At 31.8% G+C, this 72,089-nt stretch overlaps 2 long non-coding RNA genes across 2 annotated transcripts; one reads left to right on the forward strand and one right to left on the reverse strand.

Annotated features, from left to right (window-relative positions):
- Positions 1 to 25,448: 25,448 nt before the first annotated feature.
- On the reverse strand, positions 25,449 to 31,728 carry LOC134710134 (uncharacterized). Its single transcript, XR_010106097.1, has 3 exons — positions 31,666 to 31,728; positions 28,986 to 29,083; positions 25,449 to 27,207 (listed from the first exon to the last, which is right to left on the reverse strand). It is a non-coding gene; the product is annotated as an uncharacterized LOC134710134 (long non-coding RNA).
- Positions 31,729 to 42,121: 10,393 nt separating this feature from the next.
- LOC134710135 (uncharacterized) lies at positions 42,122 to 49,677 on the forward strand. Its single transcript, XR_010106098.1, has 4 exons — positions 42,122 to 42,318; positions 46,570 to 46,746; positions 47,610 to 47,697; positions 48,344 to 49,677. It is a non-coding gene; the product is annotated as an uncharacterized LOC134710135 (long non-coding RNA).
- Positions 49,678 to 72,089: the final 22,412 nt, after the last annotated feature.

Consider the following 72,089-nt stretch of genomic DNA (forward strand, 5'->3'; position numbering starts at 1 on the left):
CGAAAAAAAAATATGACAGACATGATGAACCAACGACAACCACTGAACTACAGGGTCGATCCTGACTTGGACACTGTTGTACATAAAGCATGTGACAGGATTAAATATGTGTGTGAGCGTTCAACCCTTCTCAACCCGATACATAGGTGTAACAGCATAACATTAGACAAAAGTAAAACAAATCAGTTAAGAAAGGCTTAACTCATCCGATCGACAAAAAGCAGAAAACATAACAAAGTACACAGACCGGACGTTGCCGGGTATTAACCCATTCTTCATCCCTGATAACAAACTCTGAGATATGTAAGCACTCGCTCATTTACTACATAGATAAGCGTTGTAGATTCAGACTTATTCACTGGTATCGTGAAAACCACATTGCAAGGGTGCACTTTTAATTAAAGTAAAGATTCTGGAAATCTATTTTAGAATCCTGAATCTAACAATGGTTATTGACACTTATGACTGGTATCAGCTGCTGTTTTATGATTGAATGTGTAATGTAATCATTTTTCAGTCGGTTAAAGAGCTATAAGGCATATATAGGATATGTTTATGAAAAAAATTACAAATCAATTTTGGTTGAAAATCCATTAACGATACAAAGGCATGAATGACTATGTTTTTATTTTCAGGCCCTTTTTTATTTTAATACATAGTCAATGTTTACAGTTGTATCATTAAAACCGTAAATGTTAAACTGTTCATAGATTAAAAAGAGATTGTTGAAAGTCCTTAATGAACACAATTGAAAAATGCACTGATGGGTCTATCCTATATCGCATATCAATTGCTAAATATCAAGAATACGTGACTAAAAAAACTAATAAAAAGCTTTTTTCAGTTACCAATTACATATTCCATTTAGATCTTTTGTGAATATTTTGAAACTGTTTATGTACTCGAAATATTGCCATTGACTTTCAATTTAATTGAATACAATTGGAAATATTCTATTTCACTCTAAAAGTATTGACACAGCACGATAAATTTATATTGAAATGAACATATTACTTCAGAATATTCTTGTTTCGTTGTACTCTTTGACAGAGTGAGTAAGCAAACCTTTGATAAATGAACTAAATGCGTGAATTATTGGAAGAGATGAAAATTGAATACTGCAAGTATTGATAAACAGAAACAGTAGGTCTAGGTGTATTCGATTTTCCTAGATTATCTCTTGGATTAGAGGGAAGATATATTAGCCGCCATTGTAAAACTAAAAGTAGAAAAAACTGACAACACCATGGCAATAAAGAAAATCACCCAAAAGACAACAACAACAACAACAACATTACATATTGATTACCAAGAACAAAAATAACAGGTGTTTCGATTGGTCATGTACATTGTTTAAAACCTCGGATTTATATATACGCTTTTAGAAGTTTAATTGTGCTTTGCGATGACATTGGAATGGACATTTGTTACGACGCAAAGTGCAAACCTGAAAACAGAATGAATTTGAGTTTTTAAATTAAATACACGTGACACGTGGTACGGAATATATTAACCTATTTTGGCGCTCAGATCCTAAACAACTACACTTACAGAGTACGTTTGTGTGAAATGTTCAACAAACCAGCGACGTCTGTAATAAAGAGCTCTCCCTAATTTTAAACATTGACTTCCAGATAACCGAAGAACGTTAAATAACTAAATGAATATTAGCCATTGTTCTCGCTGTTACACCTCTTACATTTCACCATTTTCATTAGAAAGTCACTGTACTAAGCCAAGATGCAAATCATTCAGGTTTAATTAGGATTTACTCCCAAATACGTAAATAATTAAAGATTGCTTTTTCGAATTCAAAGTGTCGTTTTAAGGTTAAATACTGTAACAGTCGATGTTTTGTGATAAAAGCAAATTATTTGAATTTTATTAAATTGTAATCCTGGTACCTTTGATAACTATTCACTGTTACGTCAAAATAGAAACTCGACATTATATCTGTATTGTATAGAACACTTTATAATTTAGAGACAGGTTTTTTTATACATGTATTTGTAATGTATATATTTTAAAAGGAGATGTGGTTGTTTGTTAAAAAGAAAACTATCCACTAGAGTTCAACTGACATGGATTTAAGCATAAAAGGCCTTCACAATGTTCAAAACCAATATACTGTTTACAGGTTCATATCTTTGTTACCAAACTTGTTGCTTGTCTTTTGTTTAACTGAAGTTTTTTTTTTTTTAAATTGACAGAAACAGAAACCCGACAAAATATTACAGAGATAACCTATCGGTCTGCTTGTGAAAATGACACATTTGTTTGAATCAAAGGGAACCGATATTCGATAGCGTTTACATGACGATCGGCATATTAATACTAGTTTGATTTGAAATAAAGATCTCTTCGTCTAAAGTTACTTTAGGGAGTTGAAGGATTGGAGACGATTATGAAGTTGTTGTAATAGAAATGTTATCACTTTTAAATTTCAAATCTAAATTGATTGTTACAAAACAGAATAATACTGCTGCTAATGCCAAATTTTGTGTTCAGATAAAATTCAGCCCACACATATATTTTACTGTTTGCTTAACTATGTATTATTCTTGATAATAATGATTTTTTTGTCCCAGGCGGTTAACACTGGCCTCACAACTTTTTGGAACTTTTGGTCCTCAGCGATCTTCAACTATGTAGTTGTTATGACTTAATTTTTTTTTACATCTGAGCATATCTTTGTGTGGACGTAGCGTGTGTCTGGCGTATAAAAATATTTCAACCTGTTACCTCTTGATGGCTATTATTCGTTTGTTTCTTTGTCCTATGTTTCAACCCTGTAATGTTGTCATTTTAATGTTATAATTAACATTGCCATTAAAGCGGGAGGTTTTGCATGCCACAAAACCAGATTCAACATACAATTTTTTTCATAAAATGCGCTGTACCAAGTCAGGAAAATGGCCATTGTTACATTATAGTTAGTTTCTGTGTGTGTTACATTTCGGTTTTGTGTCGTAGTTCTCTTATATTTGATACGTTTCCCTCAGTTTTAGTTTGTAGCCCGGATTTGTTTTTTTTTCTATATTGATTTATGAATTTTGAACAGCGGTTTACTACTGTGTATTTTGTGATCAAATTGTATTGTTAATCAATGACTGATAACTTAATTGCATGTCGTGCTTGTAGACGATTCTATGATAACTAAAATAATTTTGATTTGATATATACACCGCAACAAATGATTAAAGATCATACATTATTTTAAAACAAGAAGTAAAAGCCCTTATTTTTTTGTTTGAACAAACAATGGCACCATTTCTAATTACAGACACTTTGTGGCATTTAAATACTTCCAGCGTGGCTGTTATTGAAGATTATTGCAATCAATTATCTGGTATCCGTTTAATTGAATTTTATAAGTGTAATATTTCTATTTGATGGATCATTTCAATGCGAACACTGCAAATTGGTTTCGTAGCAAATGAAATTTTAAAATACTACAGGATGTGCTACGAATAACGATTGTTACATAATACATAATGTATCAAATATTAAAAGTCTCAATTCAAGATATATTATGAAGTTTTTACATTTAAATTTTAATGCATTCAGAACATTATCCGTCAAAACATGTATCGCCCATTTATTATGGCCGACTAATTAGAGGACAATGATAAACATGATTGACTTCTAGACTATTCAACTTTCACGTGTGTGTTCGGACTATGTTTTAGTGCCTGTCACTTTCAAAAGTTTGAACCTCAAATCCTCTTTTCTGTAGATTTTGATAACCTAATTTCTAAGTGTTGGGTGTAATTTCAGGATACACACAACATATGTACACTGTAAAAAAAAATGTAATTGTTTTCTCTACGAAACGGTAGAACACCGTAGAGCCTTGCTTTTCGTCCTGTTTCTAAAGCTCACACAAATAAAGTTTCTATTTTCCGACAACATACATATATTGCATATTCATTTCTAATGCAATAATGTGAAAAGATCAGTATATAATGTTGATATACTAAATTGCTTCCTGGTTAACTATGGTTAAATCTTCCAATAGTTACATCCTGATTTGACACTTCCATCAAACCCTTCTAGACTAGCAGTATCAGATAAGCAATAAACATACCAGCGGTTCTTTCAGAGTCTCAATTTAATCTCAAGAGGTCATTTTTCATTAATTTATATATATTCCTGGTGTATTTATCTTCTTTGAGGCTTTCGTGACCATAGTTTATTTATAATAACTCATTTATACATGGCAAACTGCAATGGGATTGAGGCGATTCAGATTTTATCGTTTTTGTCGTCAAAACCACAGGTGCAAAAATGAACTTTTAATTAAAAGGATAAGTTTTGGGATCTGGCTCATTATCCCGGATTTTACAATTGTATTTGACTCATATGACGGGAGTGGAATAGTGAGAGGCAAAACTAATGTATCACCAGCTGTTTCATGATTAATTATGTTATGTTTTCATATATCAAAGAGTTATAAGTCATAAATAGCCCGTAGCGTGTATATTCTATACATTTTTAATTTTGTGTTTATGAAGAAAACTATAATTCAGTTTTTGTTAAGACGTGTCATAAATGACGAGCTATGTCGTATTTATGTTTTGTTGGTTTATCGGCTCCTTGACGTTTTTACTATGTTTTCCTTTTTTTGGTTCGATATTGCATCATTTGCGTGTCAGGAGGAAAATACCATCTACAATCTGCACGTGTGAACTGCGGCACAGACTACCCATTCTGAATTTTGATAATAATCAGGATTTTCAAACCCTATCTTTTCATGCACAGATACGAACAAGTGTCACGGGAATTTGTTTATTTATATGAGGTCCAGTTGTATCCGTATATCTTCTTATGAATTCGTTCTGTTAACGTTGTTGACCTACAGTATAACCCGTTATATTCATATTCAGTTAAGTTTCACAATATAAACAAATCTAAGTAATAGTATTTCCTATTAATAAACGTTGGTAAAGACGCAAAGTCAAAATGCGACAATTGAATGCAATTGGGAGGTCATATTTAAAAACATGTGATCATGATATGTAACTCATGTAAGGAAATATGTAAACATCTCTGCACTTCAATATAACGAACTGAAGGACGTGAAATATCGAACACCTTTTGCGCGCTGTTGAGACTTGCACATCTATTTTTATTTGAAAGTGCCTGTATATTAGTCAAAACTTTGACGCAAATCATGAGTGTTTACGTTTTGGTCGTTATATGACATCACATTTAAAATATTTCAATATGGCCATTGTTTTTTATAATGTGCTTTAAAGTTATTGTTTTTTATAATGTGCTTTAAAGTTATTGTTTTTTATAATGTGCTTTAAAGTTATTGTTTTTATAATGTGCTTTAAAGTTATCTTCAATGAAAAAAAGTAATATAATTCTTACTGTTCTTTCATAATAGAAACAGGAAATCAGGAAATTGTATTTGTATTGCGTAGAACACACCAATTCGTGAACATAATTGTATATCATCATGAGATGTTTATATATATTCGTAATGTTTGATTTTAATTGATTTTTTTCGCAAACAGTAAAAAAGACCATTCAATAAAGTTCATAAATGAATTGTTCGACTACTTTATATATTATTAAAATATTCTGTTTTTTTTTTTTTGTGGGTCTTGTTGAGGTTTGTCTCATTAACAATCATATCACATCTTCTTTTTTTTTATATATATAATGCACTAAAACAAATTTATCCATAAAAGCATTCAAATCATGCCATGTAAATATGCAAACTTGTTACTAATCCATTGAGTGACTTCAAATGTTTATTGTACTTTGACCTTTGCAAACAAAAAACGACAACACAATAGAAAAAACACAACTTGGTCTGCTTACGAAAATGGCACAATTTTCGATTGTTTTTGCATGACAATCGGCATTTAGATAAGAAATTGATTTCAATAATGATTGATCTCTGCGCCTAATGTAACTTAAGGGAATTGAAGGGTTGGTGACAATATGAATGCTGCTTTCAAAAATAGAAATGTAATCACTTTATGATTCAAAAACTAAATCAATTTTAACAAAATAGATGAAATTCTGCTGATGATGCAAAATTCTGGTGGTAGAAAATGCTTCCAACTCAACTGATATTGAAGATCATTCAAATCATTAACAAAAAGGAGTAACTGATATCCGTTTAATTGAATTGTGTTTTTTGATGTATATAAGTTTTGTATAACACTTTGATGGATCATTACTAGATGAGGACTGCAGATCGTTCCAACATACTGTCGTTATATTCATATAAAAGATTTGGATTTGAATTATGAGTGTTTAGATAACATTATAACGGTATATTGTCAGACTTATTCTTTTATTTTTCGATACTTTATAGTTCCAATGGAATCAATTGATATGCAGCAAAGATTAACACTTTTGAAATTAAGTTACCAAGAAAATTCAAACGGACCTTATCCGAACATGACCTTTACTTTTTATATCCACAAAAAAGACAATACTTCTATTGGGTGGTTCCCGTAACGAGAGCAAGAGCAAGCCGATGCCCTCGAAAATAAGACGGGTTGACATGTTTATTTTTTGATAATGATAAGGACTATGTGGGAAACGTAGAATTCTTTTTACATAAAATACCTTTCGTTTTTGTATGTGAATGATTTGAATTTTTTTTTTAAATCTTAATTTCACAAGCTTCAAAGGCAATCCTCTCTGTAAATAATAATCTTAAACCATCGTGTTTTTATATGTTTGTTCCTTATAAAACATTTAACAAACAATTTCTTTAAAGTGTACGACTAGCGCGCCGTACGTGCTGTTGTTAAGACATAACGTTTGATCAGTATCGTCACCGATCTTGTTTTATTTTGTCGATTTTGTCGATTGTTTTTAGAAGATTGCATTTCTACTGCTTGTTCCCTCATTTAAAAGAGTCTAATTATAAGATATAAATACAGTTTTAGTACATGGGAATGTCAGACGTCAAAGTAAAATCACAAAAATACTGAACTCAGAGGAAAATCAATTCGGAAAGTCCATAATCACATGGCAAAATCAAATAACAAAACGCATCAAAAACGAATAGACAAGAACTGTCATATTCCTGACTTGGTACAGGCATTTTCAAATGTAGAAAATGGTGGATTAAACCTGGTTCTATAGCGCTAACCCTCCCACTTTAATAACAGTCTCATCAAATTCCGTTATATTTACATGATGCGTTAAATAAACCCTTCAAACATACAACAAAAACATGCCTTTTTTCATACATACATACGCTTATTCCTTTGAGGGCCTGGACTAATCTATATGCGAATAAACTATAGAAATTAGTGATTTTTTTTCATCCTTGCTATTTTCAAAAAACAGTTTGCACTTGGAACCCTCTTTTCTTTCATTACCTACGCCAATGGGATGCTTTGGTTATTCACAGGTTATCATATTCACAAAAAAAACCAATTAAAAATAAATTAAATTGTTAAAAGCAACGTTTTGTTTCATTTATCAATATTCTGTACATTTAATCAAAAAAATGGATGAATGAATAGTATGTTACTTGGAAATATTTAGTTAATCTTAAGAAATTCACAATCGTCCAAATAAATACTTTATACTTGAGAATAAAAGGGGTGTCGATGGAATGACAGTTTTTTAACAAATGACAATTAAGGTCAGTGTCGTAAATATGTGTCATTTTCAAAGTGAGATGTTTACTATATATACGCCAATAAATTAGCAACCAAACGACACAACGAAATAAAAATACTTTTAATTACAAGTCAAGTAAACAAAGGCTAGATAAAACAATTTCTGAAATACCAGTATGAAACTTAGCACACAAACATAGCAATTAAACAACAAAAACTGATATATACAATTATGTAATCCAAGCTAGTCTCAAAATAACCTTTTTTTCTGCAGACAATACCGAATAATTAATTCCTTACTTTGAAACATTTAATGTTTCATAAAGTATTTATACTTGATTTACATGTAAATATAGAAAATGGCTCCTAGACGTATTAATTAAGTTTCTATGAAAAAAAGTATTCCCAAGTAGTTAGAACTTGATGATGTTACGTGGATATAACATTGATTAACATTGATTAAACATCATAACAATAGATTGTGCTAATTTTACTGTTTTCAACCTTTTTGGGAAGATTAATCAGATATATGGTCGACAAGAATTTAAATTAATACCAGGGTTTAACTTAAATACTATTTCCCTAGACTAGCGCTGGACGTACATAAGATTCTTCAGAGGCCTTGAAATTAAAACAGCTGAACAAAGATCAGTGTTATAAGTGATGTAGTGTTTATGATGATGTAAACTGGGGTGTGTTTGATACAATGTATTAGAGGTGTCTGCTAAATGAGATACTGCTATTGGACCTACATTGTTATGATAATACAGAAATTTTAAAATGGCCGATAAAAAACCATCACTGAAAGAAAAACCAAAAAATTTAAATAAACAAAGAAAACAAATTTAATAATTAAACACTGAGTAATCTATAATTTTAATTTGTTTGCTGCTTTGCAACGAAAAGAAGTGTCCGTCACCATTAGTAGCTTTCTTGTTCATAAAGTTGAAGTTACTTCGAGGTTTACTTTGGGTGTAAATAAAGGCAACAGTAGTATACCGCTGTTCAAAACTCATAAATCCATGGACAAAAAACAAAATCGGGGTAACAAACCAAAACCGAGCGAAACGCATTAAATATAAGAGGAGAACAACGACACAACACCGAAACAGACCAATCATCAGACAAAACACCACGAGAATAACAAATGTAACATGAAAACCAAATACATGAATTTGGGATAGACAAGTACCGTGCCACGTCTTATCTCAATATCTCAAAAATAAGAGAAAACACAAAAAAAGTCAGATGAGTTCCAGGAAAAGAATATCGTTACTGTTTTTGACAAATATTTCCAAATATTTTGCCAGCAATCAATTTTACTTGGTGATTAATTTCAATCGAGAGCCACTGGTGATTCTTTTGTAGACGAAACGCATGTCGTCTGTATTTACTTTTTAAAACAGTGTTTTCAAAAGTTATATTTTCAGGCACAAATACGAACAGGTTTATTGTTGATTTTTTCTACCTTTACGTGTATTTGTTTATTTATATGACGTCCGTTTGTATCCTTATCTCTTCTTCTGGATTCATATTGTTAACGTTGTTGGACTACAGTATATATACGTTACGCCTCCGGGTGCGGGAATTTCTCGTTACATTGAAGACCTGTTGGTGACCTTCTGCTGTTGATTTTTCTATGGTCGGGTTGTTGTCTCTTTGATACATTCCCCATTTCCATTCTCAACTTTATGTCATATATTTAGTCAGTAAAGTTTCATTATATAAACAAATTAAAGACTGAAAATTACGTGAAACAGATATCTAAAACAGTAAATGCATGTATGGTCTTCGCAGCTACATTAAGGCCGTTTTCACACTACTTTCGACAAGGGCAGATAACTCCGTTCAATATCATTAAATATTCATGCGTCGTTGTACACGCCGCCATGATGGAGAAGAAAAATGTCCAGTTTACCATCTTTTGATGAAGCAGCGTTGCAGCAATCGTTGCCTTAGGATGCGGAATGGTCCAAGTCAGGGTAATTATAGAAAAATTGTAAAAAGTCATGGATAAATTATAGGATTTAGGCGATTTTCTGTCGAGTATTAAGCCCCGCCCTCTACGAATATTTAGCCAATCAAAAAATACCTGCTTCATTTAGAAGCTTGCATCAATATTTTTCTCGAGCACCTGTAATGTGACGAAAAATAGGAAATATGGACAGAAATGTGGAATTTGTGTTAATCTTGATAGATATTTAGACAAATTAACCCAACAACATCACAAAAAATGGAAACGGTACGTTTAAACGGATTAGTCTGCAAATCTCAGGCCTCCGACAGTGTCGGGGGTATAAGTAGCCTAATTTATGCATTCTCTCGGTTAAAAGAAGTTATTTGCACTGATCCAATCTATTGTTTTCACATTTTTGTTGATTTTAATGAATGTTTGATGCTTTTCCTTTACAAATGAAGATATACACAAAAAGGGGGGGGGCACATTTGTTTCAAGATGGTTCATATAGTCTTCAAGCCAGGAAAGTGATATATTTATACCAGAATTGGTGCAGTTATGCAGACCATCTTGCTGAATGTGTGGTCAAGCCCTTTCAGTCATTCATTTTGCGATAGCTATATGCAGCAATTAACTTAAAGCTCCTCTAAAAATTCTAAAAGTTATCGTTTAATAGGCGTAGCTCAATATTATCCTCGTCTCTTAGTTGTTCTTGCCATTAAGAATTGTGATGTCACGCTTTCAATGCTTTCAATGCTTTGTAATGGTGGTCACTTTGTTTACTTGTTTATTCTATCTATTTGGGGAAATTGGTTAACTTTAGAATTACTTATAGTTCCGTAACTCTTTCTTCCGAGACCGGCCATGAAATTATCCTTGTCGGGACTTCCTGTTCTGGCACGTGCCCGGCCGGGCTCGTTGTCCCTAGGAACTATAAGTATGACGTCACTCACCGGGTTCTGGGCAGTCTACACTAAGGATTTAAAATGAGCGGACGCTCATACTTTGGCTTGTAATGGAAACTTTATTTATACAAGTAGACTAGCCACCACCGTATTTCAGTATAATATGTATTTATGTCAGAATCGTATGTTCAACCATAATGTTTGTCTTCAAATAAACATCTTGTTTATATTCACGTAGTTTTACGTACTTTGTCCGATATCCCACAACTTGGGTAGACAACGGGAAAACGAAGCCAGTGGAAACTTCCACTCCCGTTACATTGGGGGCTCGTCCGAGGGATATTTAGGACAATAACTAAAACAAACATTGTGTTTGTACCTTATTTTCGGCAATATGGTCGGAATGAAAGGGATTTTTGTATCCCTAGGAGTCAAAATCGAACAGTTTATTGTTCGTCTGCTTGTCATTTCCGCTATTTGTGCCGGTCCGACAATTACCAGTACTGCACTCAATATCGTTTTGTACAACAATACAATTAAAGGTGATTTACCTGCAGAAAATGAAATCAGAAATCCAGATTTTAAATTCCAAATTGGAGCACAAGGTGAACATTTTGTTCACGTTCCAGAGGAAATATGCCGTTTTTGCATAAAAGGAAATCAAACACAACATTTTTGTGTACACCACCGCAGCAATATGAAATATTTAACTGCATTTTATCAAGGTTTTATAAAGCTTATCATGGCATTTCAATTTCCAGGAAGTCGGCGTTTGTTTAAGCCATGTTTACAATATGACGTCATATTTTCGACGTCAAAGCACCTGCCATCTAAGGAATGTTTGTATGGAGGTACCAATTGGGAATACTCATTGTCGTTCTAACCATGAAAAGGTTGTTTAATTTATTAGTTCTGTTTATTGGTTCGTATTCATATTTATTGTCATAAATGGATTTGGAAAATCAAATAATTTATTTTGATTATACTTCAAATTGTTTAGGATTAAAAAGTCCATTTTGTACTTGCATTTCTGTCATGCAGTTTTGTCTGCATATCTGTCTTGTCAGTGTGGATGTAATAACACATATTTAGCTTTCTTGCCTGGAAAGGAGGGAATTGACCAAACCAAAATTTAAAGTTTTACCAAAAGTCATAGGCTAGAGTTATTGTGCCATCATGGATTATATACTGGAAATTTGTCCGGTTCATTTTAAAATTGTAAAAAGGATTAAAAGTACAGTTTTTGTACTCAGTTATATTTATAACAACATCATGGTATTTATTTTTTTCGTTGCATGGTCTATGGAAATAAACTGAATGATTTCAGTTTGGTGGGATAGTTACGTGGAGGAAATTAATACTGAATCTTTTTAGTTGCTAAGCAATGTGGCTTAGGTAAATGTAGAAATTGTGGATATAGCGAGGATTCGGATTAAAATGACATTTTTGTCATACAGCTGGAATAGGGTTGTCTTGTACGAGTTGTGACTAGAATAAAGATAATAGAAGAACGTACACTCAATATCTTAGCTGTTGTTGGAAGCTGCTTTCGGTGGTGTATACAGAGGCAATTTTGGAAATACCTTAGGTGCTAGATGCGCGAGAATAGGTATATATTTTGCGTATACATTTTTATTGTAAACCTTAATTGGTTCATCATGGGTATGTTGTCCACATGGCTAAGGATATGTTTAGGGATTACTGGAATACAAGGAATGATTTATTATTGCAGTCCAATTGTTTTATATGACTTTCTAATTTTTGAATATATTTATTAAATAAACAATCAGTTTGTAAGGATTTCAGTATAGAAATGTGTGTTTTATATGGTTAAAGTAATACCATGGGCTATATGCTTTCGGTGACCTATAAAATTACATATTGGGGCACCCGATCAAGTGGTGCAGTGCTTGTGTATGATAGACTTTTTTAAGACTCTTGGTGAGTCAGGATTTTATAAGAAGAATGTGCTTCTTAATTTATTCCAGTGTCTGACAGAAAATGGGAGATTAAACTGAAATTGTTTCAGTGCATGGATAGCTAAACACAATGAGGAAACATATTGGATTTTATATTGGCCTTTATGCCGGTAAGTTTAACGTAACTAAACCACATGGGATTAAATGTTGGGAAACACTTAGTACTTGGAATACTATACAGATTTGGAAAGTCTACTAGACGAATTTTACCTTATTTACCTACCTGGAACCATGGATAAGATGTGTTCCTGGATGCTCCGATCGAACTTTATAATTGGATTCCTTACTCCGTATCTGATGATGTCTCGTGATGTACATGTATTTGTGACTTTTGAACATTAAGTGAATGACCGAATATCTTGAACTATTTTTTCAAATTATTTATTGACATTAACAGTAAATTGATTAATTTGTTGATAACTGTATGTGTCTGTATTCTAAATTTTGGTAAGTATACCTCACCGATCTTTGGACTAATGTGTGGGCACATTATGTCTTAAGACATGGGGAGTGTAATGGTGGTCACTTTGTTTACTTGTTTATTCTATCTATTTGGGGAAATTGGTTAACTTTAGAATTACTTATAGTTCCGTAACTCTTTCTTCCGAGACCGGCCATGAAATTATCCTTGTCGGGACTTCCTGTTCTGGCACGTGCCCGGCCGGGCTCGTTGTCCCTAGGAACTATAAGTATGACGTCACTAACCGGGTTCGGGGCAGTCTACACTAAGGATTTAAAATGAGCGGACGCTCATACTTTGGCTTGTAATGGAAACTTTATTTATACAAGTAGACTTTTTTTTTTTTTAAGACATACAAACGTTTTATTTCTAAATATTTCCTGTGTACAATTACCTTAGTCGTCCAGGATCAGGCTAAGGGTCCCTGTTTACAAAAAGAAACCATCTATCCAGGGGAAATAGAAGGCAATAAAAAAAAGATATCCACTTTTAACCTTGGAATACATTTAGTGTAAAAAATATAATATCCATATAATGTTAGAAGCATCTAACAGTTCTACACTTTAATTTCAAAATAGTAAGTAAATAATTATAAGATACCCACATAAAAGATGTGCATTTACTACAATAACCATGATAGGCTAATACTTTTTTTTTATCATTTGTTTTTGATACAATTATTATTCTAATACTATAAAGCATAAAAAATGTACTTTGACTCAAGCTGTATAAAAAATGTATAAATTTTCATTATTACAGACTCCAATTTTGTCTTATCAATGATATCAACGCCTTTCAAAAGAAGAACAAATTTTAGATTATATTTCAAGTTTTGTTTCCAGATTTTATAAATATCTTGTGGTGTTTTAGGCGTTTTATTAAATTTTATTGAATTCCTAATTTTCCATAGTGTCCATTTAAAATATATGATTATTATGTTTAAAAAATTATCATATTTTAGTTGTTTCGTGTTTATTTCCAATAGAACCTCCTTTTCACCAAAAGGATTACTTATTCCTATTTTTGACTTAATAAGTATTTCTTGGAGGTTTTTTAAAATTAACTGTGATGTACTACAACTGAAAAATAAGTGTTACAGGGTTTCTATATTATTGTCATTTTGACAAATGTGGCATTTTTCATTTGATATCTTCATTTTTTTTAATCTTTCTTCAGTATATAAAATATTGTGCAAGGATTTCCATTGGAATTCTTTTACTTTATTTTCAATCTTCAAAAATTTTAGTCCCGACCACATATTTTCCCAAGGTAAATTTGTTCCATATATTTCCTCCCACTTAATTTGACATTTTGGAGATACATCTTTATTTAAAACCGTACGAATATAATTGAGTTTTAACTTTGATGGTTTGATTTTTTGGTTGTTTAAATTAATGATCTCAAGGTCATTTGAAATCTTTAATTTACTTTCATGATGCAAATTCTGGTTTCCGCAAGATTTCAAAATTTGCACGAAATCTTTAGGAATTGCCTGTTTAATTTTTGAAAATTCGGAAATACAATTTCTTCGATCAATCAACTTCTTATAAATTTCATTGCAGCTGATGAAATCTGTAGTTTCTAAATTCCAAATGTCCTGGATAGTTGTGAAACCACTTTTTAAAAAAGAAGAGTAGAACAATGATTTATTTTTGAAACGAATAGAAGAGTTTCCAAATAACCTCGTATTTAAAATAGCACTTTTATAGGGAGGTATTTCAACATTTTGAATAAATCCTGACCACGTTTTTATAATTTTCTGATAAATTTGTGGTAGTTGGTTCATATCTAAACCGTTTAAACTTGAACATTTACATACAAAAAAAGTGTCATTATATTTTTCGTCAAATTTCCGAAGCCAATACTTACCGATCGCATTCCAGCTTTCCAATGGCTCATGAATTAAACGATATACTAGTTTTGTTTGTTTGCTTTTTATAAACGTATCTATACTTACCATTCCCATCCCCCCTTTAGCTCTTTAGTATATTTATCCGGAATTCCTCGTATTTCGATCTCGTAAGAACAAAGAGAAAGTATCATATTTTTTACTATAAGTGTTTTACCTTTAAATGTAAGCTTCCTACTTTTCCATACATGTACACAGTTTTTAACCTTTTCTATTATTTTTCTCCAAATATCATTGTCATCTATTTCATAACCATGGCACACCCCTAAAGTTTTAACATTGCCTGTGATCCATTTGATTTTATCAAATTTAAATCGTTTTCTTTTAGAAGCCCCTAATAGTAAGCCTTTTGTTTTGTCATAGTTTATTTTAGAACCCAAAGCTTTTTCGTATAAGGACAAAACTTTAAAAGTATTTTCTACAGATTTTTCATTTTTATTAAATACCTGGGTGTCATCTGCAAACATACATAATTTCGTTTCTATAAAGTTTCCTCCCCCTCCTGGTAATTTTAATCCTTCTATTTTAATGTCACCCCTTATTGCACATGCCATGGGTTCAGCTTGTATGATATACAACAGAGGCGCTATTGGACACCCTTGCCTAGCGGAGCGAGTAATAGAAAAGTATCTTGATACAAACCCATTAGTTTTGATACACGTAGTAGCATTATATAATAGCATCTTTATCCATGCTCTAAATTTCCCGCCAAATTCAAATTTCTCCAATACAAAATCTATCCATTCCCATTCAACCCTATCAAAAGCTTTTTGTTGATCCAAAAATAATATAATTCCTTCTTCATCTTCGTTGTCAATATATTCTATAATGTCCTGAATCATTCGGTTAGCCTCGCTTATATTTCTACCTTTAACAAACCCCTTCTGATCGGTATGAATAATTTTAGGCAATACTATTTTAAGTCTTTCAGATAGAATCTTTGCAATAATTTTGTAATCACAATTTAGTAAAGTTAGTGGTCTCCAATTTTTTATATTTTCCGTTTCCCCTCCTTTATGTAATAAGGTTAAGACCCCCTTATGTTGAGAGTTACTCAATATAGTATCATTAAAAATTTCTTGAAATAAACTAAAAAAATCGTCTTTTATTATATCCCAGTATAAATCATAAAATTCTGATATTATACCATCTTCGCCAGGTGATTTGTTTTGTTTAAGTAATTTTAGTACCTTTTCTACTTCAGAGATATTTATATCTCTATCTAACATCTCTTGATCTTCCTTACTTACCTTGTCTACGATAAATTGACAAAGTTGTTCGCCCGCTGTTTTGTCCCACCCTTCCGTGGCAAAAAGTTCAGTATAAAATTTTACTTGTTCATTTAAGATTGAATCAATGTCACATTTATACTCACCGTTTTCTGTTTTTACACGTTGCCATAGTTTGTTCTGCCCATTTTTCTTTTCTAAATTAAAAAAGTATTTTGTCGACTTTTCCCCGTCTTCGGCCCATTTAGTTCTTGATCTAATTTTTGCAGAGACTGCTTTTTTAGTATAGTATTCCTTAATTTTATTTTCTAATTCTGAAATTTTGTCACATGATTTATTTGATTCGTTTAATTGAAGTTTCAATTTTTCAAGCTGTTTTTCTAAATCAATGACATTATTTTGTTTTGATAAACGGTTTAGTTTTTGACTAATTTCCATGGTCAAAACTTTAATTTTTGATTTTGTAACATCCCACCACTCTTGAATGCTATTGAATCGATTCTTGTTTTTAACCCAATTTTCCCAAAACGTTTTAAATGCATTTGAAAATTCATCAGTCTTAATTGTATTTAGATTCATGATCCACATTCCCGGTCCTCTTTCAATGTCATCTAATTTTATTTTTGAAGTAACTATGTCATGATCACTAAAAGGAAATGTGATTATACGTGTGTTTAAAACTTTACAGCTAAGGGATTTCGTACAAAAAATATAATCTATTCATGATTTTGAATTGCCTCTTTGAAAACTATACCGTCTATTTGTTGGAAATTTAGATCGCCATATATCATATAAATCAAAATTCAATAGAAGATTTTTCAACTCGTTTAAGCCTGCATCATCATTTTGGTGTGAAGGGGACCTATCTAACTTTCTATCTAACGCACAGTTAAAATCTCCTAAAAAGATATTATAATGGTCTGTGCCATCATCTGAATACAAGTCATTTTTAAAGTTTTTCAAGTTTTCAAAAAAATGTTTCCTTTCAGAACCCTTATTTGGGGTGTACAAATTAAAAATATGGTAAACCGCAGTGTTAGTTTTAAATTCACCAATTTGCATTCTACCTTTATCATCTATCATTGGGACATCAAAGCTAAGCGTAAAATCTTTTTTTTATAAAATTCCCACACCTCTCGATTCGTTTGTACCACAATTCCAAAAACTTTCACCACCCCCAAATTCTTTCCATTCTTTGCTCCAAAGCCAAGTTTGGTCCTGTGTACAATGTGTTTCTTGTAAACAGACAAGATCTATGTTTTGTAAAACAATCCAATTAAAAACTAATGTACGTTTTTTAACATTTCTTAAGCAATTTACGTTTATTGATGCTATTTTTATACTCATTGTAGAAGTTTGAAAGGGTAAATTTGTTTACTTCTGATGTAACGTTTAATGACACGTGATGATCTTTAATTTTGTTTCTAAACAATAGACTTCATGAAAAGTATTTACCTTTACGTAAACTTGAACACATACATGTACACTATATACACTACATATCACATATAATGCGTTTGCATTACCGTATTTGGTTAAATATAACAACCTATCATAAATATTAAATAATTTGACTTTATACTGCTCACCTTTCCTGAAACAGTTATTTTTATACATATAATAGATGAAATAAAAACTACAGTCTACAATCAATAGAAACAATATACAAATATGATGTTTGAAAGTAGTGGATATATTTACAAATTTAAAAAACTCAGGCATGCATTTTTTTTCAATTTTAGGTTTTTGATTTCTTATTAACATATACAGTTTGATTTGACATATTTTGAGTTAAGCTTTTTTCGGTTCAGTATTGGAACGTTTGGTCATTCTATCCGCGGAGGTAGGTGTGGTTGTTCCGTCACTTCTCTTTCGTTTTGGGTCCATTGGTGTGTGTATTTCCTGTACGCAGGGTTTCGGAGAATGAAAGAAATCGTCAAGTTTTCTGTTTATACTTTGTGCACCTTCAGTGCTTATATACAAGTAGACTAGCCACCACCGTATTTCAGTATAATATGTATTTATGTCAGAATCGTATGTTCAACCATAATGTTTGTCTTCAAATAAACATCTTGTTTATATTCACGTAGTTTTACGTACTTTGTCCGATATCCCACAACTTGGGTAGACAACGGGAAAACGAAGCCAGTGGAAACTTCCACTCCCGTTACAGCTTGTTATTTTTACTTTGGCACTTTCCTATGACCGATTGGAATAGACTTAATGATTAGTTTAGTTAGCATATGTTTAAAATAGTTATCAAAGGTACCAGGATTATAATTTAGTACGCCAGACGCGCGTTTCGTCTACGCTGTACAGTATATTGAGTCAGTAGTTTCTAACGATAATGATAATTTGAGATACATGTACATAAGTTTTCATCTCTAACTGTACTTTTGCTTGTATGTTTAGGATGGCATTTACTTCCACACGTTTATATCTTAGCTTTTTTGCATTTGCACGTCTTGGTTGTGCACTAATCTTTTCATTAACATCTTGTGCATGTTTTGCTTGTAAGTGACAATTAAACTAGCATTCTTTGCAGCTGCGTGCAGTGATATCAAGGTCTCGGGCCATACCGATGTGTCTGCAGTGTCTTTAAGAGGCTCTAGATCTTCAATATCGTAACATGACTGCAGTACACTTCTAGTATATTCACAGAAAAAATATTTAAAAATTAACATTAAACTATGGTCCTTGGCGGTGATGTCATCTACTTTACACAATAAACGTGGTAAATCACCAGACGCCCTGTTAACCTCCGATATGCGCAACATAACAAAACTTCATTTTACAATAAGTGCAATTGATTTTTGAGATCTTCTTATTGTTCTTACAAGTAGTCAGTAAACTTCAATGTGTGAAACTGCTTTTTTTTATTTAGTTAAAAAAAAAATTCTTATAAAAATATAATAAAATTACCATTTTAATGACATGACAACTAGAAGGGTCTGACATACCTTACGAAGAGTTTAGAAAACGTGTTAATTACCCAGATCATATGCGTACAGTTGGACCATATGAGTATTTATCTTACCTCCTATACATTTCTAGGAATATGATCGGTTAAAAGCGTCCTCGTAGATACTGTGTATATTTGATATCAGGTTAGTAGGGAGACGTGGCTTATTTCATACATGGTTAGTAGTGGTGTTTTGTCCCTTAATACTCTATATTAGACAAAAGGGAGGTGGGGCTTATTTCATACATAGTTAGTAGTGGTGTTGCTTCGCTTTATAAAAACAAAAGGTACTGAGAAAAAATCTTAACGGTTCAACAGCTACTAAATTGATGATTAAGATGGAAATAAATTCATGAAATGCATTTAAACCTAACAAGTTGTTATTATATATATTGGCATCTGTCTTTGTAGGATCGCCAGAAAAAGCTTCTTAATGCTAACAGTATTGAAGACTTGCTCATTTTGATAGTAGTCTAAATTTCACACGTTAAGATAGTCGCTAAGATAAATTCGTTACATAGTGTGCTAGTGACGTGATACGGTATATATGGGGTCAGTAAATTCAATATGGGGAGTCGAGCCTCGCTCTCACCCCATATGGAATTTACTGACCCTATATATTTCGTATTAGGTCACTACATGTAGCACACTATGTAACTAATAATACCCATATAGTCATGACCATACTCGTATGGTCCGGAAGATATATATATATATATATATATATACGAGTCTAAATTGAAAACTACGTTCAAACCTATGATTGCGTTGGATAAAAACCGCAATTTTTATACGTGTGCATGTTAATATACAACTCGTCTAAACATCAACCCAACAATGTTAGATCTGTAAATTTGCTTTCGCAAATTTTTGGTTCTTCCCTCGCCGGGATTCGAACCCATGCTACTGTGATATCGTGACACCAAATCGCCTGCACTGCAGCTGTCCCACTAGACCACACGACCAGCTGGGCTCTCAAAAAAAGAGCTTTCGCTGGCCGTATGTTACCTTTCCACGTCAGTTTTAATCTAGCGGCGTACTACAGTACATGATATATAAGGCATGAAGATGTTATTGTTACAGATCAGCTAAATTATCTATAGTAAAGGATCCTACAAATTAATGTAATATACAGTCACAGAAAATAATTATATTTATAAGTACGTCTGAGTCAGTGACAACTCTACAACAGATATATATATAGTCAGTTTGAGTAATAATTATCACATAATACCCTATTGACATAATGCTTTTCATATCATCATTTTTGAATGCGTTTTATTTCATACTGGATACAAAAATTCAATATACTGTACATACATGACATAGACACATATATGCCAGAAAAGAAGTAATGTGCCAGATACACTGTATAAACATAAACATTAATTAACATTTCCCGTCATCTATGTTAAAATAACTTTTAATATGGACATATCTCTTATTGTCATGTCATGATGTCACTATTAGAATGACTCGGAGAGAGCTTCAGTCATTTCACTAAAACTGGGTACAATTTTACTATATCCAGAAAGTGCATGCCAGAAAGGTAGGCAAGTGAGAAATACATATTAAAATTCAAATGTATGCTAAGTTAGCCAGCTATGTTGACATGTCAGCTTTGAGTTAAATACATTCATCGTACATGTACGTACATTTGTACCAACATACATTTGTACATGTACATCTTGAATATAATATATTTGAAGCCGGTTCTGGATGACTACCAACTTACTAAAATGATATAGTTATTTAAGCAAGATATTATATACAAAAAAGAAGATGTGATATGATTGTCATTGAGACAACACTCCACAAGAGACCTTGAATGTAACAGAAATTAACAGCTATAGGTCACTTTACTGCCTTCAACAATGAACAAAGCCTATACCTCATAGTCAGCTATAAAACCATATAGGTGTTCCAGATCACATGATTATTTGGACCTGACCATACATGTATTTAAATCATTGATTGATTGATTGTTGGTTGCTTTACGCCGCATTTGGGTTAAATTGAAATAAAGATTTATCAAAATCTTTATTTTTAGTTTTAAAAGTTGAAATTATTACCATAAGATGGATAAAGTGAACAAGCGAACAATTGAAATTAGACATTTGATTAATTGTAAATCTGAATGCTATTTTTGTTCTCTCGCCCAAGGTGACACTTGCTACCACAAGTAACGTAATATTTTTTTATATTAACATGTTGCAGTTCATGCATGATCCTAAGCATTTGCACTTTTTGTAAAGTTGCTAAATATTATAAAACAATTGCCCTCCCACATTATATTTACTTCCCATAACTTCAATTTCAGTGGCCATAATTCAAGTGATGAATTACTGATCGACATGCTAAATATAAGAGATTAAGGATGTACACCTCTGAGAAGCCAAAAATTTCTAGAATTAAACTTTTTTTCTAAACCGGTTTTTTGTGTTCATATGACTGTAAAAAAATAGTTGGTGAAGAAAAAATCATACGGTGGTGCACTTCTTTTTTTGCTACGGCCCTTTAAAAGTACCCAATTTTCATGATTTTCCCATTTTTCATCAGTTTTTACCTATTTTTGGGCTCTAATCATGAAAAAAATCACATTTCCACAATTAAACTTTTTGTCATACTTTCAATAAAGATGGAGGGGACCAATCTGAATAAATTTTAATTTCAAAAACTATAGGTAGGTGTTAATATCAGAAAGTTTTATCATATTTTGATGCTTTTTTGTGTCAAATATACCATGTTGTCAATTTTGTAAATTTGTGATTTTTCTCCGTTTTAAGTACAAATTGCATATTTTTTCAACTTCTTTGTTATAAATGATTGAAAACATTCATATCTAAGAAATTTGAAAAGAAAAAAGGGATGTGGGATGTACATGTTTGTGGTAAAATCATTTTATGTATCCCTCACCTATTTCTCGATATTTTGGCTAAAAAGACTGACTCGATTGGTAATAAAATTTGAAAAATGTATTACTCAAAAACTACTAATTGGAAATACCCAATTTTTTTACAGAGTTGAGTTTGATTATTACATTTTTTAAATTCATTCATATTTTACACTTGTATCTCATGTTTTAGATATAATTCTAGAACGAGATTTCAACGAGACTGAACGAGACTGAAATGTCAGAAGAATACATCCTTAACAGATTTAATAAGCGTGACTTTTTTTAAATAGTTTGAATATAAACTTCTTATTTCAATTACAATTGAACTTTTATATTAATTTGAGAGTAAAGTTATGTTGATCTGTTATATGCATTTGTATCCAATAAACTTGACTAACTTCTTAATACTAGTCAGACTGTTCGCGTACGGTCGACCATATGAGTATTTAAAAAAAGTATGCATACAGTCCAAACGGTACGCGTACAGTCCAATAACTCATACGGTCTGGTACATAGGCATTATATAGTTTTTCCACTTTTGTTTATATTCATTATGTTATTTAGTTTTGTAATTTAATGGCGTTTGCTGATGTCAACTTTTTTATTCAACAGGCACATGCTATTTTTACTTTATATATAGCTTCCTAGAAGATCAGGCAGGGTATATATAGCTTCCTAGAAGATCAGGCAGGGTAACTCTTTGCATTATGCCATATTACCTGGCTGGTAACTGTTTATGTGCTATTTACATTAAAATTGTAGCACTTTACATTTGCTGGGTAGGTTAAAATATCTCATCATTAAGAACATGGCAGCAATAAAGAAGATGAGGCATGAAAAAATGAAACTGAAATGATGAGTTCCTTGGGTCATTGCCTATTTCAATTGTTGATGTAAAAGAAGTCCATACTGACCATGTACTTGTAAGTTTTACTATCTGGAATATGCTGTTTTACTTATATTATCAGCACTAACTTATTTAAGACTGTATGAAGTCATATAATTGCTTATCGCCACTTCATTTTGTGTCTGATCATGTGTGGCAATCATACCACATCTCATTTTTGTTGAGTCACCGACTTTTGTCAGAGAAGGGAGACATCACGATTCTACATTGCATTGGCAACAGCTTCCACAAATATTCACTCTGTGGTTAAAGTTTTGTAAAAAAAAACCTTGATTATCCCTATTTTACTTATAAGTGGAGTTTTTATTCTAGTAAACATTACAAATACTCTGTGGTTAAAGTTTAAAATTTTAATAACTTTCTTAAACTATCCTGGATTTGTACGAAACTTGGACAGAAGGTTGTTTATGATCAAAAGCTAAAAAAAAATCTTATGGAGGAATTTAAATAGAGAAAAATAGTCAACAAATGACCGAACATCGCATTAATTTTATATCACTTGGAAACCACGGTAATTCATTGTAAGCACTGTAATAAATGTATTCAATCGTAGAAAGCATCATACATTCAAAATTAAAATTAAACTGAAGAAGATATGTGTGAGGAATGAAAATTATTTGTTCTTATTGCTGACAATAAAAAATTATGGACCGTTATTTAATATGACAAAACACTATAATCCCTAGGTCACTCACGCTTTTTGCATTTTAAAAGTAAGTGTAACAGATGTTGAATTTAATATATTTGTACATTATTTTTTTATATGTAACAGTTAACTGTTACAATTGAAATACTTGTAAGTTCATATCATTTTAATTTAAACCAAATTATAGGACCAGGATAGTTTTTTTATATCCAAACTTAAAAAACATATTGCTTTGATTCCATTTACCAATATATCAAAGATATATTATTATTTAAAAGATGGTTAAATTCGTGATTATAGCATAAATTTGTAACAATATTATTTCATAAATTAATAGTAAATTCTTGCAATACAATCTTACCATGAGATTTAAAAAAAATAAAATATACAATTAATGGGTGCAAAATTCATTCTATAACATTAAAGAGATGTTAAAGATATATTTATCTCTATATTTTGTTTAGTATTTTTATGTTGCAAATATGTCAATGGTTGATTTTGCGGTCACAATTTAACAAATAGAATTTCTGTAAATTTGTTCTCGCATATCTGACACTGATTACTGGTATAAATGGGGTTGCAAAAAAGGGTTATATTACTACTTAAATTTGGAGATTTTGTTATTGCATTGTTAGATTTGTAAGATCACAGACTGAAAACTCATAAGTTTGTAAAAGTAAAATCTATTCTTTGTCTAACATTTGTCTAAGTTCATTACAAAATGTAGAGTAATTTTTCTTCCTTAATTTCTGTTGGAATATTATTAACACTGTGCGGGACAAATTTGCCATTCCGGTATCGGCAAATCTGACTTTGTCGGTTTACAAGATATCAACAAAAAAATTTGCCCAGTGATAGATTATTGAAAAATTTTAAAAATGCCATATGTCCCAACTTGTCACTGTTGTCACTCTTGTCACTGCAGCTGATTAAAAGTACATTTCCCATGGGAAATTTGATAATTCCCATGGGAATATTAGAAATTCCCATGGGAACATTGAAAGTTCCCATGGGAAAAACTACTTTTCCCATGGGAAGTTTAAAGTTTCCATAGGAACTTTAAAGTTCCAATGGGAACATAAGTAAATTGTTTGTTCCCATGGGAAGTTCTAAATTTCCCATGGGAAACATTAAATTTCCCTAGGGAATTTTTCTTCCCATGGGAACTCCTTTTCTTCCCATGGGAAAATACTTTTCCCATGGGAACGATATTTTTTCCCATGGGAACAATATTTTTTCCCATGGGAACAATATTTTTTCCCATGGGAACAATATTTTTTCCCATGGGAACAATAATTGTTCACATGGGAAGTGATATAACTAAAAAGAAAACATAAAAAAATCATCTCATTGCATGAGTGAAGCAATTTCACAAAACAGACTAAGTTATTATGGGTACAAATATTTCTTTGTATTTTAATTGTAGAAATGTATAATTGTGTGTTCTACGATTTTTGTCTTAGCATGATTAATTGAAAGTAAATCGCTATGTGTCATAGTGCAAATCCAGTTTTTAAAATTTAACTACTATAAATTCAGAAATTATTGCTGTTTTTATTATTGTGAAAATAGTGACAGGGTTATGATCACAATAATATACACTTGCATATTTAAATTTTTTATGAACTAAACAGGATAATTCTTAATTTTGCACACAAAAAAATGATGAAATTGAGAAAAATCGCACTTACAATTGCTAGCAATAATTTCTGAATTTTCAGTATATATAGTTTTGCATATTTAGCTTTCACACAGTGTCTTATGTTTATCCATTTGAATGATTTTGTGTTTTTTTCATGCAGACATTTAAATGTTGATAGGTCTTGCTCATTGTTGACGGCTGTTCAGTCACTGGCTGAAAATACCTTTATCTCTGGTTTTTAGTTGTCTCATTGGCAATCACATACCATATCCTTACTTAATTTCAACACTTCTTAATTTAAGTTATGTACATTTGAGAATATCATTTTCAAAAAGAAAAAACATTACAATTCGTATAACAAATAAGGCACATGTGTTTTAATATTTCATCTTTCACTGAGATAACACCATCAAGTAAAAATGTATGAAACAAAAACAGAAAATTAAACTAACAGCAATAAAATAACTTAAGCAAATGTCAATAAACCTGCACAAATAACATGAATAGTATATCTAAGGTCATAAGCAAGTGACAATAAACATGCAGCAATAGTATATCTAAGGTCATAAGCATAAACATGCAGCAATATTATACATTGTATATCTAAGGTCATAAGCAAAAGACAATCAACAGACAGCAATAGTATATCTAAGGTCATAAGCATAAACATGCAGCAATAATATATCTAAGGTCATAAGCAAGTGACAATCAACATACAACAATAATGTATCTAAGGTCATAAGCATTAACATACAGCAATAATGTATCTAAGGTCATAAGCATTAACATGCAGCAATGATATATCTAAGGTCATAAGCAAGTGACAATCAACATACAGCAATAATATATCTAAGGTCATAAGCATAAACATACAGCATTTATAATATATATCTAAGATCATAAGCAAGAGACAATAAACAGGTCTTGTATAAGAATATTAACAGTATCTGGGACAAGTTTGCAATTCCGCTGAGTGCAAAAGTTGTCACCTTAATTTCTGGAGTTAAGTCAAAATAAAGTTGATAACTTGATAAGTATTGGTTCTCTGATATTTGTTCTAAAAATGTTTGGCTCTAGCACCACTGTTGAAAAAGTTATGCCCCTTTTTTCAACAATTTCCTTAGAGGAAAAAGAGTTTTCCTCAAGGGAAAAAGATTTCCCTTAGGGAATTTGCTGCATAATTATTTCCTTTGAGGAAATTCTTTTTCTTTTGAGGAAATTTGCCGCTTCAAATTTTCCTTTGAGGAAATTTCCTCTAAGGAAATCATTGTTCTTCAAATTTCTTCTAAGGAAAATTCTGAACATCAAATTTCCCTTAAGGAAATGTTTTTCCTCTATGGAAATTTCATAACAGTACAAACAGTATAAATATATTTTCTCCTAGACTGAATTATTGATACAAAAGATATTAATATAAACTTTAATACAATTTTTCATGGTGAGTATTAAACATACAAAAACAAAAAGCTGACTGTTTAACATGTTTAAGACAATACAATAATAAGCAAAACACTGAATATCATACTATTTGTGATGTTATTAATATTGTGCTTATATTTGCATATTAAATAAAATAAACACTTTTCATGTCAAATTAACTTGTCTTCTGTTTCAGCTGCTGTGTATAATTATTCTAACCCCTACATAACAGTTCAGTGCATAAATAATTCCATCCACAAGACATCTTCCTTCAATTGGTTGAATAAATTTTGGCAACTTGTTCTTCAAACATCTTCTCTGTATATTTGATATGATGGAGAGCCATGTACATAATATTATGTACATGATTGGATAACGCATGTGTTTATTTCAACAACAAACATGACAAAGATACTATTTTTTTTCTTAATTTCTCCATAATCCATCAGTGAATATGTAGGTTGTTACATTTTACACCATTGTGTTCTTGTGCATCTTTGATAGTACTCCATTTTGTTTATAGCAATTTTGTAGAATTTTTTCTATTTCTTTTTCCAGAAAAACACACAATTGAGTTCATTTCACATTAATTAATCCAATTAGCACATTATGTAGAAAAGTATTAATAAATAAGTTTCCTCTTCAGTATAGACTTGCAGGACCTGACGATGATCATAAAAACCAAGATATTTGACCTATAAATACACAAAATAAAAAAAATAAAGTTATAAACATGATAAATGCATAAAAAAACAGAAATATAAATAAGCTTATTTTATCATGTTTTAATTAAAGTCATAAGAAATCTCAAATTAAAAAAAAATATGCATATGTTTTTTATAACTAAATGGATAGTTTTCATTATACATGTACAACTTAAGTACATATACTTTTTTCTGAGGAAAATTCTTTAATTTGTCCACATTTAGAAGAAGTTTACTTATTTTTAATTGCTTGCTTCCAGGAAGCAATACGCCGATATATATTTTCCATATGCATAGTGACCCGAGCGTAACCCTCCTCGTAAAAATCCGGTGACCACAAAATATGCAAGGATCTGTCATTGAAATAAACAAATAGCTGATTATACATGTTAAACACGTGCTCAATACCCATGCTTTTTGGGATTTGTGTACTATAAGGTGACAATCGGTAAAACTCAGCTTCAAAACACAGCATTTAATGAGCAGCATTATTTGTTAAATCATAACAAACAGAGAGACAAAAAAATTGACGATTTATATGATATACTTGTGAATGAAGTTTATGATGTATACATGCATTGCTTCAAAAATTGGACAAACTTTATTTTTCTTCACTCACTCGTTTCATATGACTTTAACATTTGAGAAACTTTCATTTGATATTCTGACTTGTCATGCTTTATATGAGTTCTCTTATTTCAGTGCTTTATGTCCAAGATTTAATATTCGTTGTTTAGTGCCTTGCAGTGATATTTAAAGTTTAGCCACTTGCAAAAGTTGATATAGAATGTTCATATGTTGTGTTATTTGAACCACTGTCCTATATTATGGTCAGGTAAGAGGTTGAGTGCTCACAGACATGTTTTTTTTTTTTAATTGTTATTGTTTTTGAACATATTGAGGCCGTAGTTTTTTTATTTTTAGTTTTACGAACCCTCCTACCCTAATTTTTGCCAAATAGGAAAAAATATAAAATTAAAAATGTTGATTTTTATTTTTTTTTCTCCTCCGACCCAGTGTTTTTCATGCAAAAAAAAATAAATTTTAGTTCATAACTGCATGAAAGAATCTAAATTTATGCTCTTGGTGATTTAGTAAGTTTTTGCACATTGATTTTCAATTCAAACCTTGTCAAGAAAAAAAAATAGTTGTTACACTAGTAGAAAATCTCCTGGTGAAATAAAAAAAAAAAAATTTGATATTGACGGTTGGTATTAAAAAAAAATCAGCAGCAGCAGCATTTTTTTTATTATTTTTTTTCGTCCTCCTACCCATTGGTTTTGTCAAAAAATTTCGTAAAACTAAAAATATAATAACTATGGCCTGAACTAAATTGGATTGTTTAAATCTTTTCATGTTGGGATCTTTATTGGCTGACTTATAAAGGAAGTGTTGTCTCATTATTGAAGGCCAGTCCATCATTGGCCTTTAATTTCTTGCATCCACTTTTTTTAACTCTAGTGGATAAGTCACTCATTTACCATACCACATCTTCTTATTTTTATAAGAGTCATCATTCAAAGGCAATTACTTTTATCGTGTTTATTACTGTATTTCAGAAATCATCCAGAGGTTTTTAGTAATGCGAGTAATGTAAAAAATCATATTTTGATAACAGAAACATATATATATATCATGTATAAATATAATTGATGCAGATTTTTTTTGTAATCACAATGAGTTGTCATTGGTTGTCATTTCCCTAAAAAATCACAATAATAAATGCTAGCAATAATTTCTGAATTTACAGTTTATAGAAGTGGTCTTACCATTTAGGCCTTGTTGTATTCTGTTTATCTTGTTTTGTCGCTCATTTCTATTGAAACTGTTTATATTTTTCATTATTTTTCTATATATATTTCTTGTCCTATAAAACATGAAAAGGGTAAAAACTATTATTAAACATCAGTATTTTCTTTATATACAACAATATTTAATTTGAATGGAATATTTGTGCTATTTCATTTCACAAACTTTTTTTCAGTCATGACTTTCAAAGACTTTCACCCTGGTCAATAGTTTAAAAAACAAACATTCCCATACTTTTTCTTCTTGTTTGTACTAATTTTTCATTGGACAACAAAAACATGATTCAACTATTCTTCTATGATTTTTTTTGCTTGGCTACGTTAAACTCTGAAATATTGTTTACAGTATAATCTGTATGTGTCTCACTCGTCAAAAGTTGAAATTAATATATATAAATAACCAATAAGAATGCTATGCATGGCTCAGCTTGATACAAACATAAACTTAAATAAACCCTGAACAGTTGGGACAAGTATGGACACAACATTCAAGCTGGATACAACTCTGAATTTTAAATTTGGATTGTGATTCAATAGTTGATGCAGCATAGGTTTCTGACACAGAATGAATGTGGTCCAAGTACTTAAAAATTTTAAATTGACAATTAACCTCTAAAATGTTCCAATATTCAAAATCTTAATACATGGTTAGATGCAGCATATCAACATGATCAAAGAACTCAAATAATTCATTTTTGATGAAATCAAATAAAGTTCAATTTTGGACCCTTTAGATCTCACTGTGGACCAATTTGATAACGGGCCAGAATATCAAAAATCTAAATGAATGGTTAGATTCAGCATATCAAAGAACCCCATATATTCAATTTTTTGGAAATCAAACAAAGTAAAATATTGGACCCCAATTTTGACCAACTTGAATTTGGGCCCATACTAAAAATCTAAGTAAATATTCAGATTCGGCATATTAAAGAACACCAAGAATTTAAATATTATTAAAATCAAAATAAGTTTAATTTTGGACCCTTTGAACCTTAAGATAGACCAATTTAAACAGGACCAAAAAACTAGGAATCTAAATCATGTAAATACACAGTTAGATTTGGAATATATATATATATCAAAGTACCCCAATAATTCAATTTTCTATAAAATCAAACAAGTTTAATATTGGCCCCTTTTCGCCCCTAATTCATGTAATTCCTAAACTCTGGTCACAAACCCTGTGTTTGAGTTTCATAGATTTCTGTTAACTTATACTTTAAGTAATTATGCGAAAACCAAGTGTCTTTGGACTACGACAACTACATGATAAAATTGAGAATGGAAATGGGGAATGTGTCAAAGACCCCCCATTTTTTGGACTATCAATGCATTTGAATGGGGACATGTAATTAACCCCCCCTTTTTTTGTCCTGATTTAGGAACTCCCTTTTTAGAATGGCTGGATCCGCCCCTGAAGGGTCTATAATTAAGTTTGACAACTTCTGACATACTACTTTACCAAACAAATTGACACATTTCATCCAATTTAATTTCATCCTTTACTTGCTATTTCATCCATAATATTTTCAAGAGCTTATTTTCAGTGGACAACAACAAATGGAAGTTTTTAACGACCATGACTGGCTATAATATATATATAGCACTTGCACAGTCGTTCCAGTGGACCGACCGTGCAACTGGGCTGTATAGCCAGTCAAGGTCGTTAAAAACTTCCATTTGTTGTTCCAGTGGACATATTTCATACAAGATAACTTACTCTTTTTATATATATGACAATTGTTGTTCAATCTGATACACGTACCTATAATGCACAGTATTTTGAACAGCTTCAAATATATGGGGTCCGTAGTAATACCGCAAAGGACCTCCTTAGTGCACTAAGAACAAAAATGTGCACTAAGGACCTGATGGAATAATACAACTGTTACAAAGGACATGGCATATAAAAAAAGACTTTGTAAAAATTCATAATTTAATATGGTATGATTGCCTTTTACAGCTGACTATGCGGTATGGGCTTTACCTCGGGCTTTGCTCATTGTTGAAGGCTGTATAGTGACCTAGTATGGTTGTTAATGTCTGTGTCATTTTGGTCTCTTGTGGACAGTTGTCTCATTGGCAATCATACCACATCTTTTTTATATTGGCTCATTGTTGAAGGCCGTAAAGACCTAAAGTTGTTAATGTCTGTGTCATTTTGGTCTCTTGTGGACAGTTGTCTCATTGGCAATCATACCACATCTATTTTATATTGGCTCATTGTTGAAGGCCGTAAAGACCTAAAGTTGTTAATGTCTGTGTCATTTTGGTCTCTTGTGGACAGTTGTCTCATTGGCAATCATACCACATCTTCTTTTTTATATTATTATGAACAATTTCTTTAAATTAAAAATGGATGTATGTATATACATGTAATAAAAAGAAGATATTTCAAGACCTTTTTTTTATTTATATTCAAACAAATTGTTTGTGACTTTTTGTCTTATCAACTTTGTTACTTTATGTCTGAGTCAGGCATGTGTCTGACTTTTTGTCCTGTGACTTTTTGTCGGAATGTCCTGTGGCTTTCTGTTCGTTTACCTTCCATCTTAATCAGTGAACTGAATAACTGTTGTTTTCAGAAGTCAAGGGAGTGTTAAAAAATCACATGTGCAAATTGAGAGTCAACACTTACACAGGGACTACACAATACTTTTTTCAGAATGTCAGCGAAAAAGAATCACTGGTGACAGGGGAGTGTAACCGATGAATCAGATAAGATTTTCCGGTACGTCTAAACACCGCTCAGGAGGACCTCCTGAGTGCACACATGCAGGGCATACAAAGTGCACTCATGACAGACCATATATAGTCGTCGTATCTATATATATACACACATGATGGATGTATATATTCGTTATAGATCGTTATACACTTCTCATTTTAGAGTTAAATTTGTAAGTAACTGCTGGGGAACCTCTTAAGATTTTAAAATAATAATGCTAAAAAGCACCCTTGCCTTGCATACTGAGGTGGCAAACTGGTGTGTGTCAGTATTTTGATGTAAAACTGCGTAGTTTCATATCGTTTGATTCAACGTTTGGTTGGTTATTTTTTAAGGATCGTTGTAAAATTATATCTAAATCTTTGTTAAAATACGATTTTAAATTGTTCAATTCTTTCTATTTCATAATTTTGTCAAAGTCTTCTTTTTAAAGTTTTAAATTTTAAAGAAAAAATGAATATTCCATTTTGATTTGGAGAAAATCTTTTTGAACTGTTATGACATGGTACCGTGTTGCAAAGCTGATTACAGGTAACTATAACATACAGTAATTTTCCATTACGACAGTGCGTGTATTCTCGGGTGTGTATAACGTATAGTTTTCTAGAGAACATCCTGTCTACGTGTAATACAGATTGATGACATTATACAACATTTCTTTTGTTAAATGTGATAAGGTATCTGTGTCCATTCCCTATTTCAACACCACTAATTTTTCGAAGAAAAAAAATCCAAAAATAATTTATATGAAATTAAGAAGAAAAGAAGCAAATATATATAAACTTCAGTAATTACGCATTGAGTAAACATAATTTCAAAATTGCATGAACAAATCCGTGACAAAACGTATACATGTATGAATTAAGATGTGTTTAAAAAGACCCATTGGCTTTAGTTCACACTAGGACCTAAGATAACTAGAACCAGAGACATATAATACATGTATTATATGTCTCTGCTAGAACTAAGCAATGGTTGATCCAGAAATGTTCATAAGTGGGGACTCATTGACTGCCTTAGAGGGGTCACGTCCAGTCATGCTTCCGTGATTCCCTCTATAATCTACCATTTGTTTCCCAAGATTAAGGGGGTGCAGCTGGAAAAAAACGAAATCCGCCTCTGCTAATTGGGAAGTCATTTGGTCTGATAAACACATATATATAAATATACCTCTGTGGCGGATCCAGCAATTTTTAAAGGGGGCAACCCAGGACAAAACGGGGAGGGGGTGGTTCCAACCATATGTCCCCATTCAAATGCATTGATCGTACAAAAAAGGGGTGGTTCCAACCCCCCGAAACCCTCCCTCTGGATCCGCCACTGATACATAGTATGCATATAATTAAGAACAGCTTGTGTTGCACACAGGACATTAAGTAACTTAGGACATGTATATATAATAATGAGAGTTCAGGGTTTACATTAGATTGATAACTTATTTTATAATTTTGTTATTTTGTTTTTTTGTTCAGAGACATATAATACATGTATTGAGACATATATAATACATGGACATATAATACATGTGTCTCTGGAAAAATCAAACCATCTTTTAAGAAGTTATTTCAGTTTGAATCGACTGTCTTTTGCATTAGGATTCCAACACGTTAATGTCATTTACAAATGCCAAAACCTGCAAATATATTTTTGGCAGAAAGAAACATTTATATTCGGTGATTTTTACACTAAACGTTTTCGTCATTTGTTTTGAAAATATTAAAAAGTACATGCATATCGTTTTTTTCAAGATTTGTATAGTAACTGGTTTAATCAGAGACATATAATACAATTGTATTATATGTCTCTGGTTTAATTAAGTCGCCTTGATGAAATTTAAATTGCGAAACGCTAATTAATAAACTATCTATCTATCGGTATGCGCCGTTATTCGGGATACGTCACGGATGACCGATGGTCATATTTAATACGATATACCAATCATCATTTGAATTTGTCATTTGATCTTTAATAATTAGGACTAATTGGTGATGGCAGAGAATATGTCGCTGGTGATGGTTAAAATTATAAAGAAGTAAACTTTGCAAAAAAAAAGGTTTCCTTGGAAAAAATTATGAAATTATATGAATATGCTAAATATTTTTTTTCTTTCCGAAATAATAATTAAAGACGTTTAGAAATAACAAATTTTCACAGTTGGGAGATTTTCAATTCAAGTTATTTCATTTTGAAAACGTTGAAAAATATAGATCTTATTCGATGTACAATGTGGGCCGCTTGGAATTTTTTTGCGCATGTGTGAACAGTATGGACGTTATTTTTTTGGCTCGTTAAAAAATTAACGAAATTTATAGAAATGAACTTTAAAATTAGATTATGAGAATTTATTCTTGTGAATATACGAATGAACTGACTTGTGATACTGTATGAATTCAAAAAAGGATGGAAATGGGACTCGAAAAAGGAAGAATTCGAAGGATCAAAATATCAGCGGTGAGAAACCTCAAAAACAAAAACAAACAAAAAAGAGTAGTACTCACAAAGTTAAAAATGTAAATAAACAATCGGCAGCAGTACAAAACAAAATTGATCCTATATTACCTTCTACTTCTACTATGACTTCTTATGACTCTTGTCAAATGATACAGGGAAAACAAAACATGCAGCACTTTATTCAGCCTCAACAAAATTTCGCATCTCCGGTTTTTCAACAGATGTCTCCTATGTCAGGATATTATCCCGTACCCTCTCAGAGCCCGAGTCACTCGATGCCCCCGCCAATTATGCAATCCACTTTAAATCAAGGCAGCGAGTCCGGTGATAAAATAGATTTTTTGGTTCAGAAAGTTGAAGAAATATTTACAAAACTGTCTAGTATTGATGAATTAACCAAAAAGATTGGAAATTTTGAAATCAGTGTTAAAAGTTTGACAAAAACTGTTGAGAAAGGCTCAAAACGAATTGATGAAGTTGAAAAAAGTATGGAGTTTATGAACCAAAATTTTGAAAGTAGTAAATCTGAGAGTGAATATCTTAAAAAAACAATCACGGAAATTAAAAGTGAACACGGTGAAATGATTAACGGTTTCGATTGTCTGAGGGCTGATATGGATGAATTACATGAGCGACATGTAGACTTACAAACAAGGTCTATGAGGGAAAACCTTGTGTTCTCGGGTATACCTGAACTTTCCGAAAATGAAACATCAGAGCAAACTGAAGACATTATAAAGGACTTTATGAAAATAAATATGAAAATGGATATTGTAATGGACTTTCAGCGCGCACATAGATTTGGAAAAAAAACACAAATTAAAATCGACGACAGAGACACTTTTATGACCAGACCAATAGTGTGCAGATTTAAAAACTTCAAAGATCGCGAATTGGTCAGATCTTTTGCGCGAAACCTCAAAGATACCAAATTTGGGGTGAATGAACAGTTCCCGAAAGAGGTGAATGACCGCCGCAAACTTCTCTGGCCATATTATAAAGAGGCAAAAAAACAAGGGCAGAAGACGCACTTCAAACGAGACAAGCTGTTTATTAACGGCAAAGATCGTCACATGGAAACGGATAAAAGGCAACAACAAGAAAAAGAAGGTGCACGACAAAAAGAACCATCCCGCAGAGGTCCTCAACAGAACAACGACCGTCCCCGTGGAGCCCCTCGTAGACGTGGAAAACAGAGCTAGGTAAACCATGGAGGTTTAACGGACACTTTAGAACATACTCACCCCTTCTCGTCCAATGAAAAGTCATTTTTTTCCCCTCTAATTTTCATAGTACATGGTTTTCCATGCACTATGAAATGCTATACATGAATGACTTTTCATTGTCAGTTAATTATGGGAACTCTTAAAATAACCGCACTAATGAAGTGTACAATCCCCTGAGGCATTTTCCTTAGGAAAATGGACTATACTGATTAAGGACGAAAGAGCAAAGATTAAAACAAAAACCTTTGGAATTTTACAAATTTTCAAACATTTTCTAATGGTACACATCCATTGTATATATAAAATAAACAAAAAAATATATAGGGTAAGGATGGAGGTAAAAATAATTTTTATTTAATTTATATACCCAAAATTTGAGGGAATATTTGTTTTTTTTTCTCTCAAGAAAACAATACCAGACTGCTGATATATAAAGAAGAGGATTTTTTTTCGGAGAAACACAAAACATGAAAATTTATCAATAAAAGGTAACATTTAACGGTGAATGGTCTGAATTCAAATATTCATATAGAGAGTTTTATGTTTATAAAAAAAATAATAAAAACGGGGATTTATATAACAATATGGCGCTTTTTAAAATTAGATCTAAAGATATATAAGTATTAAATTTTACCTGAAGCAGAAGAAAAACTATTTATCCTTTTGGTCCTCACAAACTATGTCAGTGCTATTTCATTCCATCCATTGAAATGATCATTACCTATGTTTTATTTTTAGTTAATTATAAAAAGTGAACTCTTATTTAGGTTTGAATATTACAATGGGCAAGGATCATTTTGTAAGGTCACTCGAAAGTGTGAATATGTTCTAAATTGGTCAGACAATACTTGGTCATGTTTTATGGGCTTAAATCTTCATAAAACATGACCAAGTATTGTCTAACCTATAATTAAAAGACAGTTTAAATCATTCAGATGGAACTAACTCTCACATTAACACTAGTAGTAATTATAATCATGTAAATAAAGATATTGTTCATCTATTGTCACTAAATGTTTGTGGATTAAAACGTAAACTACTGTATCAAGAATTTAGAGATTTATTAAAATGTAATGATTTTTTATGTCTTACTGAAACAAAATTGGACGATTTAGATGAAATTAGTTTTGAAGATTTTACTTTTCATTATAAAAACAGGAAAAAATTTACTAGCTTTAGATCAGGTGGGATAGCTTTAGGCTATAGATCACAGTATGCAAAATTTATTCATTGTATAGAAACCGATTGTCCTTTTGTTTTATGGTTTAGAGTAGATAAAATATTATTTAGAACTGAAGATGATATAATAATGGGTATAGTGTATATCCCGCCTGAAAATACTCGTTATACGTCTGAAAATGCGATGTCAGAAATTGAAATAGAATTTCTTGAATTACAAAAGAATAGTAACTGTATTTTTCTTCTTGGTGATTTCAATAGTCGCACTGCAAATGAACAAGATTTTTTTAATATATCTGATTTCGAAGAACATTTAACCGATTTTATTGATGTAAATGAGTTTAATGACATTCATGTCTTAGACGATCTTAAGATACCAAGAATACGTAATAGTTCTGATACTGTTGTCAATTCATATGGAAGAAAATTAATTCAATTTTGTAAAAATAATAACATGTATATTTTAAACGGAAGAGTCGGTAAAGACCGAGTACTTGGTAAACCAACAAGTCGAAGTATTAGTGTAGTAGATTACATTGTATGTACTGCTAATATTTTATGTAAAGTAGATGATTTTGAAGTTTCTGATTTTTGTAATTTATTCTCAGATATACACGCTCCTTTGTGCTTGTCTTTAACTGTAAATGGTTGTAATGCTACACAAGGTGAAAGCGAAGTAATTAATGACAAAAATGTACACATTGGTAAATGGAAACACGAAAAGACAAATGAATACAAAAACAACATTGATGTTGATAAAGTAAACGAAATATTGTTAAATGTAATGTCTAAATATGATGATATAAGTTCAGTTGATCAAGGTACTGTAGATAGTATTGTAAGTGATATTACGACTGTATTATTGAGTGCTGCAAAAGACACTTTTGGGGTATTAACTAAAAATTCAAAAAACATTGGCGGGGAAGGGAATTTTTCAAACAAAGATTGGTTTAATAAAGACTGTAAAAAGGTTAGACAAGAATTTAGAAAAAGCAGAAGACTTTATAAACACTATGGCTCTAATTTATTTAAAGAAAGACTTCGACAGTCAGAAAAACATTACAAAAAAGTCATGGATGAGAATATTAAACTATATAACGAAAACTTGCGCACTAAGATGAGAAATATGAGATTCAAAAACCCCAGGGAATTTTGGAAAATTTGGAATAAAGTTAAACATAAAAACAATTGTAATATCACCACTGAGTCATTGTTTACTTTTTTTAAAGATATAAACAAAAATAAGTATGAAGGAGATACTTATGATATTAACAATGATATTAGTCAAGAATGTTCAAATTCTATGTTAAATGATAGTATTACAGCTGAAGAAATATTAAAAGCTATAAAACATATAAAAAATAACAAATCTTCGGGTGACGATATGATTGTAAATGAATACATTTCCTCGTCTATTGATTGTATGATTGATATTTATGTGTATATATTTAATATTATTTTTGATTCGGGTATTTTACCCGAGGCATGGATTATAGGTAATGTCATACCAGTCTTTAAGAACAAAGGTAGCTCTGCCGAACCACAGAATTACCGTCCTATCACTCTTTTGTCATGTCTTGGTAAGATTTTTACTTCTATTTTAAACACTAGATTGTGTGATTATCTTGATGAGTACTCTATTTTACTAGAAAATCAAGCAGGTTTCAGACATGGATACTCAACTACTGATCATTTATTTTCAGTATATGCACTATTCGAGTTACTTAGATTAAGAAAGAAGAAACTTTACTGTGCCTTTGTCGATTTTGAAAAGGCCTTTGATTTTATACAAAGAAATTTTTTATTATTTAAACTTTTAGAGAATAATATAAATGGCAAATTTTTCCGTATTATACAAAATATGTACGAAAATGTAAAATCACGCATTATATTTAATGGTGAGAAATCAGAGTTATTTACTTGTGAAATGGGTGTAAGACAGGGAGAAAATCTTTCCCCTGCTCTGTTTGCAATATTTTTAAATGATTTACAACATTTTTTTGAAGGCAAAGATGTACTTGGTGTAAATTCTATTAGTGATGACCTCGAACATGAGTTAACAGTATTTTTAAAAATATTTATGTTATTATATGCGGATGACACTGTGATGTTTTCCGAGAGTAGTGAAGATTTACAAAACATTTAAATGAATTTGATGATTATTGTGAAAAATGGCAACTCAAAATAAATGTTAACAAGACAAAAGTTCTTATATTCTCCAAAGGGAGACAACCCAAAAATATTAGATTTGTTATACAGAATAGAGAATTAGAAATTGTAACTGAGTATAAATACCTCGGTATATTTTTTGCTAGAAGTGGTTCTTTTTTAAAGACCCGAAAATATATTTGTGAACAAGCTACAAAAGCAATGTATGGTATTTTAAAAAAGTGTAGACAAAACAGTTTGACTATAGAATGTCAGTTAGACATGTTTGATAAGATAGTTTTACCTATTCTTCTTTATGGTTCGGAAATTTGGGGATTTGAAAATTTTGATTTGATAGAACGTATACATTTAAAATTTTGTAAGCTTGTTCTACATTTAAAACAGAGTACGCCTAGCTGTATTGTCTATGCGGAATTGGGTAGATATCCTGTAATTATTAATGCCAAAGTTCGTATGGTTAGTTTCTTATGTAGATTACTATGTGGTAAAGAAAGTAAAATTTCATGTCTTTTATATAAACTATTGTATATTAATTTTCATAACTATGGTCTTAACTGCTAATGGATATCATTTGTAAAAACTGTTTTTGATACCTGTGGAATGTCAAATATCTGGTCGAATCAAATGTTAGATAAATGGGTAATCAAAAGTATTGAGTTGAAACTTAAAGACCAGTTTTTGCAGAATTGCCTAAGCGAAATTAACACTACTCCTAAATGCTTATGTTATAGAATTTTTAAAACTGATATTAAATTAGAAAGCTATTTTTCCAAATTGTCAATATATAATCAATTTTTATTGTGTAAATTTAGATGTGGAAGTCACCGATTACCTATCGAGACGGGAAGGTGGAATAACATATCAAGAAATGATAGGTTGTGTCATCTTTGCGAATCAAGTGACGTAGGTGATGAATATCATTATGTTATGTCATGTAATGCTCTTACTCAAGAAAGAAAGAGGTTGTTACCAAACTATTGTACTCTTCGTCCAAATATTTATAAATATCAACAATTAATGAGCTCTAATAATCATATTGTTCTTGAAAAACTTTGTAGATTTATAAAAATTATAAATGTGAGGGTCACTCCTCCTGGTTAGTTTGTAATTTAATGTTTATGTTTGTATTGTTCACATGTGCTTCAATATTTTATGTAATTGCTTATATATTCTCTGTAATTATGTAACTTGTAGTTTATGAGAAATAAAATTCATTCATTCATGGAGATCAACTTGTGAAACCCTGCTTAATGAAGGTTTGCCTACTTTCGTCTTTTTATATTGCCAAACATTCTATAATCAAGGATTTGTACAAGGCCTTGTTATAAAATAATGAATCTTATCGCCAATATCACCATAATTACATAAAGAACAGATACAATATTCTCCTAAAGAGTTTGCCATCTAACAATTCAAAAAGAAATGTTGAGTCGAAACTGAGGTACCAAATCTATAAAAAGAATCACTACTTTAGTCGAAATTAACCTGTATATATATTCTTTTTTTCAAAACTCCTGAAAAAGTTCAACATTATCTATAGAGAGCTTACATATGCAAATCTTTTTTAGAAGTATGTGAGCGTAAATGAAATTTGTTTATTACCCCCGCCCCCCTATTTTTCCTTCTATAAAATTTAATTGTAAACGATTTTCTTTCTTAATTTGTGCTGAGACTACTATAACACATGTGTTATAGAAGTCTCAGATTTGTGTTTGCTCATTAACTGGGGTTCAGCATGCTGTCAAAAAAAAAATGTCTCCTTGTGTATAAGTTATTGATAAAAAAAAAAATTGAAGCCTCCAGAAGAATAACGGTACGTCTAAACACCGCTTGAAGGGCCTCTTGATTGCACTCATGACATACGAAGTGCACTCAGGACCTTTATAGTCATCGCATGTACAGGATGGATGCATATATTCGTTATACGCTTCTTATTTTAGAGTTAAATTTGGTAGAATTTGAACTTAGATAGATATGTTTATTCTTATAAAATAATGAGGGCACGTGTCACTGATTACACAACTACTGAGCCATGAATTATCCAATCAACAAAATTGATTGGATTATCTTTATTGTTTATAGATTGTATTGTTAGTACAGTGTGACCATGCGGGAAGTAATATTGTTACGTTTAAAATGAATAAATCACTAGGTTTTAAGATTTTCGTATTTTTGATATTCATTCAACATTGTGTTTGTTGAAAAACTTGATTTAGAGAGAGATAGAAAAGAATCACACTGAAAAACAAAAATCGAACTTGTTACAGAAAAAACGCAACTATATATAAAATAATTTTATTTATTCGTGAACTGCAAAACACAAAAAATATATTTACCCGTCATCATGAAAAATAAACTGAAAAAGTACATCGAAAGAGATATTTAATTTTTCTATATGCAAATTCATGTTAAAGGTAAAACTGAACTAACAATATAATTCCTAAAAAAAAACAATAAAGATAATCCAATCAATTTTGTTGGATAGTTCATGGCTCAGTAGTTGTGTAATCAGTGACACGTGCCCTCATTATTTTATTATAAGAATTAACATATCTATCTAAGTTCGATTCAGGCGCGGATCCAGAGGGGGGTTCCGGGGGTTGGACCCCCTTTTTTTGGCCGATCAATGCATTTGAATGGGGACATGTAGTTGAACCTCCCCTTTTGTCCTGGGTTAGGACCCCATTTATCTGTAATTAAAGAAAATCAAAACGTGATAATTCATCTGTGCTCCGATAAAACGTATTCTCGATGTTGAGGTATTGACGATATACAATCGCATTTATCAATATACAGCAAGTAAGTAATTTGGGGTTGAATGCCAGTAGATCAGAATTTGTTAATTGAACTTTACCTGTTTTAGGGGCACTAGCTGCCAAATTCATGTTCTTCATCGATTTTAATAAAATTGACATAACGTGTATATAGTGTTGAATAGTTTATTAAAATGTTACGCACACTCTTGGCTGATATGCATAAAACCATTATATTTCATGACACTGCATGAAAAAGAAATTGACTTATCGTATAATACCAGAACCAGAGACATATATATTGTATCTAATATCTCTGCCAGAACTGAAAAATAAACTACATAGTCCACATACGAGGGTATGGATGTGAATTAACAGAATAGACAGCAAAGGACAAAGAAAAAAAGGAATAAAGAATAGTGAAAGAAATAGAATAATGGAAAAAAGTGTAAGTTATAAAAAATATAACTAAAAAAAAGAAGACAGAAAAAAAGACACCCCTTCCGAGACGAGCCTTACGTGCACTGTTATTTGACGCTGCCGAGTTATTTTGAGATTAATACATGTATTAGTAGTCAGCCCGTAAAGCCTCTTTCACCAATTTGAGGATTACCCAAGGTTAATTTTACGGCGGCTCATTTATTTTGGCTTAGAAATAAACATAATTGACAAGTTTCTTTCCCCTGCATTCTCGATCCCACATGTAAATAGCACGGTGATTTCAAATAAGACATTGATTGTATTACAACACTTGCAGTCAGTATTTGAATATATTGATTAAGAAGGTATAGAAGATTAATGCAAGCACACTATTATCCACCACTGGCCTAAATAGTTAGTCTGCAAACAACGAGCTCATAAAAACCTAGCACTTTGATCACAGCCACCGGCATGATGTGAATCTGAAGGTGGCACGGTAGTATTTCCTGGCCATAAGGGATAATGATAGCCTTTTTAGAATTTTCACCACTTTCTAACATTGCAAAAAATTCTACATTCACAGTTAACTGAAGTACTTTCATTTTACCATTCAGAAATGAATTTGGATATGTACCATGACCGTTTACTTTTTTTGCTATTTTTAAAATCCTAAGGCCACTAGTACTTTTAGGTCTTTTACGGTGCAGTGAATGCAAAATTTAAAAAAAATCTCAAAAATTCATTTTCATCTGTATATAAAATTATTTCATATTTTTCTACACCTGATTCATCACTCAGTTTGGGAAAGTATGTTCAGTTGATACTGTATTTTTTGTCCAATCACACTGTTTAGATACATTTACCTAAGTAGGGTACACAAAAGAGCAACCTAAATTCTGGAAAGCAAATACTACCGTGCCACCTTAACCAAGACATAACAAACTTGAAACCAGTCATGACACCTATGATGCATAGACTTCTTATTTTGGAACATATTAAAATAAAGAATACTTGTCTGCACTCATTTCTTACCAAAAAAAAATGAAACATTACATCCCTACCCCATCTGGCAGATTTTCACTTTTTTTCATCTTATCATTTTTACTTAAGGAGTGAACAAAACCCAAATATATGATGTTTCAAATCAACACAGAAGTCAAACATGATGATTCAGGAGGAATTAGTGGATTGCCAACTCTGTTTATGGTTAATCTGACTGAAAGAAACAGTTTTAGCACCAAATCATGAAAACTGGTATTAAAGTCCATTCCACATTTTACAGCATGCCTTATATTACTTTAAACATTTTCAGATTATGAGAATAGTACAACAAGAGTCTTTAGATTGCAGTTCACTATTATTCCAAAATCTGTTTGACAATACATGTACTAGAACACATCTCTAAGTTGACTGTTTGTCTATTTCTCATGTATGCATTAAGTTAAATTATGTCCCCTTACATAATCAATTTGCCTTTATTGTGCTTTTCACTGTCAGAAAATCTTAACAACTAATGGTATTTGCATGGAAAATGAATAAACCATTTAATCTTGCTGATATAACATCATAAATACATTCTTTGACAAAAATAAGGTCTATTCAATGTAAAGAAACCCCTATTTCTATCTCTATTTCAGACCAGCATGAGAGCTTAATGAATAAGTAAGGACCCCTTAACCACTTACTAGTTCCCCAAAAGCTCCAACTGGTGTCATGTTACATCAGAACTACAAATTAAACCTCAAGAAAACTAGTATAGCTGTAATTGTGTTGAAAAAAATAAGAAATTATGCAATTAATTTATTTTGGTGAAAATAATAGGATGTACATGCAACCAAAGAATGACGCGTCTCAAATTTCAGTGGTTGCACATGTGTCAGACACTGCGAAAAGTCAAAGCGAGCATTTATAATTAAAAATGTAGTGCAAGTTACATAAAAATAATGAATTTCTACTTTCTAGGTAAATTTTTACATTATTACCTACAGATCAGGCAAAATTTGCTGAATCAGCAATTTTTACTCTCAGGGGTGGAATTTAAGGCTTGTTTTTATCAAAGTTGCCCTTAATCAACTTTGTATTGATAAACTTACAAATTGCATAGGTAAAAAAAGTTCCTTTATTGATTTAGTGTAAAAATAAATATCCCCCTTAAGGTGGCACGGTAGTATTTCCTGGCCATAAGGGATAATGATAGCCTTTTTAGAATTTTCACCACTTTCTAACATTGCAAAAAATTCTACATTCACAGTTAACTGAAGTACTTTCATTTTACCATTCAGAAATGAATTTGGATATGTACCATGACCGTTTACTTTTTTTGCTATTTTTAAAATCCTAAGGCCACTAGTACTTTTAGGTCTTTTACGGTGCAGTGAATGCAAAATTTAAAAAAAATCTCAAAAATTCATTTTCATCTGTATATAAAATTATTTCATATTTTTCTACACCTGATTCATCACTCAGTTTGGGAAAGTATGTTCAGTTGATACTGTATTTTTTGTCCAATCACACTGTTTAGATACATTTACCTAAGTAGGGTACACAAAAGAGCAACCTAAATTCTGGAAAGCAAATACTACCGTGCCACCTGAAAGCTTCCCACTATATCCATTTCTACCCATAGAAAACTTTTGCTATTCATTTATCAAAAATGAAATATGTTGATATTAATGGTATACAAGAATTATTGGGGAATTCAAACCATTCCTATTGTAAGTGATAAAACTAAATTTATATCAGGGTGATTGAAATGAGGGTGAAAAGGGGGGACCAGGAGTTCAGGGCCCCCTGATTGGGAAAAAAATTGGTTGATTATACATGGAATCACTGATGCATGTCAGGAGCAGGCCCCTCTTAGGCAGTCGGTGGGCCCCCACTTATGAAAAATTCTGGATCCCACCACCATTAATACCACTGTGGTCTTCAGTTGTATTATCTTTTAAAAAAAAATTACACCTGTATAGTGAGGGGTGATAGGACCTTTATTGGGACTCCGGGATTGGGTGTTTTTAAGGTCAGGATTTCGGGATTCAGGGATTCTTTATTCGAATTTTGGGACGTTGGGATTATGTTGTTTTTAAGCTGGGATTTCGGGATTAGGAGCCCCCCTACCCTCCCTCTATAGTGTATATTCTAAAGTGTAAATCAAGGAAAAATAAAGTTAACTATCTGTGCATTGGGAACTATTAAAAGGTATTTTGGGGGGAAGAAAGAAGGGAGGGTGAGTCCATGGCAGGTAATCCCCACCCCCTTCAATTTGAGAGTATGCTATTATCTTGTCAACGGTCCATATCCCCACCCCTAAACCATATATATTCTTAAATGGGACAATAAAACAAATCAAATGAAATTAAAAGGAAGTGTTTGGGGGTTACCCCACCCTGTTCAATTTGATAATGTGCTATTATCCTGTGAACGATCCAGATCCCCACCCTAAACCATATATATTCTTGTGGGGGACAATAAAATTAATAAAATAAAATAAAAAGGGAAGTCCGTCCCCCTCTAGTAAGTAGTTTGAAAACTTGTAAACGGTCAAGATCCCCACCCCTAAACCATATATATATATTCTTGTATAGAATAATAAAACAAATAAAATGAAATATAGGGAGAGTCCATGGGGGTCACCCCCACCCCCACATGTTCGTGAAACTTTTAAATGGTTGAGATCCCCAGTGGGTAGGTTAAAAAATTTGGGATTCCTGTTTCCCACCCTCAAACCATATATATATTCTTGTATGAGACGATAAAATAAACCAAATGAATATAGGACCATCCCCTTTGTCTTGGGTTGGGAACCCCCCCTTTTTAAAATGGCTGGATCCGCCCCGGCATACCATCTAGCTAGCTATAAAGGCTTTAATAATATGAAATCAAACAAGGAAATTGACAGTGTAGGCAACTGTTTTGAATTAAAAAAAAAGAGCCTTTTTCATATATATAACAATGTTAGATTTTTTGTGCATTTATTTTTGCTTACCGTATTTTCAATAATGGACATAATTGCATGATTGAATATTGTAATTTAAGAAAAATCAGCATACATGTTATAAAATGGGAAGTGGAAACTGGGAATTTGACAAAGAGACAACAACCCAATCAAAGAGCAGACAACGGCCAAAGGTCTTCAATGCAGTGAGAAATTTTCGGCACTTGTCTTCATCTCATAAATATGTATCAGAAATGAAAATGAGATACAGCTTTCAGTTGTATTAATAAAAACCTCACAATAAGTTCTGAATATCAGAATATACAGTATTGCAAGATTCTCTCAAAATGTACACATAGAGCTGAAAAACTGTAAAATTAATCATGCTCATTTAACTTTAAAGTCCATGGAGTCCATCTAAATATGCATACTCTCGAACAAAGGAATATAAGTATGCAATAGACATCAAGTTTTCAAAAATAAGAGTATCTATGCCATTAACTTACGACAAGATCTTCAATCAAGTAATAATTTCGGTTTGTTGTTTAAATATTTCGGAGGTTAGTATGACCTCTTTTTTGGTGATGATGTTTTCGTTTTAAAGTTGGGAACATTTTTTGTACCAACAAAAATAAAAACACAAAGTCAATCTAGAATTATGTTTTTATCATTTTTTTATGTTTAGGTTGTCAGCAAGATGAAAAGGACAAGTATGCAGTTCAAAATTCAAAATGTGGATAAGCTGAGGTTCAAGGTCTTACCTTTGCAGATTTTCATATTTTGCATGAATGAATTCAAAGGTTATATGATGGACGGCAGAGAAAGAAACCTCCTGGATAAATGTAAAACATCTTGTTTTTTGGTAAGTTTTATGCTCTGTTTTGATAGTGTAAGTGCATTCATCTGTCCAGTCTTTCCTCTAAATTGTAAGTTTTTGGTGAGTGTTCGCCATGAATTTCAGTAAGTAACTTGTGGATTTACATGTATATATACTCAAAATTTAGTACTAATATTAATGGGATTTTAGCATGACATCCTGTCAAATACTTGTTAATCATGTTTATGTTCCAGAACATACAAGCATTTGGACTGTACGCATACAGTCTGCCCAATTTTAAGAAGTTGGTCAAGTTTATTAGAAACAAATGTACAGTACAGATCAACATAACTGAAATCTTTAATAGATTAATACAAAAAGTTTAATTGCAGTTAAAATAAAAACACAGGTTTGGTCGAGCTGGTACCAGACAGTACAAGTATACTTAAATGGTCTGACTGTACACATATGGTGGGACTGTAAGTTCTGGACCGTAAACGTAAGATCAAAATACTAATATGGTCTGGAACATTTATACATGTCTTAAAATTAATATCAAACACGTTGGTGTTTTTGAACTTGGTATGATCTATATGTCAGTGGTGCAGGTTTTATTTGACCTTGATCTCATTTTCATGGTTTATTGATCAGTGTTTTTGTGATTTGGACTATTTTTCTTAAACTATAAGTAATAGGTCAACTATAATTGTTGTATTGAAGCCTTGATAGCTGTATATGTCTGCCTGGCATGGTTCATTAGTCTTTATTTATTTATCTTGGTTAATGTTAAGTTTATGTGCACTCTTCTTATTAAACACACATTAATATACATCATGTACATTAAACAGCAAAAAAAAATATTGATGCAAGATGCCATTCAATAATAACTTTTACTCTTTTATGTATAGGACAAGAACTATAGAAGATCCAGAGAAATTATAAACAGCAGAAATGATAGGCAATTTAAAATTTGCAGAAGCAAACTAAACCTAAATGGTAAGACCACTTTTTTTTTTTTTTTTTTTTTTTTTTTTTTTAAAGTTGTTGAACTTGAAGAATGATAATCATGATTACATATGTACTATAAAAATTAAAAAGATGTGGTGTATTAAATATGAAAACTATCATTGCTTTAAGAAAGCAATTGTAGGCCTGTGATGACCTTCAATAATGAGAAAATCCATACCCTAAAGTCAAAGTAGGCAGCTATAAAAGACCCAAAGATGAAAAAATGAAACAATCCAAACTGTAAAACTAATTGCCTAGTTTACTACAAAATAAATTACAAAAAATAAATATGACCGATATGAAACAACAACAACAACAACCACTAAATTTTAGTGTCAGACTAAACTTACAAAAACTACAGGCTCTGAACTTTGGACAGGCACAATAGGAATATGGCAACCAATGATGTTAATTTCCTGCAAACACAGACTGGACTAATGTAAATCAACTTATTTTTTTGCGAATACTTTATTTTGCATTTAATACTTTCTAGTCTACATCACAGCTAATCATTTTTCGCGAGGTTCAAGTTTACTTAATGTATTTTAATAAATAAAGATACATATGAAAAACATTTATTGCTGTTTCTCTCTCCATTTATAACATTTTATTTGTTTATTTTGTGTATTTATAGGTGATCAGACATCTTGGTTTTCATGATCAATAGGTCATTACTGAAGAGGAAACTTAAAGTTGAAATTTATTTACAAAGTGCATAATTGGATTAATTTGAACTGGAATGTGTGCTTTCCTGCAAAAAAGAAACAGGAAATTTCATCATTATCACTTGATAATGCCCATAAACAAAATGGAGTTCTATCATAGATACACAAAAACACTATTGCATAAAAGCATCAACATATTATATATATTAATCGAAAGAAAGGAGAATGCAGAACAAATACTATTTTGTTGTTGAAAAAGGAACACTGGTCAGTTTTATCCACTCATTTACATCGCTCCCTCATATCAAATGTACGGAAGGAGATCTTGAAGAACAATTTGCAAAAATGTTTTCTCTTAGAATTGAAGGAAAATGTTAAGTGAATGGAATAATGTATTCACTGAATTCTTACGTAGTGGATTGAATAACTGTATACAAGTTGAAACAGAAGAAAATTTTAATTTCGAATAACACGAAAAGTGTTTATTTTATTATTTAATCTGCAAACATATAAACAAATTCTTTAGAACACCACAAATGGTATGACATTCAAATTGGTTGCTTATTAATGTATTGCATTGAAACAATTACAAGGAAAACAGAATCATTTGCTACAAAAAAAAATTATAAATCAAAGTTAAATTTTATAAAAAGTATGAACAATACCTAGATCTAAACAGTCAGACTTTATCAATTTTCAATGTCATTAAAAAATGTTGAGTCAAACATTTATGAAAGTTTTGAATATCATTTGCATCAACTATACAGTCTTGTAATAATTATATATATTCATACTGTTTATATGTATACATGGTATGGCGAAGAAATGTTTAACAAGTAAAAATAAGGGAAAACATTTCCTTAAGGGAAATTTGTTGTCTTGAAGGAAATCTTTTTCCCTTTAAAAAACAATTTCCCTTGAGGAAAAAAACAATTTCCCTTTGAGGAAAAATCTTTTTCCTCTATGGAAATTTGATTTCCCTTGAGGAAAACTACTTTTCCTTTAAGGAAATTGTTGAAAAAAGGGGCATAACTTTTTCAACAGTGGTGCTAGAGCCAAAAAATTTTAGGACAAATATCAGGGAACCAATACCAACCAAGTTATCAACTTCATTTTGACTTAACTCCAAAAATTAAGGTGAACAACTTTTGCTCTCAGCGGATTTGCAAACTTGACCCCGAGACAAATCTGCTTTTCTGAGATGTTTTATAAGGTTCCCAAAATATGTTATGCCCTACAGCTTTCCATCCAGCTAAGGCAGAAGTGTTTTCTCTTTTATTCTCATATATCCAGTATTCGCAATAAATTGTAATTTTTATGAAGAAAAAAATTTAAATGGAAAATAATGTTTGTATTGTAATAATATGTTCCCATGGGAAGAAAAAATGTTCCTATGTGAAAAAAAATTGTTCCCATGGGAAGAAAAGTTGTTCCCATGGGAAGAAAATTTGTTCCCATGGGAAGAATTAATTCCCATGGGAACTTTTTGTATTCATCTTTTCCCATGGGAACTTTAAAGTTCCTATGGGAACTCTAAACTTCCCATGGGAAAAGTAATTTTTCCCATGGGAACTTTCAATGTTCCCATGGGAAATTCTAATATTCCCATGGGAAATTCTAATATTCCCATGGGAATTATCAAATTTCCCATGGGAAATGTACTTTTAATCAGCTGCAGTGACAAGAGTGACAACAGTGACAAGTTGGGACATATGGCATTTTTTTAATTTTTCAATAATCTATCACTGGGCAATTTTTTTTTTGATATCTTGTAAACCGACAAAGTCAGATTTGCCGATACCGGAATGGCAAATTTGTCCCGCACAGTGTTTTATGCTTGCAATTTTTTTTCAGATATATCAGAGTATACATGGTATACACTTAAATGTAACTTGTTAAGTTTAAAGATTATAGGTTCTTTTAAAATGAAAAGTCACATGTTGACAAAATTGTATTTAACATGATCATTGCAGATACATGTAGATTGAAAGCTTTGCCGTTTTTAGTAAATCAATATAAGGTCCCATAAATAAAAACGGACACATCTTATATATCTTGAGTACTTTTATTCACTCACACAAAGTGTAAATATTCTTATAAATTTTAAAAACACCGGCTTTTATATTTAAAAAACGTATTATATCATCTCTCATTAAGCGCGGAAACAACCCTCGCTTTCCCAGGTACCGATTCAAAATCGTTATCATTGTTGCGTTTTAAAATATTGGCGACAATAGAATTTTCGTTTAATTTTCAATATTTTGACCTAGCACAACCTTTTAATCTCAAACAAATGCCACCAACTGAGGAAAATTATTTTAAGAATTTAAATACGATCATGAATCTTGCTGGGGGTTTCTCCAATTTTATTCCTGAGAGTCATACGAGGTAAGCAAAGTTGACAAAATCACGAAATTTGACCTTCAAAGACGTAAAATCATTCTAAATAAACATTTTTAACAAACTGTTCTAACCCCCAGCACTTTTAAGTGACACTGGTAGTTGCTTAACCTATTGTTAAAAAATTTGGATGAGAATGGTGAAGGGTAAAAGGTTGTGCTCGAGCCAAATACAGACGACAGTTTTAACATATGAAAATGGCATGTCACGTGACAGTGTTAGGGTCACGGGGTCATATTTTTATGTTCAGTGATGAAAAATCAGATGGCCTTTCGTTATTGTCCATGTACGACTATGAAATATTTGACATTAAGCCGATTCTGACAATTCCGTTTTCACCCCCCTTTTTTCGTCAAATTTACAAAATTGCGTCCTTAATGTAGCTGCGTTTAACCGACCGACCACACATCAAGTTTAAATGGAATTCAACGTCTCTATTTTAACTGTACTTAACTGCGTATATATACATTATATGCGGCTTAACCGACTTTTGAACAGCACCCGTCTGTCTTCTGAAATAATCCAGTGAATAGGCCTATCGAGCATAGCAATTGGTAAATAACCGGAATATGTTAAAATGACACTTATCAAAAGCTTTCTCAGTAAGCAATTACCTGTTCCAATTAGCTCTTGCGTCAACAATTCGAAAAGGGTTATTACCTTGTAATACTTTGATTTATTTTAATGGGAATTTTATTGTTTCATACAGAAAGTATTGATAAAACCAAATATATTTATAGCAAAGTAAACATACTTTTTCACGAATGTTTTGTTGCAATTTTTGACAGAGTGATTAAACAGTCCTTTGAAAAATTAAAAATATAAATACATTGTCGGAAAAAGTTAAATCACAAACATACCGAACTCCGAGGAAAATATAATCTATAAGTCCCAAATCACATTGCAAAATCAATTTACAACAAAAGACATAAAAACGAGTGGACACAAACTGTCGTTTCCTGACTCGGTAAATGCATTTTAAAATGTAGAAAATGGTTAATTGAAACTTGTTTTATAACGCTAAACCTCTCACTTTGTACGACATTCTCATCAAACTCCGTTATATTGACAACGATGCGTGACCTTAACAGACATTATAAATAAAATAGTCAAAATATTGGTACATCAGGTCATCACCGTGTTACAATTTTACAAAAAAAACACAAAAGCATCTATCAAATAAAGACACATTCATTGCTTCGCGTGTCTAAAAGACGAGCATTTAAAAACGTAACAAACAGAAAAAACAGTATTCGATTGGCCGAGATTTTCTGACAAACAGGCAAAATGTTCCCTCTTTGAGAGATTTTATGTAGTTCTTAGATATTCAAAGTTATCAGTCAAAAAGTGTTCTACAATGATCACCAGTAAATCAGATTTCATTTTATACTAAAAATAAATAAATATTCTACACATTTTGAAAGTTACACTCATTCGAAGGTACTATTTTGTGTTAAATATGTACTACTTTCTGGTATGTGCTTTCTGGCCGGTCCCGAATTTGTGGTGATACACCTATAATTACTAAGTTCTGTTTTTCTGGACTAAATTTGATGAGTAGATCTGCTGGTATTGACATTAATATGGCCAAACGATTTGACATCTTGCGAAATTGATTGCAGGGCAGATGAAATGATAACCTCCAAGTTCTTTTCCTCTAAATTGTCTCCACTTTTTAAATCATCTATGTATTTTGCTGCTTTTGATGTTATTTGCCGAATTTCTCTCAGACAAACATACATTTGAAGCTCAGTTGCATTTTTTGACATTTTTGAAAAATTACTTTGCAGTTGGCTGATTTGATCGACTTGTTTATTAAGTTGTTGTAGTAAAATGTTCATCTTAGATTTCAGCTGTGATTGCTTTGATTCTAGATCATCAAGAATTTCTTGTTCTAATTTATTAAAGAAATTGTCTATCGACTTCCTCATGGATAGAACTTGTTCTGAAGCTTTGGATTTCTGAATGTCGCTTGTATTAATCCTGCTGGTTACATATTTTATTATATCGTCAAAGCTTTCCTTCACATTCATCAAATCTTTTTCAAACCTTTGACCATAAGCAAATGATTTCACTTGTTGTAGGATGCTTGCCAAGGATTTTATTCCTTGACAATTTTCGTGTTTATCGGTGATGCACATGTTACAACAGAGACAGTCATGAAAAGAACAGTAAAATTCATATTTCTTCTTGTGGTCTCTACACTGACTACTTACATCTATTTCTCGCATAAATGTTTGTAAGTTATGGTATTCTTTAGTAGATATGGTTTTGTGGAATCTAGTAAATTTTAATGTTGTGTGGTATTTTTCACAGTCTGTACATAGGAACTCCTCACATTGTGTGCACCATGTGACAGCTTCTGGAGATGATCCTTCGTCATGATACATAAATTGTGCAGTGCAAAAGTATCTACTTGTTGAGGCCATATTCTCTCTCTTAAGTTCTGAAATTTAGAGGAGAAAAATACTAATTATTTTTTAAACATATCAAATGATTACTGAAACCTGCGCTTTCAGCAAGAATCAACATTATCCAGAGAGAAAACATACTAAAATAACATGTCGCGACATAACATAAAGCATTGCTTTCAAAATAGCTGACTTTTAGAGGCTATTTTCAGATCATGGATTTTAAAATTTAACACTATGATCAAATCCCTCAAATTATAGATCCATGTTTATTTATGGATTCTTGGAATACACATATTGTTAATCATATGATACCGAATGTATGAAAGAGCATCATATAGAAAGAATGAAATGAAGCTGACACTTTATAAATAAAATATAGCTGAAAGAACCATAGATCAGATTATTAAAATGGATTGAATGTTTACAGTGTATTCTTGGGATAACAATATGCACTTCTCCCACACACCAATGTGTTATATAATTTATTAAGCTAAATGTTCTATCTTTATTCATATTTACATATGCATTGTCTTTTAAATTTCGAATTGATGGAACTTTACTATGAAATCATGTTACAGTTATTGGAAAAACAACAAAAGTGAAGAAACATGTAGTTTTACTTTATTTTGACAGTTTATGAAAAAAGTCTGAGGCCAAAACATGGAATTAAATCAATCTTAAGTGTTGGCGTTAGTTCAATTTTATTTCTTTTAAAATATTGAAGTTAATGCATTGCCCCTCAAACGATCGATTTTTGATTGTTCTGCACAAGAGAAAGACATTTAAAAAAATGTTTCCCAATGAGCCATTGAATAGAGTAAAATAATTGTCACTCTCAGATAAACCACTCAAAATCCGACATTTTGATTTAGTTTAAACATATTTTATTTGCAAAAGTAGCAAAAGGGAGTGGACACAAGTTATAACAACATTAGAGACGTCCTCTCCCAACGACATTTTGATAGAATTATAATAGTATGCTTTAACTTCACATTCTGCTATATAAATGATGTTCTCTCAGTAAATATTGAAAAGCTTGGATAATGTTGAATGCATCTATCTCATAGAACTTACAAAAAAGAATACAACATATGAAATTGAGAATGGAAATGGGGAATTTTTTTTTCAACAACAGTATTGCAAACGCTGTTAACAATTGCTCAACTGAAACAGCTATCACAAAATGGGGAATGTGTCAAAGATATAAAAACGTTACTCGACCAAAGAACAGAAAACAACCGAAGGCCGCCAATGGGTCTTCATTACAGCGAGAAATCATGCACCCAAAGGCGAGCTTCAGATGACCTCTTAACATAAATGTGTACTAGTCCAGTGATAATGGACGTCATACTTAACTCCGAAGTATATAAATGAACTAAAATAAAAAATATACAAGACTAACAAAAGACAGAAGCCCCCGACTTTGGACCGGCGTCAACTGCGGCGGGGTCGAACATCCCTCTAGCGAATATTGAAAGAAAAAAAAAGACAGCGATTAGCACAGTAAAACCCAGTTTTAAGATTCTGTAGTGTGCCTCGTATTTTTCCTTACATCTAAAAATTGAAAAAAAGGATTGGTTTAGAACTAAACTTTATGACAAATCATATATTTTCAATTTCCAAGTTTTGAACTGCCCATTTATTTGCGGACACATATCAGCAGAGCCTTCATTTCAAGTATACTAGAAAAAACGCGCAATCACAGCTGCAATACTATACTTAAAGTGTGTATGGTGATACATAGCTTGGGTTTGTGATGTATAATATTGATATTAACTGTCCAACGACGTCGATTGTCAACATTTATTTATAGTTTTAGCAACATTTATACTTTATGTTTCTGTTTATGCTTCAAAAGCCCCATTCTTGTTTGTATTGCTTTTTGTTCTAAAATATATAGTGATTTCATTGGAAGTTTTAATGTCAGTAAATAATTTGGTCAGTAAATTAGTCAATACTTCAGTGTAATTGTATATATAACTATATAGATAAAATCACAGTTCTTATACCTCTTTTCTTATAAAAAAATGTTCTGATAAGGTGTTATTTTTTTGGGTAGCTTTTGTGCATATTTACAACGACTTCATTCCTGTTAGGGGAGGAGAGGGGGTTGTCCCAAAACTGCACAATGCATTACCCTGATGTTGCATTTCACAGTGACCGTATTCCTGTTCGCGGAGGTGAGTTAGTGTTTCCAAACTTCACAACGCATTACCCAGAGGGTGCATTTTATAACGACTAAATGCAAGAATTTGTCTGTGATGGTAGGGGAGATTACATCTACACAACTAAAGGAAAATTTGTGTTGGGTGGATGCAACCTGTGCAATCTCTGTTGAATTCCTAATCTGAAGCTATTTTCTGACTTGGCTGCTAAGTAAAAAAGATAGCCCCGGAATGCATAGCCCTGAAGTACATTTCCAAACGACCATGATATCGCGCATTTATTTACGCCGCATTATCTGATTTTGTCATATCCGCAATGTAACACAACTTGATTTTTTCTTGTTATTGTTTAAGTATATACTTAGGTGAGGTTTTGGAATTTGTGTTGGATGTTAGGACATCTTGGTGTTTTCCTTCGATACTAGGTAAAATATTTTGCCCAATAACACCAATTAGTTTTCGTTTATGACATAATAGCTCATGAAAGGTCATTTAGAAAAATTTAAACAGATTCTTGATTTTCTTTCTGTTGATTTAAGACCCTAATAATACAGTAAAAATTTAAGGTAAATGTCCGAGTTGGCCTTTTCCCGCCATATTTTAAAAACCAAATAACTCGATAAGGAGTTCCATGACCTATCAATATTTTTAGCTTATTTTTATCCCTAACCAAATAAATGCTCTTCTGACTTGTAGTATCGATTTTAAACTCTTGGTTTATTTCATTTCACCTATGTACATCTTTATAAGTCTTCGTATATGTAGGAGAATGATAATCCCTTATTCATGATTAAGTAAAAGCGTTAGCCTTTTTCCATTAAAATATTACATCATCAGGGTAAATTGGTTTTCATTTCAGTAATTTTATTTTTATCAAAATGAAATTCATTTTGCACTGCATCCTTGACAGTCTGCTTTGTTCGACATAAACTATATTTCGTAGTAAAGTTTCTTTCCTTTATTCAGAATAAGATATGTTTAGACGGAATGCACCAACTCACCGGATATTCAAATAACTATCAAAACAGGGATTTCCCTAATTTTGGACACACATTAAACAAAATCTTGAGGGTGAAACCATGCATACAGAAGATTTCATTATATAAAATTGTGCAGTGCACAATACTATTCGATTATTGGTTTTGTGAATTTGTAAAGGTGAAGTCAAAAGTCTGAGGTAAGCGGATACATCGGACTGCATCGTATACCTTTGGGAAAGAAGTTTGTTTTCTTTTTTGGTACATTTTGCGTATGCTCAAAACAGACCACATCTTCCTATACCCATTCCGCCTGCTAACAAAATGTAGACGATGAGAAACCAGCTATGGAACTTTATTTGAGGTTTAATTAATTAAGCTACGCTAAATAAATCAATTTCTATATATGAACTTTTTGTTGAGGGGCCAACTTAAACACGCCTCCGGGTGTGGAATTTTCTCGCTGCATTGAAGACCCATTAGTGGCCTTCGGCCTTTGGTCGGGTTGTTGTCTCATTGACACATTCCCCATTTCTATTCTCATTTTTTTATTATACATACTGCTGCCTCAACATTAAGAATCAGTCTTTAAAACGTTCAGTGCAATCAAGAAAAATCTACTCAATATAATTGAAATTTAAATAAGAAGATTTAGGATGAGTGCCAATGAGACAACTATCCATCCAAGCCACAAAGTGTAACAAGTAAACCTGTTTACGCAAAAGTCCGACCTTCAACATCTTTATTTGAGGGAGACTACGTAATAGCGTTTAGCAACACTCGATTTCAATCAGATTGGGTGCGAGTAGCGTATCACAACATTATATTCTTATCAAATTCATCGTATTTTAAAAATAAAATTCTAAAATAATCTTCTGTAGCACCCTTTTCTACCTTGGGATCGGATGGACTTGCGAGGGAACGACATCGGACCAATCGGCTGGAGTCTTACCTGCAAAAGAACTACCACTATCATGACTAAAGGTAATCTCAAGACTTGATGCATTAGGAAATATGGCTGGATCTTCAAATTGGGACTTTCTACATTGCGTAACAAGATAATCCTCGAATTCTGTATTGACTGTTTTGGTGTGACCAGTGGATATCCATTCAGTCGTGTCTTTTGATGTTACATTTTTCTCAATTTCCTTTACCCCTTGTGACGGCGAAACGTTAGTTGTGTCTCTTTCTTTAACAACTATATGTTTTATAATATTAATTTCGTCTTCTGTGAGAGGGCTACAAAATTTAAGCTGAAAAACTATTGTAGATGGTGAGTCGGTATCGATATTTCCAGCTTGGACAATATCTGACAAGAGTAATTTAATAGCTGAGCGAAACGACTGTTCACTCTTCAAAACATTTGGTGAGCATTCAAGAAATAGTATGATACAGCTCTGTTTAGCAGATACAATTTTAAATTTGACGTATGTGTCACTATTGTTTGCAATGTTTTCAACAACTAATCTTTCATCAATGTTTTCATTATCGATTCGACCAACTGCATCAATTAACCTCTCTGCCACTTCACATGTGTCATCTCCAGTAACGCTTTTCCTTTCAGCATATAAATGAGCCTCCATTTTGATGGCATGTAGCGTTTCTATTATAATCCCTAGTGTGTCGCATATCTTTCCCTGTTCATAAGCAAATTCTAAGTGTCTCTCTTTTAAATCTTTTACATCATCTTGTAAGCATTCTGTTTTAGTATTGATGTGTGAAACAATTCTACTCTCTGACTCTTTAATGCAGTCCTTTGTTACACTATTTTGATTTATAAAATTACATATTTTCTCCAGCATTTCACCCTCGCGTTCCAATTTTTTTTCAAGTGTTTCAATATCAGTACTATCAAACTCGACTTTCTTTAACATGCTTATTTGGTCCTTCAGTAGATTTCTAGATGGCGAATCAGACAGAGTTAAAGACGCTTCACTAAGCTTTATCCACAAACTTTCCAGTTCTTTTGACTCGAAAGAATGTGTATTTCTTGCATGAGATATTACGTTTCTAACAGCAACAACATCATTTAAAGACGAAAATTCTTTTGGGGAGAGAGGGACAAAATGTTCAATGAAAAATGATAAAATTGTAACATCAAACTGGTTAATTGTCAAACCCGGACTCGGTTCAAAACAATCCAGGCAATAATCTGATATTCTATGTCCGCTAAATTTAACATGAACTCCTTCCCGTGGATTACCATTGTACAGTATTTTGAATAGCCACTCTTTCAACTTTTTCGATTTCCTCAAAGTACAGCCTAGTGATGGGCATTTACAACATGGTGTGCTACCTTGCCACTGGTGGTATAAATAATGTTTTTCGTCATCTAAGAACTTATGAAGGCAGCCCCTATATTTAGCATCAGATAATATTTTAAAATCCATTAATTTTCTTAGAACCTCTGTAGATATGTCCATTGATAGTTTAACGAGCTGAAAAAACTCCTTCCTCTTCATGTTAATTACGTTTCGACTGGTTGAATTTATCCAATATTTCGTTCCCCACATTATTACATACATTGTGATAGCGAAAGTCAATGTCATTGTTAATTCGTTTATATTCAAACCGAAAATCTCAAATTTTGAAATCTTTACAGTGATCCATCCCACAAATAATGCAAGCAGAGTCATAGTTAACGAGATGTTCCTTCTAAAGTGTCCTGCAAGACTTTTTATTCCAAACATTGTCATTACACGAATACCCAGCTATTTTCAATATTCTTTTCCTGTGTAATAGAATACGATTTAAGGCACTCTAAGTTAAAACATGTACAGCAAAGGGCTGACATTCTTAAATAAATGCCACTATATAAGCCAGATAGAGAAATATCATACACATATTTTTACCTTGACTGTACTTTGGCCTATATGTATTACCTTATAAACTGTGACTTGTATGACTCAACAATCTATTATGTATAGTTTTACCTTTAACAATCAATAGTATCGTCATATCTTCAAATACATGCCTTTTCATGTATCGTAAATGAATATTATAAAAGTTAAAGGGACATTTTTAAAAATATTCACATTCAAAAAGATGTATCAAATGTCACAATGATAGAATACAGATTTGTATAAGAATATGTATGTGTACTACAGAGACAGTTCGGGAAAATGTTCATGAAACATATAATATGTATGAATTTTGATTTTAGATGCCGTTATGATAATTATTTCTTTTTAATCACCTATCAGTGTCATAAACGAATAGAGTAGTTTAAAACGTGTATCATTTACATTGTATGTATTTTCGATATGTCAATATTGTCGAAATATGTACGGAACGGCGTGGCAATTTTTCAAAGCTCTTTAAATAGAATTCTCCATAAAAATATGTTATATTCATTACTTGGTGTTCTACTCCAGTATTCTTTTGGATCCATGACACACTAAAAGCAAAATCACCCAAAATTTTTGAATGTGCATGATATTATTAGACTATTACATGGCATTTTTCATATCGCATGTATTACCAGCCCTATGTCAATATCAACACAAGAGCCGCATGGATGGAATGAAATAGCACTGACATAGTGTGTGTGGATCAAAAAGATAAATTGTAATTCGCCTGCTTCAAATTTAATACTTAAATTATATATTAATTATTAGAATTGTAAATATTAAACGACTTTTAAAAAGTGTTACATTTCCAATTAATACTGAGGAAGAATACAACATATCGCTACTATATATATTATAAATTTCAAACAGCGGTATTCTACTGTTGCCTTTATTTATATAAATCCCCTTGGAAATTTGATTTTTTGTTATAGCTTTAAAACTCTCTGAAAGAAAAAGAAAATAGTTCCCTCAAATGTCAGGCATATAAATTAAATTTATATCATTTCATCTCTATTTTTACCCATTTTTTGTTTGGTTTATTCTATATTTATATATGTATACCATAAGAAAAAATGTATGAACATTTGCAAAATTCATTTTTTTTTCATATTTGCTTTTTCATCTTTAAAGTCATAAGAAACGAGTGACCGGTGAAAAATAATGTTCTTCCAATTCTTGAACCAATGCATACAAACATCATAAACTTAGTCTTCTTTGCTCGAATTTATATTTTTTTCGTGAAAATTTCGTATAATCGTCAATTTTTTTTAATCGGTCAGTGTTGTTGTGAAAATATGGCAGGTAATCAAAGGTCGTGGTTTAACGATTGTCACCTGTTTGTCAACAATTGATGAAAAATAAACAAAAAAGCAAGGAAATAATAGTTTATTTTAAGGACATCCATGCGTATTGTGGTCACCGGATTTTTACAAGATGGGTCACACTGAGATGACCTTGCATACAGAAAAAATATGTCGGGGGAATTGCTTGCTGGAAGGAAGCAATTCAAATAAAGTAAACTTCTTCTAAATATGAATGAATTAAAGAATTTTCTTCAGAATAAGTATATGTACATAGGTTTTCTAATCAAAACTATCCTTTGAGTTATAAAAAACATATGCATAATTTTGTTTTGATTTGAGGTTTCTTATGACTTTAATCAGTAGGTTTTTTTCCTAGGAAAATGCCTTAGGGGATAAAACACTTCGATTGTGCATCTAGTAAGAGTTCACTTTCATAATAAGCTGACATTGAAAAGTCATTCATGTATAGCATTTCAGAGTGCACGGGAAACCATGTACTATGAAAATTAGAGGGCAAAAAACTGACTATTCATTGGACGAGAAGGGGTGAGTATGTTCTAAATAACGTGTAATATGGTATTTATCCACTCTCGACAGTTAAATTTTAAATATCTAAAACATTCCGCGAGCCTCGCGTTTTAAATTTTTAACTGTTTAGAGTGGAGAAATGTCGTATCACACTTGGTGTAGTTGTAGAATCTATATGTATATCATACGACAAGCTTTCATTTCAAATTTAGATGTCGTCACTTTTAAGTCGGTAACAGACTATTTGCAATTGTTGAATGTCAAACTATCATTTAAAAAAAACCCATTAAAAATGCATCGCTCCTTGGCTCACAACGAACAGCAAGCTAAAAGGGCCCCCAAAAAAATACTTGTGTAAAACTATTCAAACAGGAAAAACAACGGTCTAATCTATATAAAAAAAAAGAAAAGCGAGAAACCTTTATGAACCACATTAACAAACGACAACTATTGAACATCAAATTCCTGACTTGAGATAGGTGAAACAATTGAAGCAGGCTTAATCTTTTCAATGATACCAAACTTTCACCCTTATCTGAAACAATAGTGTAACATCACGACATAGAAAGATACATTATAAAATATACATTGGAATGGCTTAACTCAATCAAAGTAAATACAAAGTTAATAAAAAAAAAAAGGAATGAATAATAAAAGTAAAAGTATGATACCGCTAAACAATTTCAGAAAAAAACATCTACTTTGAAAAATATTACGCCATTTGTAATCTTCAAATTATACACAGATAAATGAAAATAATTGTGTCGTTATGTATACTTCTTCTGTCTGTATAACCTTCCGTTAAGAACACCAAGACATTTCTTGTATATCAATTAAACTATTATAAAGCTGAATAAATTCTGTTATCATACAGTAAATAGTTAAATTCTAAAGAAATTGTGTCAAAACATACTTTCAAGTGAACTATTTTGTATTTTTAAATAGTAAACACTGCTAAATTCTGCAATAGGCATCCTCGCACACGACAGTGAAAATAAACCACTTAGTATTTGGATTCGAACTTTATATTCACTGATTTTTATGTGTTGTCTTTTTAATATATTTGTATAATGCATGTTTTTCAACAACGTTTTACAAGCAAATCAACGGCTGTGTCTCACTTTTTACTTTTCGAATACATATATAATGTTTAACTATTTGGCCGGATCAATGACCATAGCTCGATGAGTTTATCTTAAAACAACTGTCTATAGATAGACTGGTCTATGCTGAACATATAACCTGTTAAACCCCTCCTAGCCAAGTGGAATAAATCAAGTGATAATTCAATAGTCAACGTTTGGTAAGTATTGTATCCCACGACACAGAATGGCATATAGAATATATGTTTGTGGTGATTTTTGGATACAGATAGGCAAACTTATACATAGTTTTCAATGATCATCCAAAAAAAATTTACTTTAAGCAAAGACGTATTTTTACATCTCCCATTTGATTAGATATTCTCGGTCTGGTATTTCTTATCATGAAAATAAAATTGAGAATGAAAATGGAAATGGGGAATTAGTAGAAACACAACAACTCGACCAAAGCGCAAATATCATAGTTCCTTGATAGATGGTTACTGCTCACAAGGAAGTTAATAAACCGAGATTTCAAAAAGGTGAAGTTGAAATTATCCCTTCGAAAATATTAAGACCATCACGAGTTGGTTGACGATATAGTTTCGTTTGACAGATGGTATCGGATATGTTCTTTGTGTCGTAACTACAATCCTCTTCCCTTTTCCTGAACGTGACATACCGACATAGATTATTTACCGGGTATGTAATCACACGAGCACACGGCGGATGCCACTTGAAGAGTTGGATCTGCTTACCAATCGGGAACACCTGAGATAACAACCAGTTTTATGTGGGATTCGTGATGCTTAGTCTTTAGTTTTCTATGTTGTGTCTTGTGTTCTTTTATTTTTCAGTTTGTCTTTTTTATTTTAGCCATGGCGTTGTCAGTTTATTTCTATCTATGAGTTGGAATGTCTCTATGGTATTTTTCGCTCACTCCTTTACACCTAATAATAACAAAATTTAAAAAAAAAGTGGAAAGACAGTTTGTCATCTAACAAGTGTATGGCCAAACTGACAAATGAAAAACTATAGAGAACAAATGACATCAAATTGATTATATATTTAATCGGTCGGAGAAAAAAGTTTGAGACTAACGACAACAAGGAGATTCTTTCAGTAGAAAAAAAGAAACAGTAACTTTCGAAGTAAATGTTTTCATTATAATCTCTACCAAAAACGCTATAACGATATGTTTTTAACATTATCAATCGGAAGTAAAAATCAGTGACCTTTATCATGTTTATTCTGATTATCGCTTTTCAGGTAAAACGACTTTTAATTAAGAAAAAGTATTATTTAGCATCACTTAGCTATTTATACATACTTAAACAGAACTTTACCTCAGATTATTTCACTATTAAACGCCTGTACAATATGTCTATGTCGATAATCAAATTGACATGAAATTGTTCATACCAGTTTCGTTCAACCTTTGTATCCTTAAGTTGATATATGTTTAGATTGTAAATACGTCAAAAACATTGCGACAGTCTGGGGAAAGAAAATTAATTACAAAGTCAGAAAATGGAATGAATGTGTCATTTAGTGGTTCTTTTCATAATACATAAAACAAACATGTTATTTCCAAGAAAAATGAAAAAAAACATAGTTTTCTATATACTGATAGTTTATAACTGCCTTTAGATTTTATTTTCTTACGTTATAGACATTGAGAGAGATTTTAGAGTATACTGTTTAAACTCTAAGACATGCAATTGTCTACATGGACGGAAAATTCAAAACAATACTTATAAATGAAAATTCAAAACAAGAACTCATTCACTCAATGTCAAATATAGGTACACAAAACACACCATAGAAAACTTACAATAGAGCAAAACAAAAACCTTCCAAATATCGGGGAGGATTCATGTGCCTTAGAACGGCTAGCAGAATCTGCTCCACATAAGGTACCCGTTAAGTATTATTCCTGTGTAGTGTATCACTGAGTGCAAGCTTGTTTGTAAACTTTTCAGAAATGCCTTAGTATTATTAAACTTGTCAAATAATGGCAAGACACCAGTCTGCTAAAAAAAAACCAGCTTATTGACAAAAGGTTAAGAATATCGCATGTCATTAACATTAAAACATTCTAAACATTGTTGATTCAGGCCGTGTTCACACGAAACGCCGTGTACAGTAAACATGTTTACATTTGGTTTTATGTAATGTAAACTAGTTTCACATTAAATTTGTTCACATTTATACACCTTGTTTATCTACCTGTACATAAGATTTGTTCACACTTGTAAACTATGTGTCATTTAAATGTTTATTACGTAGAACCGAATTCAAATTTTCGAACAACTATTCTTGCAGTTAGGGAACGACCATTTGACTTTTAAAAAAAGGGGGGGGGGGGCTTTTCCAACAATTTGATTAAAAAAAAGCCAGTCATTCAGATGATTAAAATGAACAAATATTCTGAATCCTAAGTTTCCCAATACATTATAGTGTTAAATATTAAATTGATACCATTGAAGGAAAAAAAAATTCGCGCGAGAAAAAATTCTGACTCAGAACCTCCTCCCCTTCCTTTTTTTTTTTACATATAGTGATTTGCAGTAGTTTTAAAATAATAAAGATTTATCGATTAAGCAGTAGAAAACGTAGGCTGCAGCAGCGTGCTTGCAGGCGAAGGAGAAGGATGGATATATAATGTAAGGGATCACTATGTTATATCTCTTTTAGAGCAAAAAAACAGAGCTTTAAATTCTGGAAAGGAAGTAGATATTTTAAATTTTGCAGAAAAAAGTCCAATTGAAAAATTACACTTGCAATTTTGTAAATTTCAACTAGGAACTAGAAAGAATGATTCTAATCTTGCAACTAGAGCTGAATTGGGGAGACTTTCTATAGAATTTAATATTAAAACACAAACTTTATTATATTTAAAGAGATTTGAATGCTGTAAATTAAATCCTCTTTTGAAAGAAGCTTACATGCTTAGTAAAAACTTAGACTCAGAAGGAGTATTCTCCTGGTTTACCAATGTTAAAAATATTTTAATTGAACTTAATATAGATATAGCACAAGTTCAACAAAATACTAGTTCAGACAAAAAAATAAATAATCCATTTAAAGTTTTTATAAAAACAAGCTCTAAAAAACTTTTTTGAAAATTTGATACATGATAAGATGCAAAACATAGATGAAAAAAGTAACTTTATTTATATAAGAATCATAAACAAAATTTAAGTTTTGAAGACTATTTAAGATTATCAAACTTTACTTATAGAAAATAAATAACAAAACTAAGAATAAGTGACCATAATTTAAATATAGAAAAAGGCAGACATACAAATATTCCTAAAGAGCAGAGATTATGCCTTTTATGTAAAACATTAGAAACAAAAACATTTTATATTAGATTGTAAATTAGATATGGAACTAAGAAACAACTTTTTTAACAACTTGGATTTTAATTTTTCTGTTAAAGATTTATCTGATGAAGAAAAGTTGATTTCTATACTCAATCCATCAACACCATCACAAGTAAATAAATTGGGGTCCTACATCAAAATGTCATTAGAACTGAGGACAGGGGACACTGGAATAGTTACTGTAAATGGATGATTGTGTATGTATATATGTGAAATATAGTTATATTGTTTATTATTTTATATGTCACAAACTTAATGTTTAAAGTTTATATGGCAATTACTATTTGAATTGAATTGAATTGAATTGAATATATTTCTATCTTTTTTGTTTGTTCCAAATGGTATTTCTTCTCCAAGGAGTATTCGACAAAGTGATGGGCAAATGTTCTCTTTTAATTTTAGGTGTAATTTAACGGATCCGAGATACTAGACAAACAATACATTTACCCCACACTTTTTAAGTAATGCATTTATGAGTGAATCGTTGTTTGAGTAAAAACCAGTGGCAAATATTTCTGTGCAAGTCAAGTCGATTCGGAAAGACCTTATTTTTCAAATGAATTATGTGTTCGGCAATGATGCTGGTTTTAGTGTTGATAAGGGCTTCATAAAGCTACGTTAAGTTTTTTTTTCTAAAAAAAACAAATAAATATATATCAAGTTTGGGTCGGCAAATATTTTTGTAAAGAACTTTATTAATAATTGTTATAAATATCAATATTATTCAAAAATTGTTTCTTCCTTAAATATACACGGTGAAACTAATGTTTAAAATACCTAGTTTTGTGTACACTTAATCTACACAAGACCTACATCGAGTATCGACTGCATGTAGACAAAACATGATTTACACTACATGTAAACATTAAATTTTATTAATGGGAACATAATTTTTTTTAGTTTACGTGTGAGTTACACTTACACAACACCGAGTTTAGGTCAATGTGAACACGGCCTCAGTATTAACAACTTGTCACTCTGATCAAACAAGAATTACGAACATGATTTCCCGCGGTTTTCGATGGAATCCGTGTTTCTTAAAAATTCTATCAAAGTGTTTTTTAGACTTGTTTGTTTCTTCTTTTTCTTTTCTTTTTGTGGGTTTGATAAGATATTTTTACTCTTCGATGTGGGATTTTTTTCAGGGGTGGGGTGGTGTGATAGGGGTCATGTTTTTATTTGTTTTCTATATACTCAATGTTTATAATTGACTTTGCTTTTATTTTCTTACATTTTAGACATTGACAAAAAGTTGAGTCTAAGTAACAGATATCAGTACTGAGAAATACGAAAGATAATCAAATCTTAATCTAATGAAGTTCTTGCATTAAAAAAAGAATTAAGGTCAGTTGATGATGTTAATATTACTTCCTGATTAAGTCTTCTCTAATCTTCAGATTATTACACCCGGATTTGAAACTTCCCTAAAAGCTTTTCCGAAGCATTATCAGATTAGCAAACATACTAGTGATTCTTTCTTGGTTTTCAATTTAGGTCTCAAGACGCTTTATTTCATCCTTTAAATATGTCTTAATGATGTGTTTATCTTACATAAGTATGTCATGGCCATTTTTTTGTGTACAGTATGAACAATAAGGAGATGCGGAATGATTGCCAATGAGACAATTTTTTAAATGAAGTAGATATAAGCAATTATAAGCAACCGTATGGCCTTCGTCAGTGCGAAAAAACTGTACCGTATGTTTGGTTATAAACGTTTCGACATGACACTATGAAACAATTCAATTTAGAAAGCTTACGGCTTTATTTATAACAAAACAAATATAAAAATAACAAATATCACAGACATGAACCCATGACAACTACTTAACTACAGACTCCTGACTTACACACTGTGGCACATACAGCATGTGAAGGGATTCATAAAATTGAGAATGGAAATGGGGAATGTGTCAAAGAGACAACAACCCGACCAAATAAAAAAACAACAGAAGAAGGTCACCAACAGGTCTTCAATGTAGCGAGAAATTCCCGCACCCGGAGGCGTCCTTCAGCTGGCCCCTAAACAAATATATACTAGTTCAGTGATAATGAACGCCATACTAATTTCCAAATTGTACACAAGAAACTAAAATTAAAATAATACAAGACTAACGAAGGCCAGAGGCTCCTGACTTGGGACAGGCGCAAAAATGCGGCGGGGTTAAACATGTTTATGAGATCTCAACCCTCCCCCTATACCTCTAACCAATGTAGAAAAGTAAACGCATAACAATACGCACAATAAAATTCAGTTCAAGAGAAGTCCGAGTCTGATGTCAGAAGATGTAACCAAAGAAAATAAACAAAATGACAATAATACATAAATAACAACAGACTACTAGCAGTTTACTGACATGCCAGCTCCAGACTTCAATTAAACTGACTGAAAGATTATGATTTCATCATATGAACATCAGGCAAAATCCTTCCCGTTAGGGGTTTAGTATCATACCATCGTAACATACAGTGGAGATCAGTTCTAACCTCTCATTAGAACTGTCAGAATAATCTGTCATAGAACTGTTCTAACCTGTCCTAGAACAGTTCTAGCTAGAACAGTTCTACCCTAGAACTGTTCTAGGTAGAACTGTCAGGATCAGTTCTAGGGTAGAACTGTCTAAAACTGTTCTAGGTAGAACTGACCAAATCAGTTCTAACTGTAGAACTGTCAGCAGAACTGACCAAATCAGTCAGGACTGAAGAACAGTTCTAAATGACGTCACTGCAGAAAGGGCACTTTAGAATTTAGAAGAAAAAATCAGTTCGAATTACTTTACTATATATAATAGCGGATTTTTCTATATTTTTACTGATCAAAATTTATATGTACAAATATCGAAGTGGATAGGAGGTTATCCAACTCATCGGAGAAATATTTTTATAAGATTGCAAATGAAACATCATTGTTTACGTTTCTTCGTTCCCCGTGTTTAACAGTCTCTTCATAAATATAACTCTGCATTTAATTCATGGAAATTTAATCTTAATTTACCTTGTTTGCCTTGGATTTACATTCATGACTTAGGATTCTGTTTTGACAAATGTTCAAACGAAAATTGTACAGTGGATGGATTATGGGATTAATGAAATCAGTGTTGTTAAACGTAAAAAAAACTATGTACATTTGCATTAGCTCGTTGCCAAACTTATCCATAACGATTATGAATAATATCTCAATCTGGGAGTCCTGAAAGTCTGAAAAATATACTCGATTGAACATAAATGAAATATTTGCAACTGGACGTTAGGCTACAAACAAAACAAAGCATTTGTCCTTCTTCAAATTATATATTAACAGTATAGTCAGTATACTATTCCAAGTCTAAGAAGAGAACTTCTCATACATGTACTTTTCATTTTAAAATAAAGTATATGAATCAGTCATGTGAGTGTTGGATTATGCCGTTAAATAGTTTTGTTTAAAAAAAACATCATGAACTACTGACTTAAAAGTCACTTTTGTGACGGTTCAATATTTAATAACTTAAGTTTGGATGTAACGGGTCTTCTGACGTTATTTTGTTATCAACATCCATAGACATAAGTTAGTCATGTGAACGTAACATCATCAACGTTTTTTTATGTTTTGCCAAGGTTTAAACATTTTGTTAAAATGAAATTTAGAATTAAATTATAAGAAATGACTGTAATATTTTTTCTGTCTATTATATTATACATGTATATATATAACGTAAAAAATGTGGTGCACACTGTTAAAAAACCCTCTACGCGCATTTATCAGTGTGCACCAAATTTTTTATGTTTTTTCTTCATAGACAGAAAAAATATTACAGTCATTCCTTAAATAGTAATATTATCGATACAGAGAGGAAATAATGGCGCTCTGATGTGGATAAAATTTGGTGTCCTCTTTATCATACAATATCTGTCCTGACTTAGAAATATTATTGGTTTACAATGAAGCCATATATATTTACATGATAAAGAATATATAGATATAGGAAGATCATGAAGATGTGGTGTTAGTGCCAATGAGACAACTCTCCATCCAAATAACAATTTAAAAATAAGTTAACCATTATAGGTCAATGTACGCCCTTCAACACTGAGCCTTGACTCACACCGAACAACAAGCTATAAAAGGTCCCATATGTTCAGTTTTGGTTGATGCGGTTAAATAATTTTGTTATTAAAACGACTCAGTCTGATATATCGAAACTTCTGAAATATGTTAACAATTCAATATTTTGAATAAAAAGAGGACACGCTGTCATTTGAATTATACAATCCATCGTGATCGGTTGTTGTCTGCTCTATGGTTGGGTTGTTGTTGCCCAGACACATATTTTTGTTCCATGAGTCAGTCTGAGGTATGAAAACTAGCTGATGTTTGTTTCTGATGCGATTTTTTGAATAAAAGTAGGAAATGATGGCACTCTCAATCAATGCGAATTTTTTTTGTGGTTGTTGATTTCCAATATTGCAGTTATTTATGAACTACAGTCCCTCTTGACCTAAAATTCTAACTGATGTACTGTCCAACTACATGTATATAGACTTGCATAAACAAAAAGAAAATATGGTCATTTTTGGTTGATGCGGTCAAACGAATTTATTACACAACTCAGTCTGAAGTATGAAAACTACTGATATTTGTTTACGATTCAATACTTTGAATAAAAAGAGGATATGCTGGCACTATAAATTCATGCAAACAAAATTTTGAAGTCATTGTTTTCCAATATTGCTGGTACTTGTATATTATAGTCCCTCTTGACCTAAAATTATAACTGAATTACTGTGCAGCTATATACTAAGCAGATTTGTAGAAAGAAAGAGCAAATAAGGTCAGTTTAGATTGGTGCGGTCAAAATATTTTATTACACGACTCAGTCTGAAGTATGAAAACTACTGATATTTGTTTACGATTCAATACTTTGAATAAAAAGAGGTCATGCTAGCACTTTAAATTCATGTGAACAAAATTTTGAGGTCATTGTTTTCCAATATTGCTGTAACTTGTATATTACAGTCCCTCTTGACCTAAATTTATAACTGAATTACTGTGCAGCTATATAGATTTGCAGGAAGAAAGAGCAAATAAGGTCAGTTTAGATTGATGCGGTCAAAAGATTTTTGTATAACAGGTCCGTCCGAGGTATGAAAACTACTTGTAAAAAGATATCACATTTGTTTACAATTCAATATTTTAAATAAAAAGAGGACATGCTTAGGTACTATAAATTGAGTGCAAATAAAATTTTGAAATCATTAATGTTTTCCAATATAATTGGTATCCTTGCCTAAAGATAAACTGGATTCCTGCAGTTTGCAGCTAAATGTATTTAGATTTATATGATGAAATCAAATATGATCAGTTTAAGTTAATAGTGGCTCAATGGCAGATCCAGAGCGGAGGGGGGACCCCCTTTTTTTACGATCAATGCATTTGAATGAGGCCATTTAGTTGGACCCCCCCCCCCTTTTAAAACTGCTGGATCCGTCCCTGGTGGTTTGGGCCAGAATAACATATTACACAAAGATTAAGGTCAGATAATTTTTTTATGTAAAATGAGCTATCCTGACTTCCCAAATGACAAATGTAAAACAATTGAAATAAAAAGGCCCCCCCCCCTTTTTCCCAATATTGACGGCTTAATCTATGTTCAAAAATGAAAGAAAAACAAATAATTTATGTAACACATCAACAAAAGAAAATCACTGAATAACAGGCTCCAGACTTAGAACAGCCACATACATGCAGAATATGACGGGGTTAAACATGTTCTCTTGTCGACGAAAAATTTGAAATAAAACCGGCAAAATAGCAAAACTCTTTATAATATTAATCGATATTTTGCCGAAACCTTTATATTTAGACAAAGAGTTCTTCAAACTTATAAACCAATTCTAGACGTAGAATTTATAAATCAATTTTAGCCGTCGGATTTAAAAATCAATTCTAGCCGTAGAATTTGTAAATCAATTCTAGCCGTAGAATTTATAAATCTATTCTAGCCGTAGAATTTGTAATCAGAACTGTTCTAGAAGTAGAACTGACTAAAACTGTTCTAGAGTAGAACTGTCAGGATCAGTTCTAGGTAGAACTGTCCAAATCAGTTCTAGGGTAGAACTGTCAGGATCAGTTCTAGGTAGAACTGTCCAAATCAGTTCTAGGTAGAACTGACCAAATCAGTTCTAGCTAGAACAGTTGTAACCTAGAACTGACTAAAAGGTGTCAGGCTGACAGTTCTACGTACTGTCCTAGAACAGTTCTCCTGACAGATTCTGATAGATTTAATGAGAGGTTAGAAGTGATCTCCACTGTATATGAGAAGAACATAACCCGTGTCATGCCAACAACTGGATTTTGAATAAATGTGTTTAGTTTCGATGCAAAGACCCTATACGTGAATCAATATTAACGCCAAAATATGCAATCTTTAATGATCTGACAACCGTATCGTAACTATATCCCTTCTCAATAAGTCTATTCAAAGGTTTTGTTAGTTTCTGACCATTTTTTGTAAGTTCAATGAAATAGATGCATTCAACATAATCCAAGCTATGCAATATTTGCTGACAGAACATCATTTATACAGCAGAATGACAAGTTAAAGAATAATATTATAATTGTATTAAA

The sequence above is a fragment of the Mytilus trossulus genome, chromosome 3, assembly GCF_036588685.1.
Source record: "Mytilus trossulus isolate FHL-02 chromosome 3, PNRI_Mtr1.1.1.hap1, whole genome shotgun sequence".
Taxonomy (NCBI): Eukaryota; Metazoa; Mollusca; class Bivalvia; order Mytilida; family Mytilidae; genus Mytilus; species Mytilus trossulus.